The sequence below is a fragment of the Cavia porcellus genome, unplaced genomic scaffold, assembly GCF_034190915.1.
Source record: "Cavia porcellus strain 051 isolate PalLab524CR breed Dunkin Hartley unplaced genomic scaffold, mCavPor4.1 scaffold_1, whole genome shotgun sequence".
Classification (NCBI taxonomy): domain Eukaryota; kingdom Metazoa; phylum Chordata; class Mammalia; order Rodentia; family Caviidae; genus Cavia; species Cavia porcellus.
In genome coordinates, this window is record NW_026947484.1 from 21,132,720 (window position 1) to 21,204,808 (window position 72,089).

The 72,089-nt window shown below is 39.3% G+C and overlaps 2 protein-coding genes and 1 pseudogene across 9 annotated transcripts; all 3 read right to left on the reverse strand.

The window, feature by feature from the left end:
- Positions 1–8,869: 8,869 nt before the first annotated feature.
- On the reverse strand, positions 8,870–11,913 carry LOC100735344 (mast cell protease 3-like). The gene is made up of 5 exons (XM_063246262.1): positions 11,796–11,913; positions 10,640–10,787; positions 10,044–10,179; positions 9,825–9,890; positions 8,870–9,013 (listed from the first exon to the last, which is right to left on the reverse strand). The coding sequence occupies exons 1-5, from the start codon at positions 11,902–11,904 to the stop codon at positions 8,870–8,872; spliced, it is 603 nt and encodes a 200-aa protein (XP_063102332.1). The 5' UTR covers positions 11,905–11,913.
- A 33,884-nt stretch (positions 11,914–45,797) lies between these two features.
- LOC100718566 (granzyme B(G,H)-like) lies at positions 45,798–48,774 on the reverse strand (annotated as a pseudogene).
- Positions 48,775–60,718: 11,944 nt separating this feature from the next.
- On the reverse strand, positions 60,719–63,974 carry LOC100735618 (granzyme B-like). 8 transcript variants are annotated; one of them, XM_063246238.1, is made up of 6 exons: positions 63,747–63,972; positions 63,490–63,613; positions 62,604–62,751; positions 62,007–62,178; positions 61,596–61,853; positions 60,719–60,980 (listed from the first exon to the last, which is right to left on the reverse strand). In XM_063246238.1, the coding sequence occupies exons 3-6, from the start codon at positions 62,702–62,704 to the stop codon at positions 60,837–60,839; spliced, it is 675 nt and encodes a 224-aa protein (XP_063102308.1). In that variant the 5' UTR covers positions 62,705–62,751; positions 63,490–63,613; positions 63,747–63,972; the 3' UTR covers positions 60,719–60,836. The 8 variants fall into 8 exon arrangements, with proteins under 8 accessions (XP_063102308.1, XP_063102305.1, XP_063102296.1 ...); XM_063246235.1 differs by having other exon boundaries at positions 62,604–63,263; XM_063246226.1 differs by having other exon boundaries at positions 62,604–63,263; positions 63,490–63,646.
- Positions 63,975–72,089: the final 8,115 nt, after the last annotated feature.

Sequence of the window (72,089 nt, forward strand, 5' to 3'; positions counted from 1 at the left end):
GTTGTAACAGGTTCCTTGTAGTAAGTTCCCTTTTGAGTTTTGAATTTAACTTGCTTAGAAACTTTGAGCTTATTGGGTTTGTGTATTCTTACACTTCATCATATTTGGGAAGTTTGGGGCCATCATTTATTGGAAATCTTTTTGATTCTGAAATTATTTTCTTTATTCATTATCTTCAACTTCCATTTTCTCTCTCTCTCTGTCTCTGTCTCTGTCTCTCTCTCTCTCTCTCTCTCTCATATATATATATATATATAAAAATATATATATATATGATTATATATAAGATATATATATATATATATATATATATATATATGATACATATGATATGGAATGTGTCCTATAGGACCCTTATGCTTTGTTCATATTTCTCTCTTTCTTTCATTTCCCAGACTGAGTTATTTCATTTTTATGAAAATTTCACTAGTTCTTTTCTTCTGTTTGTTCAGATCTGTATTTGGACTTTGTTAGTGAACTTTCATTTCAACTCTCGTGCTTTTAAGCTCCTGAAATAATATTTTCTTGTTTTTATGAGTATTCCTTATGTTTTTTTTTACATCACTTCTGGTTTCATTTAGTTATTTGCCAGTTTACTTCACTGTTTTGAGCATTTTAAAGGAGGCAGATTTAAAACTTTTTTTAGTCTATCCAATGCCATAAATTTTCAAAAATGTTTTGCGTAAATTTCATTTATTGTGAGTGGGCAATACTTTATTATTCCTTTTTATTCTCTGTAATTCTTTGCTGAAAACTAGTCATTGGGTGTATTTTAAATGTGAAAGTTTCCTCACATTGTAAAGTTTATATTCCTTTCCATAGCATTTTGTTTACACAGGACCCAAAGGATATACTTTCTCTTTCTAGAGCAATGGGTTCTTTCTCTTCTCATTTTCTCAGGGTCTCATGCTGTGAACATTCTTACCACATTTATGGAGGGAGTGGCAGATGTATATTTTGCGGGCAGTAAGAGATATGCTGCATCATTTACCGAAATGTACGTATATGATTGTAAAATTGATGTTAAATAAACAGTTGTACCTCTAACTTCTCCTTGCTAATTATTGCAGTATATCGTTTATTATCTTGCATTGGAGGGACAAACCAGGAATAGAAAGCCCTCTTCTATTGGGCTTCTGTTACCAACTAAAAACTGAAGAACAACCTAATACATATATGTAAAAAGAACAGACAGCCTAGATCATTCCAGGCTGCCCTTCAAAGTATGCTCTGTTTGAAATTAGGTATTGCAAAAAACTGAGAACATTTTTGTCATTGTATGTGTCTAAATATTTCCCCAAATCCTCATGCAGTCTTAAATGTGGCTTTTTCGGAGGAGGCTGGATGTAGAATATGTGACACTGAGATTTATTCATGTTACAATGCTAAGATGAAGGTCTTTGACATTAAGGGTGTGAGTGATTCCTCTTCAGTGTAACCTAGATAAAATACAAGGGATAGAAAGTGCCATGGTTGTCCCTTTTCCAGTTCTGTTGTTTTCTCCCTGCCATGAACCTTTTCCCTCTGCAATGTGCCTCTGCCATGCCACCCTGTCTGGAAATCGGTCAGTTATGGACTGAAATTTGTGCAAATTGTGAGTTAAATAAGCCTGTTCCCTTGCAGTTTTATGTTGGGCATTTTGTCTTACTCATGAAAGAAAAGTAGTCCTGAGAGTTTTATTGGTGGCACAGTGCTAGGGTGACTTACTGAGCAACCAATTGCTACCTTATTGTCATTAATTCTGTATGCTGAATCACTTGCCTAAACTACCAAGATGAGTCTTTACACTGTAGCCTGGCACACTCAAACGTTTTTCTGGACTACACTAAATTCTCCAAAACTTTGGATCTCTCATTGAAGCTCCAAGTGTCTGTTCTCCAGGTCCTTCTGGCCTTACATGTTAAGAATCTGAATTTGAAGGTATGAGCTCTTAACAACTTAGGCAAAGATGATAAGTGGGACTTAAGATCTCCTGAAGACATAATGGGAACTGGACCTAGTGGGACTGGTATCATTTCACAATGTTGTTTTAGGTTCTTTCTCTCCAGAAATCTCACTGTTGTTCCAGTCATCACAGAATCAGTAGACCAGGGCTGTATTTTTGCCTATATTTTATAGTGGGTTAATTGAAGAGGAATTAGTAAGTTGTGAGAGGTTTCCCAGCCTGGGTGCTGTGAAATGTTTCTGAAGGAAGGATCTTTATGGTGCAGTGAACTGCTAGCTCAGTCATAAAAATCTGAAGAAGTAGGGTAAAGGCACATCATAGCTATCCTGAAATAATTTGTGACTATTACTCAGTAGCAGAATGTATGAAACAAACACAATAAACAGGAAGGTAAAGGGGATTCTTATTAATAGATACCTCACTATGTTTTAAGAGAGATGTATTTAGCTTGTCACACTGCAGGTTCCATGTCCTGCACTGGACTTACATTTACACATTCTAAGATGAAACAGTCAGAGATATTAAGTGATGTACCAATAGTCACAGGGTTTCTGAAAGTTTGGTACACACACACACACACACACACACACACACACACATAGAAGTTGCATGCTTACTATACTGAAAACTGTCTATCCCTCTTAAAAGTTGTCAAAACAACACTGGAAAGATTTCAGATCAGCAAAAGTAAGTGATCTCATAATTAGAGATGTCTTTTGAATGGTCACTCTAGAAAGTCTAGATATTTTCTTTGCAGGCAGTTCTTGCAATAGAGACAGCAGGATATCTTAATATGCTGGCAGGTTACAATGGGTTTGGGAGGAAAGATCACTAGAAAGATTTCAATGCAGCTCTGAGTTTATCTTTCAGTTGGAAGAGTCTTTGGTTTAGAATTCTGGACATTGTTTCAGGTACATGACTCAGTTGCCTATTTCTGGATTTCCTGATCTCATTTGACAGAGACACTATAGGCTATTAAAAAAGCCTTAAAAAGGTTTTTAACTATAATATCACTTAGTTTGGGAAATGTGCATGTCAACACAGCTTTTTGAATCTCTTTCAATCTCTAAATTTCTATATACAATACTTCTCCCTGAGTTTCTGTACATTTTCATATACATTGCCACACATGTATTCATATTAAACATGTGGATTGTATATGAATACATGTGCAGACCATACATCTCGATTTATATTTGTGTGTGTTCATGTACATCATTCTATATGATTTTGGTGCTTTGGATGTATTCATTTTTACATTTTCAAGCATAACCTGGAACACCTATGTCCCGGGAGACACTTTTTCACTCAGTTAGAATTTTTAAACCAGTTGCTTCAACTTATTATGAAGATGACTTGGGTCATTAAGATATTCTGCTACTCTAACATATTCCCCATGAACAAAAAGGAGGCAGGTGGCAGATAACTAGAAGATGATACTGTCCCAATGTGAAAATGAATTTTAAGTTGGTTGTGGGTGAGTATTTTGGATGAGGGGTCCTTGTGCACAAAGGTAACTAGACAACACTCAAGTTGGCATCAGGATGACAGGGAATGATTGCTCACTATGCTTGAGCCAATAACAGCCTAAAAACATAGATACAGTGTCAACAGTTTCTCTCATAGCATAAGTGTGGTCTGTACATTAACCGCTGTCTGACTTTGAGGGGTCACTGTGAACTTGGAAAGGAAACCTGTAGCATTAACCATTATGGTTTGTGGGTTTGGGCTGTTGTTCAATTTTCGGGTGCGACGTGAGCTTCTTTGAATCTAATGTTCTTTAAAAATGTAATGCTACGTGGTATGTCTTCCATGTTTGAGTTTACACTACCCTTTAGGTAAACCATACAATGTGACTGCTCATTTTTGTTTTTTCTCTCTGTGTGCCTACATCTCACAGTGCGTACACATTTGGAAACCTTCAGACCAGAAGATCTACACAGTCTTTCTAATTCCCTATTTGCTCTACTAACTTAAAATGGGACAATGCTCATGAACATTTTTAGTGTAAGATACATAAATGCTGTTATCCTAAAATTTTTCATTTATGTGGATTTCTCAGACAGATTCATGCTAACCAAATTCCCTGGGTGAAGAAACAAGGCATTGGTAGACTGTTATATGGCTGAAGTTTGTGAAGGTTTGGACGTCTCCCACCAAGCTTGCTATTGAACCTCCAGCACCTGGCACCTGCTTTATATCTATTTGCTGATGAATAACAAATGGGTGCTTTCAGTCCTTCTGAAGAAAAATCTTGTAGTTATTCTAAAGGTAGCTACAACCTGGGGAGGCACCTATGGTCTTAGAGCAGCTGCTATGTTGGGATTGGTGAAGCAGGGTTGAAGCTATTGAATTCGTTCTTGTCTCAGTGCATGCTGAGCTCATGAGGGTTGTTGGGCCAGTTTGGAGAGTTTTGTTTGCATAGCCACGAAATGGAAGTGAGAGCTCTGGGGAGATTTCTTGCCTGATTTATCTCTACGACTATCCTGGGACCAGCAAATGCTGACCTCTTAGAATCAAATAAATATTGTCTTCAGAGCAAGACTATTTTGATTTTTGTGGCTTTCAAACCCACATATAAACCAACAATCTCACACAGGAAAAGTGGCATATAAAATGAGAGAACCCACAGTAATTACATAAAAGTTTGATTTTCTGTGTATCTACTGTCTAACACACAGTATAACATGAAAATTATCTATGTATAAGTGGAAGAGGGAATGGTGATTTCTAGTCCTGTTGTAGATGTAGTCAGTCTCACTTAAGTGGTCATTACAGACTGGTAATCAATCATGGAGTTCCAACTCAGAGACCGTGCCCTTAGCAATGACCAAAAAGGACAGGCTGAAAGAAATCAGGGTGCTGAGTGTCCTCTCAGAAGGTGGGCTCTGAGCTTAGGAGCAAGATATGTCTTTCTGAGAACTGACAGTGGCCTGCCTAGTGTAATGCTCTGGCCAAGCTTTCTTTGGACATGTCCTGCCTTCTTTGTCCTCTATGGATAGGGTAGAAAATAAGCCAGTATCCAAAAGTGACCTAGGAAGAATAATATAGAAATAAGTCCACTAGGAATCTAATGGAAACCTTGAGATTGTGGACAGTGAAAGGTGGAAGAACAGAATCTCAGGCAAGACCAAGACTGAAGCTTCTGGCTGAGCCCAACATTCCCTGGCTTCAAGAGGATGTACTGCTACGAGAGGAGAGCATGCTCCATGCTTTGCACCTAAATAGATCGGGTTGTCATTGGCACTTATACTCTGTCCAAGAATCCTATGCTAGTGTTCCTTGAAAGACTAGAGATCAGTGTGCTAAGAAATTACCTGAATTTCCATTTTTATTGCTACATTATTCATAAGACTCTAGAGTCAACTTGTGTCTATCAATGATTGAATAAAGAAAATGTGATATGTATGTTTTAGTACCATATATATATATATATATATATATATATATATATATATATATTCATACAAACTAAATTAAAAAGAGATCTTGTCATTTGCAACAGCCTGGATATACCAGGGGGCTATTATGTCAAGCTCAAATAGCCAAGCACAGAAGAACAATATAAGTTGTTACTTACGTGGAGAATTGAAAAGCACTGTAGTTGTAGATATAGAGTATAATAGTAGTTGTCACAGGCTAGGGATTTAGGAACATTTGGAGATGTTGCTCAGAGGGCACAAAGTTTTAGCTAGACAAGTGAAATAAGATTTTTGATATCTATTTGTACATCACACTGATCATACTTAGTAGTGTGTATACATCACACTGATCTTACTTACTAGTGCATATTTCAGAATTGCTAAGTGCAAATTTCAGATGCTCTGAGTATAAAAAATCATGATTATTAAACTATTGGTTATGCAGATCAGCCTTAATCATTCCAAATTGTGTATATATATATATATATATATATATATATATATATATACCATAACAACTCTTAGAACAACATAAATATCTTCAAGAAATGAATGTTGAAATAATACTTAAGTATCATTTGATTGAGTAAATCCTGGCATGGGAAAATTAGTAAAATTAGTATTTGGTGAAAGGAATGGGAATTTATATGCATTCATTTCTTACTGTGCTTTAGAGGATATACCAGCTACTGTGGATACGTTATATAAAACTCCAATGTGGGAGATACCTATTACTAACTTCATGTGTAGATAAAAGAGGATGAGAAACCTTAGACAGTATGTCAAGTGGAATGGAGGTAAGATTTCACTTCTATGTCAAAATGCAAACTTCCATTACCTTTCCTTGTAGATAATAAAAGTCACAAATTGGTAGATCTCAACTCAGCTGTCCTAGCAAGGTAACCTGGTGCAGTCAGGATACCCCTGTGATGGACTTCCATTGACTGTCATTCACTGTCACTAAGGGTCAATTCAGCAAATCCTATCTTCCCTTAGACATCAGGATCAATCATCTACCTATCATCATGGCCCACATAAGCAGATGACAGCTGCCTTGTTATTCAGGAAGTAAGACCAATAGACCAGCAAATTTCAAGATTGTGGCGATAGAGCTAAAATATGGACTGACAGTTACAAGGCCAGGGCTGCTGGTAGGCTGATGGTTAGGGAATCTACCTCAGTCCAAGCTCTCTCCTAAATTCTGCATTACTTTTGGTCCTCACTATCTTTTACTGGGAATCTCTTTCTTTTTATTTTTTTAGAGTAGGATTGGGACCAATCTACAGGAATACTTTTCAAAGGAGTTTTAAACTACAAACCCATTTCCCCAAAGTAAATAGAACCCGGGAGTATTCATGTATATGACTGGAAAACTTACTAAAATATTATTTTTTGGTTTTTTGCTTTATTGATTTTCTTTATTTTTTTTTCCTGAGGAAGGAGCCAGATCTTCAGTAGGTGTTAGGTGCAGGAATGTTGGTTTTCAGGCTCCAGTCAGAAGCTGATTTTTCCTTGTAAAGCTACACAAGACAATTAATTATGAGACCGTGATGTAGCATGCTCTGTAAACAGATGGGAGAAGGCATGCCTTTGAGAATTACATGATCTCAGAGTAAGATTTAACTCTGTGCCACAAAAGAATGTAGTATTTTGTGTATTTGAGACATAGAGGCATTAAGATTTAGCCAAATTCTGCCAAGCAGTGTGGATATTAGTGACCTGCCCCTGCAGCCCAAGGTGGAGGGAATGTTCAGCAAGGTAAAAAAAGCACCCACAGCACATTTGTTCAACAAAATGCCATGCACTTTGTTTTCTCTAGGCTATGAACTTCTCAACAAGGAGAAGCATGGATAATATTAGATATCATGGATGTATCAGTAACCATGATGACTTAAATATTACAGATATCTCCTCATTTTCTTCTGTGGTGGCCTCCCAGACTCAAGTTTGATTCTTCAAAGGGGGGCACTGTAGTGCTGACAGGGATTATGGTTTCCAGCAGGTTGACTGGATATGTGCATTTCCTGTCATTGGATTCCGTATGATAACATTTATATCTGTTTCCTTTCAAACAAATGAAAATAAGCCTGCTTCATTATCTTATCACCTATGGGCCCTCTTTTGAATCATTTAGCAACTTCATATCTGAAAAGTGTGTGACTAAGGTCATTTTTAAATCTCATACAGTTTTGAAGTATCATGTGATAATGTTGATAGAAACTGTAAGCAGAAATATAAATAAGATGTTTTATTTCACAGGTTTTCCACACAGGCTTCATTGGGCAATCTGGAGGATGGAGAGGGAGTTAATTTGGAAAGTCTTTGACCATACCAGCTTCATTGGGATCTATGATTCTGTTCATCACAGAACCTAAGGCCTGGCACAATTTTTTTGTTTTTTAACTATGACTGAGCTCAATACCTTGTGATTGCCTGGCAGGTGCCTTGGCAGGTGAACTAATCCCCAGCCTCTGGCCTAGCACTTTGTATGCACTAATACAGAAACTGTTCCAGTATTGTCACAGTAAGGAGGAGATTATATTGGTAAATCCACGAAAAGTTATTGGAATTCTAATAAATAAATTTCAGTCTACCAATTCCAGTGAAATTCATGCCATGAATAAAAAGTTAAACCAATATCTGTAGTTGTGGGGAACCAAAGTGTTCCTGGGTCCAGTCAGAACAATAGTTAAGCCGAATAAATGCCACCACCCAGTTCTGAACCAAGGTTTCATTAACTTGTGAAGAGAGTCAGGTTTTGTACCTGGATTGGGAGATTGGAAGAGGTTACAATATCAAATCAGTGTGGCCTCATAAGGAGAGTAGTTGGTAGACAGTGACAACTCTCAGAGGGATAAAAATGGGCAGCCAGGTGGCTATAAGCCAAGGTTAGTCTTAGAGCAGAATGAAGAAGGAAACAAATTTCAGGTGAAGGTAAAGAGTCAGTCAGGTTAACCAGCACTCCATGTGTATCCCTAAAGCTGTGGGAGAGAAATGTCCTGCTCAGGAATACCCTTCCTCTACCGAGCCTGATGGGGTCTTGTCTTGACCTCAGTGGTGTCTGGATGAACTCCAGGACCCATGAAATCATCCCCTTCCCCTATACATGTGACACAAAGGAAGTCACATGTTCCACTGGAGCCCTAGAGAGAAAGATGTACACTTTTTCTTCAGTTGGTGCTTAACTGTAGCCCTTGCAAAAAGAGAGGCTGTGGAGAAGCTAAAGTGTATAAGGCGGAGCTTGCTAAAAGTTTTGAGAGGGGATTTGGAAAAGTATTGAGTGGAGAAGGAGTGGAGGAGGCAGAAATCATCAGAACTGTGTCATTGTCCTGCTTACCACAGAGTTGGTCCCCATGAACCAGAGTAAGAGAGCATACAAGAAACTAGCCTTCCACTGAGATGAAACATTTATTTAGTTGCTGGGATCTGCTCTAGAGTGATTCTGGACTCAACTCCAGGTAAGATGGTTGCTCATAGACGGGATTTACTTTACTGTGTGCAGTCAGCTCTGTTTCATGGTTTTTTTAATCCAGCTTAGAAACCATGAGACTTTGGTGAAGATAATTGGTGTTGTTCTATTCTTTCCTGCATAGGAGACAATGCCCTGTGCCATATTATTACACACCAGGGGGCCTCCGGAGTCACCCTGTCAATAGAGAGTGAATCTGTGAACCAGTGCACCACTTAACTTCTCATTTCCATTATTCCAAACCCCCTCATGCAGTAATGATTGTAAGGTCTGCTTGTGAGAGATTAGAGGGAACTACAGGCTGTTAGCTTCTGAGCTGTGACTATGGGCATTTTCACTCTTGGAGCCAGCCTTTGTCTTCATCCCCAGGTCTGGACCTCACCCCTGTAGAGTTGTGAGGACCACTCATTACAGGCCAGGGAGGCTGATGATCAGGTCTGACAATGAGCACAGATGATTAGCTCATTGACCAAGAGGGCTGCCGACTCAGAGGAGGTTATAATTCCTGCACACCAGGGAAACAGTTTTCTCATGCCTGTGCCACGAGCTCAGGCAATGTGTTACAAAGTGAAGCTTTCAGTGGTGTTTCCTTCTCCAGAGGTCCCTTAGTAAAGTGGCAGCTGCTTTAGACTTTAATACCTCCCAGCTCAGGCTTCTCCCTTCTTCTCTTTTCTGGGAGAAACATAACAAACAGACTATGGGGTGAAGGAATCCATGATGCTTGGGTTTCCTGGTACTAGATCTGTCCCAAACACTCTTTCCCACAAAGCCAATTGTGACAGATGCCTCCTCTTACCTTAAGGGAAGTATTTGTAATCTTTGGGTCTCCCACACAAATCTCAGTAGCAGGATCATACTTTTTAAAGCGTTTCTCACACTTCTTGTCATTTTGCACTACCATCTCCACTTCCTGCAGTGTTCTTGAATGCGTTCCCTCTCGGGACAATCCTCCCCATCCAGCCACCTGGCACTGGGTACCTCGCTTCACCTGGGTCATCCCCTTGGGCAGGTTGAGGAGCTGCACAGCATTAGTCAGCTTGGCCTTTTTCTTCAGCTGCTCAAAAATAAGTAAAGAAATCCAGTTCAGTGCATGGCTCCTGGGTACGCATAGTGTGGAGGACATGATGGCAAAGAGGGCAGGGGCAGGGTGCCAGTAGAAGTGGCAACCTTTTTGAGGAAAGCAAGAGCCAAAAGACATGTGCTTTACCTTCAGTAGCATGATGTCGTTGATGCGTTTTTCCCAATTAAAGTCTTGGTGGGGAAATGCCTTTTGTACACGGAAGACCTGCTGGGTGTCCTCTTGTTCCTTGATGTTGTGGGCCCCCAAGGTGACCTTTATTTGGCTGTACACAGAGGCAGGTGGATTGGTGGATGTAGGGCTACAAAAGACACAACCCAGAATCTGTAAAAGGAGGCCGTAATTGAAACAGGTATAGCTGTAGAGGACAGAGTGCTACCCGGCTGAATGACTGTCCCTCCTTCTTAGTACCTAGGGAGGGCACCTTAAGCACCAGAGGTTCTCAGTGGTCAGTGCCTCCAGGACAGGACATGAAACTGTTTTACTTTGCTTGATGATGCCAAAGTATGGTCCTGGGTCTACATGTAATCAGGTTTGATTGCCCTGGTTTTCCTTATATCAGGAATACATTGGTGCCAACTTGCTTCTCTGCCCTTGGGATATGATGACCCTTTCTCACTCTCCCCAGTCCTCCTCATGGTTATGTCCATGACCTCATCGAGCTCCCCAGAAAAAGGTACTGAGAAGGGTTTTCTATAGAATGTGAACCCTTTTTCCTTTCTCACCCCTTTAAACAGTGAGCAGCTGTCAGCACAAAGTCCTCTTGAATCAGGAAGCCACCACAAACTTTCCTAGATTTCTCACGCCTGATCCTAAGGTAAGCCATGTAGGGGTGGGAGTGGGGTTTGGCTTCATGTCCCCCGATGATCTCTCCTGAAAACAACAAGAAGACTTGGTGCAGCCACTGAGTCCTTGAACAAGTATCTTACAATCTCTGAACAGTTGGACATTTGGGAGGTTGCAGTTCCTTGAAGTGGACAGGAACCTAGAGGAAGATGTGTGAACTTGTTTTCCAATGTGCAGGAAATTGAGTCTTGTTCTACAAATACTTTCCTCTGTTTGATTGGAGATGACTATATGTATCGGGGGAAAATAAAACCTCTGAAGCTTTTATTCATTCCTCTGCTAACTTTTTACTTCCCTTGAGTAAATAAAATCCTTCTGAGTCCTGTGATGTCTAGGATGATGATGCTTCATCCTGGCAGGCTCTAGGTGTACTGTAGGTGAGGTCTTAACCTCTTTTTAAGGCCCGACATGTAGAGGGTGTCTCAGATCTGTTCCCTGGCAGCATGAAGGAACAGCTACAGTTAGTTTATGGTTAGTAGAGCAGTGCAGATGGAATTCAGGAAAGCAGAGAAGTGTGAGTCTGCCTCTGTGGCTCCTACTGAAATACAGAGAAGCCCCTGAAATCCGGAGGAGGAAAGCAGAGCTGGACAAAGTTAGTAGCAGTGAGGAGAGGCATAAACTGTGATCCGAGGACAGAGATTCCATCCATTGTGGGGAGCTCTGGGCATCTCTGCTAGGCAGTTATGAATGCAAAGCCTTTCCCCTCCCCTGACCGGGATGACGGGCCTATTCTGCCCTGTTTAGGAGTACTTGATATTTCCTTCTTTTTACTTCTCACCTGCATGAACTTTGAAGAAAGACTCTCTAGATGTGCAAGCTGACTCTTACTGAGGGTACATTACCCACTGTCTCTTCTTGAAAACAAACTCTGGTAGCTTATACAGTGTAATACCTGATTCCCTCTGGTGGGATTGGAGTTCAGGTTCAGAGCAATGCTGGCAGACAGAAGGCTCTTGGGGTTTTGCATAGGGACAGGAGATTCATATGCTCTGTGCAATAAGATTGGGCCTCCGGAGGGTGGAGATGGTCACTCACCTGCCTCTGCTCTGGGGAGCAGAAAGAAGGCCAACAGGAGCAGGAGCAGCTTCATCTTCCCAAGAAACAAGAAGAGTCTCCAAGTCAGAGCTGCTGAAGATTTGTCCATGTTGTCTTTTAGCCCCCAGCAGAGGAAAGGGGAGGAGTTGGCTCAGTGACCTCATGTTTGTCACTGGTTTTGTGGTGTTTTACCCTGAGAGGTTTTCTAAAACAACAACTACGGCCATTGCCTCCTCTCATCATGACACATTTAAGTGATTGAAACCAGTATAATGATGACAGCTGATGAGTCAGATCAAATCATGTGTTCCTGTGCTCACCAAAAACCCAGGTCTGCAACGTGGGTCTGCAGGGTGTGGTATTGGCCAGGACATTCTCATAAACATGGGTTCCCAGTGACAGAATTATCAATGCCAGGTTTCATCAGGGTAGTTTTAGAAGCATTTGAGTATTAGGACCATCTCTTGTGCTAGGAGCAAGCATGCTGGAGAGTGAGCTGACCATCTGATGAAAGAGACAGAAACCCACGAACAAAATTTCAGGAAGGCCACAGTGGAGCAGTGTACTTAGGAATAACAAAGCTTGGCCAGCATCTGATCGATCTATCTGATGACTCTGACATCATCATAGCCTCCTTCCAAGGGAATCCTAAACATCACTTATTTAATTATAAACATTCAGTGTGATGGAGTAGGACTCTCTTCTCAATATTTTTTTAAAATGTCTGCACTTGGCATTTTTGCTCTAAATTAGCAAATTGCTTGGGTCCTTGCAATTCAATCTATGTTTTGACATAGGTTACTCCCATTGCTTTGCTTGTGCTGTTGTGGATCCCAGCAGAATCTCCTAAACTAAATATGGTGGTGTTTTGGTGTATATATCAGGATGGTGATCCCTTGTTTTTAGGGCTCTTTTTCTTTTCTCTTCTTCCCATCCTATAAGAATTGAGAGTTGCCTTGCTCCATGAAATCCTTCTGCCATAGTGTTCCTGTTTTGAAGACTGCCTGCTTGAATCCACTGCAACCCTGTTGCTCAAGGGCCAGCTGTAGGTCTGAACAATTTGATTTGGTGATTTAAGCTTCCTGTTCATGTTTTACATGTTTTTCTATGAGGAGTATTACACTTGAGAAGAAAACATTCCGGTGTATCTTCCTTTTCAATAGAGGACCATCAACATTTATCAAAGCTGAGCTTGTTTTTAAATGAATTTTCCCAGTAGTATATAATTAAAAGGCAAAATTTTCTTTCTGACTGTAATTATAATGCATATTCATTAATAGCATTCAGAGAGCTGGAAGAAAAAATGGCATGCATTTGTTTATCTCCCCCAGACAATTGAAAATTTTATTATACATATTTGTGTTACATAATGATTATACTTGTGGGAATTTTGTATGTAATGCATCTTATTTCTTCTTGTCCTCTTCTTGTCTGCTCTCTTTCCCCTCCTTACAACTCTTAGTCCTCTTCTTCTCTGAAAAAAATCTATGACTGTTTCTTGTTATGTATCTTTTATTTGGCTCTTTAATTTATTTATACTTTAGGTTTCTTATAAAAGAGAAACCGTGTGATATTTAATATTGTGTTGATTGTTTATTTTACTTAACATCCTGGTCCTAAGTACAACCATTTTCTACAGTGACTCATGTTTATCCTGCTTTTAGAAGAGTAGTACTCCATTGTTTAAATGCCACATTTTGAAAATGCATCTATTGCTGGACAGACAAACAGTGTGCTTCTAAGTTATAGCTGCTATGAGTTGTGCTTCTATGAACATGGATATGAGTATATTACTGTAATAAAGTTTCTCACACTTTCAGGAAGATAGGGAAACTGCTATCTTTAGAAGGGAGATAAGTGGGCTGAGTAGAAGTTTACTTTTAGTTTTCTGAGGAATCACTGTACTAATTTCCATAGTCTTATATACAGCCCATTAAACTTATGTGCTTAGCATATTAACTCAGTGTAATGCTGTAGACACAATGTAATTTACTTCCTATTGTACTCAATCTTAATTAATCTTACAATTTAAACATTTTATACATATCTAAAATATCCAATTACTCAGTATTACCTTAATAATTGTTTCATAGTCTTATTAAAATTTAATATGCAGTAAATTTCTAAAGTTGTAAACTAAAAAAGCAACATACAGTGTAAATAATTAAACTCTTCCCTATCTTTGCTCAGTGGCATAAACAATTAAAATTACCTGATTTTCTTCACTCATTAATACATAGCTTTAATGTTTTGAAGTATGATCTAATACATTTTTGTGTAATATTTGCATTGAAAAACTTAACAAGGGATGATGCTAAACACATTTATGACTCATTTTTAAAACTGAGGGGAAGATAACATGTTACATGTGTAACTGCTCTCAAGCATACAATTCAGTAGAATTTATGGCATTCAAAATGTGCATTTGGATTTTCAAAATATTGCTAGCACCTCAAAACGTTGTATAAATATTAAATGATTACTCCCCATTAACCTTTTTCTCATCATCCTGCTCACTGCACTGCTAATCTTTTTTCTCTATGCACTTCTCTATTTTGAATATTGTATGGCTGGATCATGTTTCTAAAATCATTCTTTAAATCTTTGGAAAGTTTCAAATATTTACATTTAAAAGAATTACTTATAATGAAGGTTTTTTTTTTTTTTATGACATTGTGTTACTTGTTTTTTATGTCATGGGTTTTTCACTCACCAGTTCTCTCCAAACTGCAGTGGCATTTCTTATAGGCTGGCACATTTAAAAATTCAGGATATATTCTGTTTTTGGTTTGATTGTTACTGGTGGTACTTGAGGTTGAACTCAGGATCTTTAGAGTCAGCTACATCCTACCTTTCTCTTTAGTTTTTACTTTGAGACAAGATTTATTAAATTCCTTTGGTTAGATTTTAGGTTCCTGCAGCAGCCTTCCAGAGTCTTGGGACTGCAGGCATCTACCACCACCCCTCACTTAATGCCCAGTGATGAAGGATAGATTCTCTAGAAGTACAATCCTTGGTTGAAGTTTTTCTTTTTCTTTTTTCTTGGTACTGAGGATTGAATTTATACACTGCACTTGCCAGGCAGGCTCTGTGCCACTAAGCTATATATCCTGCGCAACAGGACTTTCTTTCTGCACTGTAAGGAGATGGTCCCAGTGCCTTTGGCCCTTAAGGTTTCTGATGTGATATCAACTGTTAGTCTCATTGAGAACCATTTTCTGGGATGAGTCACTTCTGTTTTGCTTTTGGAACATTTTCTCTTTGTATTGTAACAGTTTCCTTGTAGTAAGTGCCCTTTTGAGTTTAACCTGCTTAGAAATTTTGAGCTCATTGGGTTTGTGTATTCTTATACTTCATCATATTTGGGAAGTTAGGGGTCATTGTTTATTGGAAATGTTTTTGATTTTGAAATTATCTTTCTTTCTTAAGTATCTTGAACTTCCATTGTCTCTCTCTTTATATATACCTGATATATATATATATATATATATATATATATATATATATATACATATATATATATATATTAAGATAAAAATATATATGCTACATATGATATTGAATATGTCCTATATGACCCCTAGGGTTTGTTCATATTTCTTTATTTCTTTCGTTTCTCACACTGAGTTATTTCATTTTATGAAAAATTTACCAGTTCTTTTCTTCTCTTTGTTCAGATAGTTGGAATTTGTTAGTGAACTTTTCATTTCAACTATCATGCTTTTAAGCTCCAGAAATAAATATTTTTGTTTTTAGGAGTATTCTTTACTTTTTTATACATCTTGTCTGGTTTCATTGAGTTATTTGTGAGTTCTCTTCTGTGTTTTGAGCATTTTAAAGAGGGCGGATTTAAAACGTTTGGTTAGTCTGTCCAAAGCCTAAGATGTTCAAAACTGTTTTACATAAAATTCATTTCTTTGGGAGTGCATGATATGTTATTGTTCCTATTTTTTCTTTGTAATTCTTTGCTCAAAACTAGTCATTGGGTGTATTGTAAATGTGAAAGTTTCCTTACATTGTAAAGTTTATTTTCCATTCCATAGCATTTTGCTTACACAGGGCCTAAAGTTTATACTTTGTCTTTCTAGAGTGATGGGTCCTTTCTCTTCTCATTTTTCTCAGGGTCTCATGCTTGAACATTCTTACCACATCTATGGAGGATGGGACAGATGTATATTTTGTGGTAGGTAAGAGATGTGCTGAATCATTTACTGAAACGTCGAGTGTATGATTGTAAAATTGATGTTAAAGAAACCTTTGAATCTCTAACTTGTGCTTGCTAATTATTGTGGTGTATCTTCTATTATCTTGCATTGGTTTGACACACCAGGAATAGAAAACCCTCTTCCATTGGGTTTCTGTTCCCAACTAAAAAATTAAGAACAACATAATGCATATATGTAAAAAGAGCAGGCAGCCTAGAGAATTCCAGGCTGGGCTTCAAAGTGTGCTCAGTTTGAAATTAGGTATTGCACAAAACTGAGAATATTGTTGTCATTATATGTGTCTAAATGTTCTTCCAAAGCCTCATGCAGTCTTAAACGTGGCTTTTTCAGAGGAGCCTGGATTTAGAATGTGTGACACTGAGATTGATTCATGGTGCAATTCTAAGATGATAGGCTTTCAGATTAAGGGTGTGAGTGATTCCTGTTCTGTGTAACCTGGATAAAATAAAGGGATAGAAAGTGCCATGGTTTACCCTTGTCCAGTTTTGTTGTTTTCTCCCTGACATGAACCGTTTGCCCTCTGCAATGTCTCTCTACCAGGCCACCCTGCCTGGAAATCGGTCAGTTATGGACTGAAATCTGTGCAAATTTTGAGTTAAATAAACCTGTTTCCCTTGCAGATTTGTGTTGGGCATTTTGTCTTATTCATGAAAGAAAAGTCGTCCTGAAAGTTGTATTGGTGGCACAGTGCTAGGGTGACTTACTGAGCAACCCATTACTACCTTATTGTCATTAATTCTGCATGCGGAATCATTTGCCAAAACTTCAAAGATGAGACTTTATAGTGTAGCATGGCACACTCAGATGTCTTCCTGGACTACACTAAATTCTCCATAGCATTGGCTCTCTCCTTGAGGCTCCAAGGTGTCTGTTCTCCAGGTCCCTTTGGCATTACAACATTAAGATTCTGAATTTGCAATTAGCAGTTCTTAAATACTTATGCACAGATCGTAAATGGTACTTAAGAACTCCTGAGGTCATAATGGGAACTGGAAATAGTGAGACTGGTATGAATTCACATTGTTGCTTTAGGTTCTTTCTCTCCAGAAATGTCACTATTGCTCTAGTCATCACAGAATCAGTAAGACCAGTGCTTTATTTTTTCCAATATTTTATAATGGGTTAAATGCAGAGGAATTAGTTAGTTGTCAGAGGTTTCCCACAACTGGGAGCTGTGGAATGTTTCTGAAGGAAGGATCTTTATGGTGCAGTGAACTGCTTAGATCAGCCATAAAAATCTGAAGAAGTAAGGTAAAGGCACATCATAGCTATCCTGAAATAATTTGTGACTATTTCTTATTAGCAGAATGTATGAAACAAACACAATAAAAGGGAAGATAAAGGGAATCAGTACTAATCCATACCTTACCATGTTTTAAAGGGATTTATTTAGCTTACCAAACTGCACTTTCTGTATTCCGCACTGGACTTACATTTACACATTCTAAGATGAAACAGTCAGAGATATTAAGTGATGTACCAATAGTCAAATGGTTTCTGAGAGTTTGGTGCACACACAAGCACACACACACCCAAAAAGAAACTGACACACACAGAGAGCACACACAGATGATGCATGCTTACTATGCTGAAAACTGTGTATCACTCTTAGAAGTCGTCAAAACAAACCTGTACAGATTTCAGGTCAGCATAAGGAATTGATTTCATAATTAGAGATGTGTTTTGAATGGTCACTCTAGTAAGTCTAGATATTTTCTTTGCAGGCAGTTCTTGCAATAGAGGGTTAGTCTACAGTGGGTTTGGGGGGAAAGATCACTAGAAAGATTTCAATGTGGCTCTGAGTTTATCTCTCAGTTGGAAGAGTCTGAGATTTAGAATTCTGTACTTTGTTTCAGTTACATGGCTCAGTTGCCTATTTCTGGATTTCATGATCTCATTTGACAGAAACACTATAGGCTACTTTAAATGTTTTTTAACTATAATGTCAGAATCGGAAATGTGATTGTCAGCACGGCTTTGTGAATCTCTATCTATCTCTAACTTTCTATATGCAATACTTCTCTCTGAGTTTCTGTACATTTTCATATACATTGCCACACCTGTATGCATATGAAATATGTGGTTTTCTGTGTGACTACATATGCAGAACATACATCTAGATTTTTATTTGTGTGTGTTCATGTACATCACTCTATATGATTTTGTTTCTTGTTTGTCCTCATTTTTACCTTTTCAAGCATAGCCTGGAACACCTGTGTTGCAGGAGACATTTTTTCACTCAGTTAGAATTTTTGAAGTCAGCTGCTTCACCCTTATTATTAAGATTACCTGGATCATGAAGATATTCTGGTACCATATTCTCCATGAACAAAAAGAAGGCAGGTGTCAGGTACCTAGAAGAGGATACTATGGCAATGTGAAAATGAACTTTATACTGGTTGTTTGTGAATATATTGGACGAGGGGTCTTTATGCATAATGGTAACTAGACAACCCTCCAGTTGGCAATAGGATAACAGGGAATGATTGCTCACCATATTTGATCCAAGAACAGCCTAAAAACATGGATACAGTGTCAACAGTTGGTCTCATAGCACAAGTGCGGTCTGTACATTAAACGCTGTCTGACTTTGAGGGATCACTGTGGGCTTGGAAAGGAAACATGTAGCATTAACCCTTATGGTTTGTGGGTTAGGGCTGCTGTTCAACTTTCTGGTGCTACGTGAGCTTCTTTGAATCTAATGTTCTTTTAAAAGTGTAATGGTACGTGGAATGACTTCCGTGTTTGAGTTTACACTACACTTTGAGATAAACCATAAAATGCGACTGCTCTTTTTTAGTTTTTCCTCCTGTACGCCTGCACCTCACAGTGCGTACACATTTGGAAACCTTCAGACCAGAAGATCTACCCCGTCTTTCTAATTCCCTATTTGCTGTACTAACTTAAAATGTGACAATGCTCATGAACATTTTTAGTGTAAGAAACATAAATGCTGTTATCCTAAAAATTTTTCATTTATGTGGATTTCGCAGACGGATTCAGGCTAAGCTAATTACCCTGGGTGAAGAAACAAGGCATTGGTACAATGACAGATGGCTGAAGTTTGTGAAGGTTTGGAGGTCTCTCTCCAAGCTTGCTTTTGAACCTCCAGCACCTGGCACCTGATTTACATCTGTTTGCTGATGAATAACAAATGGGTGCTATCGTCCTTCTGAAGAAAAATCTTGTAGTTATTCTAAAGGTAGCTACAACCTGGGGAGGCACCTATGGTCTCGGAGCAAAGGCTATGTTGGCATTGGTGAAGCAGGGCTGAAGCTATTGAATTAGTTCCTTTCTCAGTGCATCCTGAGCTCATGAGGGTTGTTGGAACGGGTATGAGAGTGTTGTTTGCATAGCCATGAAATGGAACTGAGAGCTCTGGGGAGAGATCTTGCCTGATTTTCCTCTACGACTATCCTGGGACCAGCAAATACTGACTTCTTAGAACCACTCTCAGACAAGTTGAGACAGGAAGAAGACCTACCTGAATAAAAGTCCCTGTTAGTCCATTGGAAAATCCCATTAGACAAAGACATGCTAATAAATAGAGACACTGAGTCTCATCAAGGTCAATTGAAAGTGAAGTACTAGGCCAAGAGATCTTGTAAAGCAGGTGTGTTCCACACATTGCCTGAAGGCTCCCAAAAGCAGCCCCACAAGATCACACACTTTTAGCAATTTCCTATGATTTTCAGCACTATTTTTTACGATTTGACTGTACAGTGCCCTTGCACAGACTGGGTGACAGTGGAACTCTCTTGGCCTGGGCACAGAGATGTGTGAACTCTACCCTCCGTGCTCACCACACACAGTGCATTCATCAACTGCTATTTACAAGGATGAAGAACAGATAGCACATAAAAATATGTCAAAATTTTCTGAGAAGCACCTTGAAAACTCACTAAAAATTGTAACCTCTTTCAGTGAACCATTTATGGATGTATTAGTTTCACGAATCAGGCCAAAGATGCCATTAGATTTATGTTTGCATTTTCCCCCTTGAAACAGTGAAAAGAAAAATATAAATGTTTTGATATTCATATACATTAGCTATATTGTAGAGTTAAAGTGTAACACACGGCCATTTCTCTTTACATACTGTAGACCAAAAAGTGAGAAAATGTTTGGTGTAAATGGTCCAAATTTTCATACTTGTTTAGGAAAGACCACGGACGTAACAGACAGTTGGGCATGGGGGAAATAAGCAATGTGTCAGCTTCCTAGCTCTCCAGCATTCCTGGCTGTCCCGATCAGGTGAAATCATGTGTACCCGGCCTGGGTTTTTACTTCTCCTCATTACAGAGCAGAAAGAAAAAAATAAAGAAGGTCCTGTTTCACACAAGAGTTTGTAAGCTGTTTTCTTGATTAATCATAAACGGCTATCAGGTTGTAATAACTTCTATCATCATTTCAGGTGACTGCTTTCCTTTTGTCCCTTACAGGTAGCTTTTGAACACATTTACTTCAGTAATTTCCCTTTTGTGACCTGGCTGGTTACTCAGTTTCACCCTAGTGCATACAATGCTCTCAGGAGTATCATCTATATATTTGTCTCAGTATTCTGAGGATGTGCAAATGAAATAGGTTTGCTATCTTATTGTGTCCTTTCAATTTGCATTTACCGTATGTATTTCTCAATGCTATCTGATAAGTTTGGATAGAGGTTTATCCACATGCAAGCTGTTTAAAGTACTTGGTTTTAGATAAATCATTGCCAGCCTATGAAGTTAAATTATTTTCTTTATAATTGGTGATATTCTTTTGGGAGAGTGAGGAAGTAAATAACTGCTTAGTGTTTTTAGCCTCATTTTCCCTAGGGCTCCTAAAAATACTGCCTCACGTTTATAATACTATAATACGTGGATAAATCGTGGCTCCATCTACCAAATTTGTTATTATTGAAACTATTTCTAATTTCTGATAATATTAAGCAGTATTGAAAGTATAATCTTTATGCTGAGAGCTCAGTGTATGCTGTGTGTAGTGTTGTGTGTATGTGTGTTCCTGTGCCCGCACATTCATTTTGGTTTGCAGGATGTTCTCCCAATAGTAGAATTACTGTACTGTATTACTGTCAGTTGTCACAAATGTTGCACCAGGGGAAAATGTTCGTAATGTGGGACACTGCACATGTGTGGGAACAGGGATTTGGGGGAAATCTCTGTATTTATCTATCCAGTTTTCTATAAACCTAAAATTGCTGTTAAAAATTGAAGAGTTTGCTGTAATATTAAAAAGGCTCTTTAAAACAAACATAAGCCCAAAGGAACAAGCAAATAAGCCAGTTAAGATTTGTAGAACAGTTGATATAAGTAGAGTAAGAGTGCATGTAAAAATAATCATATCAATAACTATATAAATCATAATTCAGAATAATTCATAAATCAGTGAAAGTCCAAGATAATCGGAGTGGGATTAAAAGCAAAACATAAACACATGTCCTGTTTAATACATTGCAAAAGTTAAAAGGAGAATGAAAATACAAATACACACAGAATACCAGTATAGGTGGAAAAGTAACAGATAGTACTCATTTTTAAGAAAATAGCATTGTGAAGGACATGTACAGTCCTTCCATGAGGAATATCAGTTTAATTCCTTTGGAAGATATATTAATTTTAATTCATTTTATTGAATATAATTCACAAAATCAAATTTACTTAAGTTGCACAGCATCATGTTTTGGGATAGCTGTGCCCTATGAACCATTACTACAATCACCTTAAAAAACATCACATTTTGACTCCTTCTGCTTAAAATGTTTTATAATAGCACAAGTCTGAAATACTTTAAAAAAAAAAGAATATGTGTTCAGCATCTCATTCTCAGAGTCATTAAACAGTTAGTGAATACCATTCTCAAAGATTTCATATTTCTAATATTAATGCATTTTTAAAAATAAAACAATTTATCATGTTCCTGTATAGGATTTTGTAACCTGATTTTTCACCTAATGAAGTGTACTGGACACATTGTTACCTCAGTAAATTCATGTCAGCATCACAATAACTTAATGACACACTTAATAACTTTTTCCATTCGAAATAGTGCCTTGATTACAACTTTCTCTTGCTCATCTTTATTTCTGGTCTGTGGTCAAATAATAGTCTACCTACTCCTTTCATGTCATGTTTTACATTCCAAATATTAGGGAAAACATACAATATTTGTCTTTCTGAAACCTATATTTTCATTTAACTTGATCACCTTCAGTTTCATCATTTTTGCAAAAACCTGATTTGATTTTCTTAATGGCCAAATAATATACAATTGTACATATACACCACAATTTTTTATTATTATTATTATTATTATTATAATTATTATTGTTGTTGTTGTTGTTGTTCTTTTCTTTTAAAATTGAAAATAGAAAACGTAACAAAACAGAACAAAGCAGATCAGAAGAAAACAATGTAAATGACATAGATTTCAATGTAAGACAATAGGAGATCTACCGTGGCTAGTATATCTCTTGTTTTCTTCTAAATTGTTGTTCAGATCTTCAAATACAATGAATTCATACAAAATAATGTAGTATAAAACAGATAGAAATAGAGTAATCTAGGCATTACAGGCTTTCAAAACCAGACAAAAGAAAATCAACAATAACTGCCATAATGTCTCTTGTTCTCTTTAAAATGGAGCTGTCCATCCCTTCATGTCTGTTGAAATTCAATAATAGAAAACAGACTAAAACTATTCTGAACAAAGAATAAAAGCATTACTGGATTTCACAGCATGATGATATGGTGTCAGCAGTGGATAGCATAATGTCTGTTTTTCTTCAAAGTATCTGTTCATGCTATCATGCATAATATAATTGATTCTCTTAAACTGTTTAGGAGAAATTCTAGACATCGATAAGCCTCTACATGTACACCTATCCTTTCTGTATTATCAGGAAAAACAAAACAAATTACTAGAAAAACAAGAAACAAAAATGCAATTAAATGACGATAACTAAGTGCCCAAAACAATGACGATAGAGGCCTGCACATCAAGGTGACCGGAGCATAATCAGGGTTGTTAATTTGTATCGTAATTTTCACAAGAGCTCCTCAGATCACCAGACCCAAACATGCCAAATTGTTCCATTCCTATTAATGTCAACAGTTTTGTTCCAAGAACTGTTAGAATTTTTATCACAATAATCTTAACTATCCTGTGTGTTCATACAAATTTAGATATTTTTTACTTTCCCTTCCTATTTCTTTTCCCTCCTTTTGTCTGAGATACTCTTTTTTCTCCTTTGAGCAGATACTTTCCCTATCACTGTATTTATTGACGATTTTGTATCTTTTATACTCTAATCATCTCTTACACTAGGGAGACAGTACAGTATTTACACATGTGAGTATGATTTGTTTCATGTGAGTACTGTGTCAAATTGCATACATTTACCTATAAATATCTCAATGTGATCACTCTTCATAGCTGAGTAGTACTCCTTGTATAAAAGTACCACATCTTTTTTATCCATTCCTCAGTTGATGGGCATTTAGGTTGTTTCCAAGATCTGGCTAAAACAGATTGTGCTGCTATAAACATGAGTGCATACATATCAGTGCAACCTGATCGTTTCACTTCTTCTGGAAATGTGCCTAGAAGTGGAATATTTGGGTAAAATGGGACTTCTAACCCCGGCTTTTAGGGGAACCTCTAGACTGAACCACATAGTGGGTGTACCACTCTCCTGCACAAACAGTGCAGGAGGATTCCTTTTTACCCACACACTCTCTAGGATTTGTGGTTTGTGGTTTTCTTGATCCTGGCCATTGTTTCTGGAGTGATATGCAACCTAAGTGAGGTTTGAATGTGCATTTGTCTAAGAACAATGATGATGAACATTTTTTCATGTATTTACTTGCCATTTGTATTTCTTTATCAGACAACTGTGTATTCATCTCAGAGGCCCATTTTTCGACTGGGTATTTGAGTATCAGGGGATGGAAATTTTAAAATTCTTTGTATGTCCTGGACTTATGTTCTTTGAGAGACAGTTGACTAAGATTTTTTCAAAACTCATGGGTTTCCTCTTTACTCTTCTGAAGATTTCTTTCAACATGCAAAACTTTTTTAAAAAGACAAGAATCCAGTTATTGATTGTGGGAAGCATCCCGTGCAGTTTGACTGTTGTTCATGAAATCTCTATTTACCCTACCACTTAACTCTTCAAGATTTCTACCTACTTTGTCTTCCAGAAAATTAAGTTTCATTTTTTGTTTTAATATTTAGATATGTTTTCCATTTTGACTTTAGTACATGGTAATAGGCATGTGTCTACCTTTATTTTTCGGCATGTGGAGAGCCAGTTTTTCCAGCAGCACTTCTTAGAAAGACTATCTTTCTTCCAGTGAATGTGTTTGGCTCCTTTATCAAGGATAGGGTGGCTGAGTGTGTTGGGAGTTGTAGTTGTATCTTCTAATCTATTCTGTTGATGTTCAAGTCTATTGTTATTTCAGTACCATGCTGATTTTATTGCAGTGGCTTTGTGTATTACTCCAAGTCAGGAATTGTGATGCTCCCAGCCTTGCCTGTGTTGCTGAGAATTTTCTTTGCTACTCTAAGTCTATTCAGGTTTCAGAAGAATTTCAGGAAAGAATGCTCTAGATCTTTGAGGTACCCAAGGATGCTTTGTGAGAATGGCCATTTTCACAATGTTTATTCTTCCTATACATGAACAAGAAATTCTTTTTGCATTTCCAGAGATCCACTTCAATTTCTTTTTTGGGGGGATAATCATAATCTTCCCTAAACAGATAGCTCTTTTGCTTCTTTTGTTAGATTGATTCCTAAGTATTTTATTTTTAGATGCCATTGTGAAAGGTGTTGCTTCTCTTATTTCTGTTTCAATGAGTTTGTTGTTTGGGTACAGGAAAGCTAGTGATTTTTGTGTATTGACTTTGTATCCAGCAACATGACTGAATTTAATTATTATAACCAGGAGTCTTTCAGTGGAGTTTTGGAGGTCTTCTATGTAGAGTATCATGTCTTGTGCAAATAATGATAATTTAATTTCTTTTCCCATCCTTATATCTTTTATTTCTCTCTCCTTTCTAATTGCTCAGGCTAGCATATCTAGCCCTATACTGAATAAGAGTGGTGACCATGGATATCCTTGTCTGGTTCCTGATTTTAGAGAAAAGCTTTTCAGTTTTTGGACTTTGAATGTGATGCTAGCTGTTGTATTATCATAGATGGCTTTCATCAGATTGAGATAAATACCATCTATTCTAATTTTCTGTAAGGTTCTTATCATGAATGAGTGTTGGACCTAATCAAAACCTTTTTCTGTATCTATAGAAATGATCATGTGATTCTTATTTTTGGGTCTATAGATATGGTGGATTACATTTATTGATTTGTGTTTGTTCAATCATTGCTGCATTCCTGGGATGAATCCCACTTGGTAATGGTGCACAATCTTCTTGATGATTTGCTTAATTCTATTTCTCAGTACTTTATTGAGAAATTTTTGCATGTATGTTCATTAGAAAGATTGACCTGTAGTTCTCTTTTTTGTTTGGGTCTTTCTGTGGTTTTGTTATTAGAGTAATATTTGCTCCCTCGAATAAGTTAGGGAGAATTGCTTCCCTTACAAGTTCATTCAAGATTTGAGGAATGTCAGCATTAAGTCTTCTTTCAATTTTTCATAGAATTCTGAAGTGAATCCATCTGGACCTGGACTTTTCTTTGTTAGTAAAGTTTTTTATTTATTTATTTAAAATTTTATTTGAAGATAAAATAAAAGAACAGATAAAAGGGTAAAAATAATACAGAATTTCAGAAAAAAAAAACCTAAACAGTAATCAGTACTTGATTAATTATATTTTGTTCAATTACAAATAGTTAAATTACACAATTAAAATGTACCAAGTAGACATTCAAACAGTGAGACTGCAAATAGTGAGACTGCTCAATGATCCAAAAAAATTAGTAATATGTTTATCTATCCTACACACTTAAGCATACCTGCAGTTATGTCCTTTAGAGCATTTTCTTTTCCTGTCTGCTTTACATAGCAATTACACATTTTGGGTTTTATTACTCCTACATTTATTAATACCTTTCACACAAGAGACACAATGTGAGTTTTATAAATATGATTTTTATTTATTTCACTTATAAGCATAGAGTCAAGTTGTCTCAATTTACCTATGAATGTCTCAAGATCATCCATTTTTATAGCTGAATAAGAAAAATACCACATCTTTTTCACCCACTCTGTGTTTGATGGGCATTTTGGTTGTTTCCAAGATTTAGCTATTACAAATTGTGCTGCTATGAATATGGGTGCACATATATCACTGTAGTATGAACGTTTCATTTTTTCTTGGAAAATACCCAGCCGGAGAGTAGCTGGATTGAATGGAACTTCCAATTCTAGTCTTCTGAGAAATCTCCATACTGATTTCCATAGTGACTGCACCAGTCTACAAGCCCACCAACAGTGGAGCAGTGTTGCTTTTTCCCCACATCCTTGCCAACATTTGTTATCAGTTGATTTGTGGATGGCAGCTCTTCTTCTGGAGTGAGATGAAACCTCAATGCTGTTTTCATTTGCATGTCTCGAATGACAAGTGATGGTGAACACTTCTGCATGTATTTATGTGCCATTTGTGTATCTTCATTTGAGAACTGTGTGTTCTTCTCAGAAGCCCGTTTTTAGACTGTCTTTGAATTTGGGGTCTTAATATTTTTCAATTCTTTATACATTCTGGATGTAAGTCCTTTGTCTGAGGAATTGCTGGGTAAAATTCTTCCCCATTCTGTGGGCTTTCTTTTCACCCTGTAGGTTTCTTTCCAAGTTCATAAACTTTTCAATAATATGAGATCCCAGTGATTGATTTCTGGAAATGTTTCCTATGAAGTTTGTATTTTGTTCATGAATAATCTACTTGCCCCTATGTCTGCAAGACTTCTACCTACCTTGTCTTCCTATATTTATTACTTCTGTTTTAATATTTAGATAGTTTATCCATTTTGACTTTAGTTTTGTACATGGTTATAGGCATGTGTCTAGCTTCAGTCTTTGGCATGTGGAGAGCCAATTTTTTCAACACCATTCATTAAAGAGGCTGTCCTTTCAGTGAGCATGCTTAGCCTCTTGGTCAAAGATCAAATGGCTGAGGGTCTTTGTAGTTGTGTTTGCACCTTCTAATCTGTTCTATTGTTCCTCAGGTCTATTTCTTTGCTGGTACTATGATAATTTTTTCACTGTGGCATTGTAGTATAGCTTCAAGTCAGGATTTTAGATGCCTCCTGCCTTCCCTTTGTTGCCCAGAACTGCCATTGCTATTCTAGATTTCTTCTATTTCCAAATGAATTTTAGGAGTGTTTTCTCTAGATCTGTGAAGTATGTTAATGGTATTTTGATTGGGATTGCAATAAATCTGTATCATAGTTTTGGGAGTAAGGCCATTTTCACAATGTTGGTTCTTCCTAAGAGCAAGGAATTTCCTTTCATTTTCTATTACCCTTTTCCATCTCCTTTTTAAGAGTAGTAAAAATTTTCAGCACATAGGTCTTTTTACATTCTCACTTATGTTGATTCCTAGTATTTCATTTTTTAGATGCTATTGTGAAAGGTGATATTTTCATAATTTCTCTCTCTGAGTTTTTTGTTTGTGTGCAGAAATGCTATTGATTTTTGATTGTTGACTTTGTATCCAGCTATATTGCTGAAATTATTTATTACCTCTTGTAGTCTTTTAGTGGAATTCTTTGGGTCTTCTATGTAGAGTATCATGTTTTCTGCAAATAGTAATAATTTAACTTCTTCACTTCCTATCTTTATTCCTTTTAGTTTCTTTCTCCTGTCTGATTGTCCTGGCTAGTAATTCCTTTACTATTTTGAATAGGAGTGGTGATAATGGACATCCTTGTCTTATTCCTGTTTTTAGAGTAAAAGTTTTCAGGTTTTGTCCTTTTAGAATAATGTTGGATGCTGGTTTGTTATAGATGGCCTTTTCCAGATTGATGTTCACCATCTCTTCTGAGTTTCTGTTGTTTTTTTTTTTTTTTTATCATGAACAAGTGTTGAATTTTATTGAAAGCTTTTTCTGTACCTATTGAGATAATCATTTAATTTTTGTTTTTGGCCCTGTTGATGTGGTGTATTACATTTATTGACTTGAATATGTTAAACCATCCCTGCATTCCTGGGATAAACCCCCCTTGGTCGTGATGTATAATCTTCTTGATGATTTACTGGATTCTAATTGCCATGTATTTTATTGAGAATCTTTGCATCGATGTTCATTAGTGAGACTGGACTATAGTTCCTTTTGGTTGAGTCTTTCTCTCTCTTTGGTATCAGAGTAATACTTGCCTCCCAGAATTCTGTAGGGAGGATTGCTTCACTTTCAGTTTCATTACTGCATTTTAGGATTTTTAGCCTTAAATCTTCTCTAAATTTCTTGTAGAATTCAGTCCTAAACAAGCCGGACATAGACTTTTTTGTTGGTAAGTTTTCAATCACATTTTCAAATTCAAAAGCTGATATTGGGTCATTGAAACCTTCCTGAGTGAGCTTTTGTAGTTCATATGTTTCTTGAAATCATACATTTCATCTGTATTCTCCATTCTATATGAGTAAAGATTTTCAAAGTAGGTATTCATGATCTTTTGAATTGAATACCTGAAGGCCTCTAATTCAGAGGTAAAGTTATCATACTGGTGCAAACCTGCTGAGATCCTCTTTTTTGTTTCCTGAGTCTCTCACTAACCCAGCAAGGCTAATCCAATCAACTCCAAGGTTCTAGGAGAGGAAGTGCAAGGGCTAAACCATTCCACATAGAAATCGTACATGATATTCTCTTTCAATAAACTTATTCTTGAATAACTCAAAACTGGAACACCTGAATTCAATATAAATTGCTACATGAGGGTCGATTTAATCCCTTCTACACTTGTAAACTTTAAGACTACATAATCCGATTAGGACTAACATAAAATCCAGTTTTCATAATTTTCTTTTTTCTGTAACAGTCTGCAATACACATGAATGTGAAATAGCTCCTAAGGGCAGAGGATAAACCATTCAACATAGAAATCATACAGGATACTCACTTTTAAAACACTTATCCTTGAATAACTCAAGACTGGAACACCTGACTTGGATCAAATTCCGACATGATGGTCAATTTAAATCCCCCTCATCTACTAAATGTTGAAACTAGTTAATTGGATTAGGAGGAACATAAAATGCAGTTGTCATAATTTTCTTTGTTCTGAAAGAGTCTGCAATAGAAATATATGTGAAATAGCTCAAGGACCATGGGGTAAACCATTTCACATAGAAATCATACACGATACTCTCTTTCAATACACTTGTCCTTGAATAAATCCAGGCTGAAAACCCTGACTTTGAGTAAGATACATACATGAGGGTCAATTTAAACCCTCCTAATCTGCTAAACCTTAAGAATAGATAATCTCATTAGGCCAAACATAAAATCCAGTTGTTGTCATAATTTTATTTGTTTTGAACGTGTCTGCAATACAAATGTGTGTGCCATAGCTCGTAGACCTTGGGGTAAACCATTCCACATAGAAATCATACATGATACTCACTTTCAGTATTTTCATCCTTGAATAACTCTAAACTGGAACACATGACTTGGATGAAAATTCCTACATAATGGGCAGTTTAAAACCTCCTAATCTGCTTAACTTTAAAACTAGTTAACCTGAATAGGACGAACATCAAATCCAGTTCTCATAATTTTCTTTGTTCTGAAAGAGTCTGCAATGGAAATGTATGTGAAATAGGTCCTGGACCATGGGGTAAACCATTCCACATAGAAATCATACACAAAACTCTCTTTTAATACGCTTATCCTGGGATAACTCAAAACTGGAAAACCTGCCTTGGATGAAAATTCCTACATGAAGGTCAATTTAAACCCTCCTACACTGGAAAACGTTAAGACTACATAATCCAATTAGGACTAACATACAATTTTCTTTGTGCTGAAAGAGTGCAATAGAAATGTATATGAAATAGCTCCTAGACCATGGGGTAAAACCTGTTACATAGAAATCATACAGGATACTCTCTTTCAATATGCTTATCCTTGAATAACTTAACACTGGAACACCTGACTTTGATCAAAATTCCTTCATCAGGGTCAATTTAAACCCTCCTACACTGGTAAACATTAAGACAAGATAATCCAATTAGGATGAATATAAAATCCAGTTCTCGTAATTTTCTTTGTTCTGTAGCAGTCTGCAATAGAAATTTATGTGAAATAGCTCCTAGACCTTGGGGTAAACCATTCTACATAGAAATCACACGATACTCAGTGTGTAATAGGTGTACGCAATACATAAGAATGGGAACTACCTGCTAGGAAGTAGTTCCTGGTGTCCAGTAGCAGCCACCAGAGGTCGCAACTGAGCCTAGTGCCCTCCAGTTTCCAAAGGAAACCTTGGCCCCACATGTGAAGCCCTCCCTGTACAAAGTATACACTCCTCAGTCTGAACCAATGGATAATCCTGTTCTGCATGGATGGCCACCCAAGACTGTCCTCTGGAAAAAAAAAAAAAAAGACAGACAAATAGTCCTCAGTACCATGCCATCAGTTTCCTGCCTGCCAGGATTCTGCTCAGCTGAGACATTGCTCACCCTGGTGGTTAAAGGGAACACACACATCATCCCCAAAGACACTTCCAGGATCCAGGTTCTCTGACAACCTAAGAAGTCCCTCCCCTCCGTACCTGACAATACCCAGGTGCATGATAATATCTAGGGAAAGTGCCTTCTGCAGTGGAGGGAGGGCTGTGCTGTGCTGTGCTGTCCTGTATAGGCAGGCATGTGGAGGCAGGGCTGCCGGGCACTCAAGTCTCACACCTGTTTGCAAGGCAGTGGTTAGGATTTCATCGAACTCATTGCATATGAAAGTGCAATATATCACGAGCCATAGGCACCAGAGGAAACCTGGTGTTGTGATCCTTGGTGTAGATGGCATTCTGGGCAGCTAGCTCCAGCCTATTACAGCTGAAAAGAGAGACAGAAAAGAAATATTGGCCTGGGTACAAGGCCATGGGCAATCCTGAGAAGATGGTGGTTGGTCTCCAGAGAATGAAATGTTCAGAGCACCTTCCCTAGCTTCCACAACCTAAAAACCCTAATGCTGAGCCTAATCCTAAACCTAACCTTCCCAAAAGTGGCACCCTCCTTCCTTCTGTGCCTCCCCACCACATGGGACAGGTACATCCCAGAAGGAACTTGTTGCGTGCCTTGAGGGTCTGATTTCTTTCTCTGCCTCTGTATGTGTCTGTCTTCTTCTGAATCTTCCATCCTGGCTAGGTTTGCAAGCTGCATCCTCTGGTGGCCAAAAGATGGAATAGGTGGTGACATGAGGCCCTGACATCAAAACTGGCAGCTTCCAAAGGCAATGCAGATCGACCTAAGAGGCTAACTGTGACTGGCCAGGGGCTGTGCATTGCACCTTCCTCACCCAACCCCTCACCCCAGCAGGAGAGAGCAGTTAGGATGGTGTGGATGTTGGGTCCGGGGGGCTTCCCTAAGCCACTGGCTCACTAATCATCACCCTCTAACCCTAACCCCCTGCAACTAGCCACTCCTAGCCTCTATCATTTCTATGGCAAACTCATCATGGAAAAGCAAAACACAATAAATTTTTCCATGGGGAAAAATTCGACTACAGTCTCAAGTTATTTCTTTTGTGGAACAGACAGAGCAACTTCCTCTGTGGCTGGGGGCCATCTTATCCCACATCAGAGCCCACATTCCTTCAGGGTGTGTACAGGAGGGAGTAGTCGGTGGGTGTTGTCAGGGCCCACCTCTGATCTGCTTCTCTGAGCCACTGGCTGGCTAACCCCAGTGATTGCTAACCATCACCCTATGCCAGACCTAAGCCCAACCAACTCTTTGGTCCATTCCCTTGCCCTCATCCATTACTCCCCAAACCCTCACGAACAACACACTGCTTGGCTACAAGCGTCCCATCCCTCTGGAAATGAGTTCACTAGCATTTGACTTTGGCTGGTAATGAGCTCATTGGAAGTAGGGATCTGTAGCCCCCCCCCGGGGGGGGGGGGTGGTGGCAGCAAACAGCTCACACAAGTGTGTGCTCCAGAGAGAGTGTCAGTCCCTCTGGGCAGTACTGGAACTGCTCCCGCCTGAACCTCAGGGGAGGATCCGACATCAGGCTGCTCTGTGACCCAAACTTAGCCCTGGAGGGTAGCTAGTGGCCAAAAGGCAGACTCTTGTTGGAGCTTGAAGGGTATATGTAGAGGCCAGTCTGAAGGTAAAGAAAGGGGAAAAACAAAACAAAACAAAACAAAAAAATTGGATTCCCCAAGGAGGGAGGGAAGATGGACAGCAGGGATTCATTCCAGTGGCTGTGCCTCCATTTCAGAAGAACTGAGGCTTTTCCCCAGAGAAACTGGATGTTGATCCAGCCCTGTGCACAAACAAACCCTGACTTCCTGAACAGCCCAAAGAGAGAAACATCAGAAAGCACTTTCCACCATCTCTCTGGTGATCGTCATCAAGGGTGCTCTTCCACCCTTGGCAGCAGTTATCTGGGTCGCTTCCTCATGACCAGCCAGCCAGCCAGCCAGACAGACAGACAGACAGACTGACAGATGGGGACAGGGCTGTGGGTTCCTCAAAGACATAGGCCCCGAAAAACTTGCCCATCTCTGTGTCAGTAACCATTCTTCTTTCTTCACTTGTGACAGACAGGGAAATGAGTCCATGTGACCCTCTGTCCATCAGTGTGTCACTATCTGGTGCTCCCGCATGGGCTCCTTCCTGGATCATGGCCTTCCTTCTGTGTCCACTGACCCCCCTGGCCTGTCCAGGGAGGTGGACTCGCTGAGGCATATGTCCCCCTTACACAGACACAGGTGTGCATCCTAGAAATGGAGAGGGTAAATATCTATAGCCAACTTAGAGTACTGGCACTTCAGAGGTTGCTGGTGTCCAGCAGCAACCACCAGAGGTTGAAATCGAGCCTAGTGGCCTCCAGACCCCGACCGAAGCTTCGGCCCCACATGGGAAGACCTTCCTGTACAAAGTATACTCTCCTCAATCTGAATCCACAGATGCTCGTGTTGTACACCGACTGCCACCCCAGGTGGTCGTCTGCAAAAAAGACAGAGAATTAGTCCTCACTACCATGCCATCAGTTTCCCGGCCTGCCAGGCTTCTGCTCGGATGAGACATCGCCCCCTGGTGGCTAAAGGGGGCACACACATCATCTTCTTTTGCCCAAATGAGACAGCACCACCTAGCGGTTAAAGAGGACACGTACATCATCCCCAAAAGCACTGCCAGCATCTAGGTTTTCTGACAATCCTTTCTGACAATCCCCTTCCATCTCTGCCTGCGGATTCCCAGAGGGTGTGACAATACCTAAGGAAGGTGTCTTCTGCAATGGAGGGATGACTGTGCTGTGCTGTGCTGTGTTGTGCTGTGCTGTGCTGTACTGTATAGGCGCGCATGTCGAGCCAGGGCTGCTGGCACCCAAGATTCACTCCTTTTTGCAAGGCGGTGGTTACCATGTCATGGATACAGAAACGCAGTACATCACGAGCCATAGGCACCAGAGGAAACATGGTGTTGTGATCCTTGGGGTACATGGCGTTCTGGGCACCTAGTTCCATCCTCTTACAGATGACAAGAGAGAAATGAAAGAAACATTGGCCTCGGATGCAAGACCACGGGCAATCCAGGGAAGATGCTGTTCGATATCCAGAGATGGCAATGTTCAGAGCACCTTCCCTAGCTTCTACAACCTAAAAACCCTAACGCTGAGCCTAATCCTAATCGTAACATTCCCAAAAGTGGTGCCCACCTTCCTTCTGTGCCTCCCTACAACACGGGACAGGTCCATACCCGAAAAAATATTTTGCGTGCCCTACGTGTCTGTGAAGTCTTTCCGTGCCTCTTTCTGTTTCTCCGTGGACTTCTGAATCTTCCACTGTGGCTAGGTTTGCAAGCTGCGCCCTCTAGTGGCCAAACGTGGAATAGGCGGTAGCCTCAGAGAGCTGACATGGAAACTGGAAACTGCCAGGTTCCAAAACCAATGCAGGTCAAGCTAATGGGCTAAACGTGACTGGCCGGGGGCTGTCCATCGCACTTTCCCCACCCAACCCCTCACTCCAGGAGGAGAGTGGGGTTAGGATGGCCCGGATGTTGAGTCCAGGGGGTCTTCCCTAAGCCACTGGACAACTAATCATCACCCTCTGCTAACACTAACCCCCAGCCACTGGTCACTCCGCTGCTCTAACATATCTATAGCAAACTCCTTGTGGAACATAGAAATTTTTCCATGCAATAAATTTTTCCATGAGGAAAAATTCGACCAAAGACTCAAGTTGTTTCTTTTGTCAAACAGACAGAGCAACTTCCAATCCCACATCAGAGCCCACATTCCTTCAGGGTGTGTGGAGGAGTGAGTAGGGGGTGGGGGTTTACAGGGGCCTCCTCAGGCTTCTCTGAGTCACTAGCTGACTAACTCCACTGGTCACTAACCCTCACCCTATGTCAGACCTAAGCCTAACCAACCCCCGTGTCGACTCCCCTTCCCTCATCACCCTCACGAACAACAGCTTGCCTGGCTCCAAAGGTCCCCTCATGCTTGAAATGAGTTAGCTAGCATCTGACTTTGACTGGTCATGGGCTCACTGGAAGTAGAGATCTGTAGTCCCCTACCCTGGGAGGGAGGGTGGCGGCAAACGGCTCACACAAGTGTGTGCTCCAGAGAGAGTGTCAGTCCCTCTGGACAGTACTGGAACTGCTCCCTCCTGAACCTCAAGAGAGGATCCGATATCAGGCTGCGCGGTGACCCCAACCTTGGCCCTGGAGGGTAACTAGTGGGCCCAAGGCTGACTCTTGTTTGAGACTGAAGGGTATATGCAGAGGCCAGGCTGAAGGTAAGGGTAGTGGAGAAAACCATAAGACCCAACATTGAGGGCCCCATGGACAGAGGGAATACCAGCAGCAGTAATTCATTCCAGTGTCTGTGCCTCCTTTTCAGAAGGACTGAGTCCATTCCCCAGAGACACTGAAAGCTTACTCACCTCTATGCACAAACAAAACCATGAGTTTCCATATAGCCCAAAGACAAAGACATCAAAAAGCACATTCCACCAACTCTCTAGTGTCCCTAATGGATATTGCTCTGGCTCCTGTGGCAGCAGGTATCAGGGTCACTTCCTGGTGGGCAGCCAGACAAATAGAAAGACAGACAGAAAGACAGACTGACAGAAGGGGACAGGGCTGTGGATTTCTCGAAGACATAGGCCCCAAAACAATGGGCACATATGTGTGTCAGTACAGTTCTTCTTTCTTTACTTGCCACAGACAGGTAAACAAGTCTGTGTGAACCTCTCTCCATCAGTGTGCCACCATATGGTGCTCCTTCATGGGCTCCTTCTTGGATCATGTCCTTCCTTCAGGTTCCCCTGACCACTTGTCCCATCCAGGGTGGATGGCCCCGCTGGGGGCAACATCCTCTCAGACAGACACAGGTGTGCACCTTCGAAACAGGCAGGATACATGTTTAGCACACTGATTTTTGTCTAGGGGTGGGTGAGACTTTTCATTAGGCAGGGGGACTTTGTTGGCTTCTGTTCTTTTGGGCTCACCCAGTTGTCAAATGTCTTTTAAGCAGTATCTAATAACTGACTGAGGGGCATTCCCTCAAATCCCTCAAACTTTTGCAATTTTCCCTTAATATCAGGGGCTGACAGTAGCAATATTAATGGCCCTTGCATTTTCAGGTGCTACCTGATCTATGGGTGTATAAATGGCATAGACCTTTTGCATTATTTCCAGAAAACCCCAACGGGGACTCAGCCAGTTGTCTCACCTGTGCTACCTTGGGCAATTGGTGGGTATTCTGGGGCACCCTTATGGGCCTTCAAGAACAACTGGCAATACTGCTTGAGAACCTCCTTTCCTCTGGTTGTCCACTGGGGCTTGGACAAAGGGAAAACACGATTCTGGTGTTGGGGATCAGAGGACAGGTTCCATCTGAATCACACACTGCTTTTTCATCCCAGGGAGCAAATGTTCTCTCTCTCTTCTTCTGTAAACAGAACCTGTAAAGTGTGCTGGCAATCATCCCAAGTGGGACAATTAGTGAAAAATATAGATTCCAGAAGAGAAATTAAGGCCTTGTGGATACTCAGAAAAATGGTGGGTTCTGCCGTTTCTCATAATTTTAGGATTTGAATGTATTTGTTCACTTCCAACATTGGAAATTGTTTGTTCAGCTACAAAATCAGAATCATTAGTCAGCACTAATTTCCACTTTTTTAACAAATATCTTCCCCTCAAGTTAACTGGAAGAGGTGCCATATAAGGTAACAGAAACACTTTTGTTGGTTGGGTCCCCTCTAAGGCAAAGGTGAAGCACTCCATAACAAAATCAACTGCACAACATAGCATCCCTGTTCAAAAACCCAGATAATCCACAGCACATGAAAGAACTTGTATTTTATCTCTAAAATGTTCAATCATACTAGGCACAATAGTTATTTATTTTAAATTTAGATCAGCTTTTTCCACCACAAGGTTAACTGTTCCTTCAGTTGGAGGACCCCAAATTCCTGTCCCAGAAAGCAGTTCCTCACATAGATTGGGGCCCTTTCTATTTTTATGAGCCTGCTCCAAGACAAGAGTTTTAGCTTTACATCAAAATGCATGAATTGAGCAGGAGACAGGCACATTATTGCCAAATGTTTGATATCATAAGGTGTCAATTGATATGTATCCAAAACATTTTGCAGTAAAGGTTTACTAATCTAATTCTATCAAATTCTGAGTATATTTGTTTCTTTCTTTTATTTAAAGCCTGCAATTTATAGGTACTATAATCCAAAGCAAACAAAATTCACATCCCCTCAAGCTTTGATTACTTACTACACACCCTAAAATTGAACTTTTCCTCTTTCACATTCTGGCACAGACATAACCTTTTACTTTAAGACAAAAACAATCTGTTTGTCCCTCTTTTTCTTTATTTACTTATTTCCAGTCAATTACCTTCTTTCTCACTTTTCATACAACATTAAAACCTTCAATGAAATCTTTGAAGTGACTTTCTTTCAGTAGTCTAAAACATATTTAATCATTTTATGTCTTTTCAACACCTTAAAAAGGTACACTTTATAAACTGTAACTTTTTTAACTGGCTCAATTACATTTTAACCTGATTTCACTTGGTAAAGTTAATGTGATTTTTAAAATCCATGTATATATAAATGTGAATATATTTACATATACATATATGTGTGTATATATTCACATTTTAACCAGATAGAAAAATACTTTTTAAAGGCATGCTGAGGTTGCAAGTAATCAGTTGAGGACTGAAACATTAAACAAGGTGTTGCAAAAAGCAAGACCAACATTAAAGACAAGAGCAAAGGTTTTTCTGTCCACAGTTTGGTGAGCTAAAGGAAAAGAGTTTTCACTATGAACCTTGAGTTCAATAAGCTGCATGGAACCTGAAGCAGAAATGGCGAATGAGCCCCTAAGTTAGTAACAAATTCAAAAAGTTCAGATGCGCAAAAACCCCAAAAGTTAGTAACAAGATTCAACAGATTCAAACAAGCAGATGGCTCAAAGGAAAGAAACACTGAACATAAAGACAAATGGCCAAAAAGCTCCAAATTACAAACTGGCAAAAAGCCCCAAATTACAAATGGGTGAAAAGCCCCAGGAAGGCATCCCATTCCAGTGTAGAAGGAGCACTAGGCTCGTCTGCAGTTACAATTGTGCACATCCAAATTTCAAACAGGCAAAAAGACCCAAATACTTACAGATATTTAAGCCAATCAATTGGTGAAAAATAATTCGAGGAGGGGTCCACCGGTAATACCAGATGAGCACCCAAATATTTTACCCCAAAAATTAGACCCCTAAATGTGGTCCAAAAAATGGAGCAAGATTTTTTTAAAGAAAAGGAGCAGTTTTATTTAAGCTGGCAACAGCCACACAGTGCAGTTGGAGTTTGCAAAGCCGTGTAACTTGGTTAAAATTTTGACAGACTTTTATAGAAAGAACAATCACAAAGTAAATCTTGGGTGGGGTAACAAGAATAAGGAAGACTTTGTTCCCCCTTGCTTGAGGGCAGAGAAGTTTTGCAGTTGGTGGTCAGCCATTTGCTTCTTTACAAGAATTTACCGCCCTTTGTTTACTAATTTTGGGATCAACTGTCTTTCACAAAAGGAGGACAAAAGTCTAGAGAGAGGAATGTAGGTAACTCAAGGTAGAGTCATTCCAGAAGCAATTGTCCCTCACAAGGGGAACAAGGGTTAACACACCACACATGTTACCAGGGTGATGGTACATGCAGAACAGTTTGGCAGTGCTTTTTAGAATAACATTTCCCCTTTCCACTAATTCCCCTTTCCCCGTGTCTTTATTTTTCTTTAGTCGTCTCTCCTCTACTTTCATATCATTCTATTTATTTTCCACATTTAAGAAAAGACATTTATTTTTGTCATTCTGACTCTGACTTATTTTGCTTAACATCAATCTCCATTTTCAGGAAATGATTTCTTATGGGACTATGACCCAGTGATACTCCAGTATGTATATATGTCACATTGTGTTTATCCATTAATCAGTGGGTGAGGGTCAGGGCTATTTCTATGGCTTAACTATTGTGAATTGTCCACAAATAAGCAAAAGTGCACAGGTACATCTAGAGTATGCTGGATTTATATTATTTACACAGTATGGAGCACGTTTCAATTTTTTGAGGTTCTATAATGTGTATTTCCATGGTGACAGTCCTAACTTACATTCTTATTCAGTGCTTATAAGCATTTATTGTTTGATAATCATTATGACTCAAACTAGATGGAATCTTAATGTAGCTTTATTTTAGTTCATTCATGTCTAAAGACATTGAACACACTTTTATGTACTTATTCATCATTTGTTTGTATGTTCTATGGAAGTATCCATAAAGTTCACCTGTCCACTTATCAACTTGTCTTGTGTTTTTGTTTTCCTCTACTTTTTAACATGGGGATTTGCTATGCAGTTCAGGCTAGTTTTGAACTCACTATGTAGCCCACACTAGCCTCAGACTCACAGCAATTGTCTTGCCTCAGATTTCTGAGTGCTTGGATTACAGGCATGTACCACAACTCCCAGTTTGTTTCTTTGGTGGTGTTACAATTTTGAATCTATATACATTTGAATATTTAAGCCTGTGTTAGAAGGGTAGCTCACCAAGATTTCCTCCCAACTTTTAATGGGTGTTACTCTTTAATCTATAGATTGCTTTTTGTGCAAAAGTTTTGAAATCAATGCACTCTTCCTTGGCAATTGCTGCTATTATTCCCGAAGATATCAACTCCTGTAATAGAAGGTCTTTCTGGTGTTGGAATCACTTTATTAAGTATAACTATTATGAGTTATTGTCACATACACTCAGAAGTAGTGCTGTTTGAGTGATATTGGATCCTAAATAAGATCATGTAGGTCACAACACTCTCACATCTGAAGTGCAGCAGGTTGGAGTTTTGTGGAATGGGCTGCCTCCTGTCCCCTCCCACACCGCTGGACCCAGACTTCAGTGGCCACACATGGGCTATGAGCACCTGCATGGCTCTTGCAGTATCACACATTGCTCTTCTGGAGCCAAAAATATTACACACGTGACACTGTTATACACAACCAAGGCAGAATACAGAGAATTTAATGTTTTTCAAAATAGAATTCTAATGGATTCCCAATATAAATCTGTTTGGGAAAATTGACTCGCTTTGGTGGAAGGAGAGAACTTATGGATATATAGAGGAAATTTCTCATTCCTGAGAGTTTTCCAAAGGTGACACCAGAGCCTATTATATATCAGATACCAAGAGATAGATCAAAAGAGTGTTTGCTGATAGAGGGATAAGTGATCCTTCTTGTCCAGCTTCCCTGGGCTGACTCAGAGGACCAATAATCAATGCCTGCCAAAAGGGGGAGAGTGGGCTCCAGGTCCAGGCCAGGCAGAAAGGGCTGAGGCTGCCCTGAATTCACAGGGGGTGATAATTCACAGGAGGTGATGGCTGAATCCTTGGAGAATGCTGGATTGGAACAGGCTGCAGCCAGGGCTGCTGAGGGAGAAGTGGAGCACTGCAAGTTTTGTGTAACTGGCTGACAGCAGTGAATGCACACAGAGTTGTGATCTCTACAGGAAGCTGGAAAGGAATAGAGTTGGTGGCCAGAGACACTCAGTTGGAGCCAGGCATTGGTGTGCAAAGGCCAAAGCAAGAGGGAGGAGGTGGACTGAACATTGTGTTGCCCAAGAATAGGGCAAGAAATGGAACCTGGTAATCCTCAGGGTGATCTCAGCCTCCTAAGCAGAAGACAACACTTAAAGGAGGAGAAACTTGCAATACTGGCTAGAGAATCACTGAAAGAGGAAAGTGAGTGCTCTGAATCTCCTGAGTCTCTAGGGTTACCCTTTGTACTGCCCTGCTCTATTCCCTGCCAAATTGTTTGGGATCCCATGAAGATTCTTGGACTAGAGATGGTAAGACAGTCCTGAAGCACAGTGATACATATTTGGAAGGTAAACGATAAGATTGTGGAACCTTGTGTGTGATGATGCCTCCTAATGCTGAGTGAGACTCTCCAGTGTGCGTTGAGGATCTACATTGGAGAGCTGAACATTAAACAAAATGGGTGGGAGCAACCAGTGTGGAATTGTATGGGATGAACTTAAGGAAAGAGGGAGGCCTGGGGAGAAAAGAGGAAGCCACAGTCAGAATGGCCAGCACAGCAGTTTCACACTAATTAGGGTTTAGGGAATAAATAGGATTTCATGCACAGTCATTCTTCCAATCCATTTACTGTAACTATGTAGTGGCCTGGGTTCGTGGGAGTGTTTTATTCTGCCTCAGTAAAGATGATGAGGCACAGAGGAAGTCAATCTTGTGCCTGCTGTTAGAAGTGCTCCATTATCTTCTTCATTCAGGGCAGGAAGAGGGAGAACTTCATGAAGACGCCTGGGGGATTGCCATCCTTTTCTCCATAGAATAAAATGTGGTAGATCATGTTTTTACGCATGAGGGGGACCCCAGAGTCCCCCTGTGGACAGAGAAGGAAAGCATGCAATAGGCCTCTTCCTGTTTGTGCTCTTTGAACATCACCACAGTGGATAACCTCTGTCAGGGTGAGTGTGAGCATGAGATCAGGGCAGGGTATGTCTGGCTGTCTCCTGCAGACCAGAGGCTCTACCCTCACCCTGGCTTTGCTTTCCAATATTAACTTACCTGAACCTTTCTGGGAAATCCTAGAGATACTCAAGTGATTACACTGAAATCGGTTTACTGGTATTTCCTGATCCTCTACTCCTATATACCCAGGGAATGGATTAAACACTGCATTGTTGCAGAACCCAGGCCTTCAAAGTCTGGACTCAGGGAATGGGATATGGACACCATCATCTTCTCACCAACTTTCTCTTTCCTAGGTTCTGTCTCTATTGGCAATGGAAACCTCACCTTGAAACCAGTCTTTGTTTTCCTTGGGTTTTCCACACAAATCTCAGTGAGAGTGGAGTAGGCGTGGATGGAAGATTTGCATTTTTTTTTTTTTGTACTGTGAGCTCCACATCTTGCAGTGTGCTTGCTAAGGGACCCAATGGGGTGATTCTCCCCAACCCTGCCACAAGACATGTGTATCCTGGATTCACCTGGCTCATGGCCTCATGCAATCTGAGGGTCTGTAAAACTTTAGTCTGCTTGGCTCTTCTGTCTAGCTGATAGAGAATAAACAAGATAGTCGAGATCAGCCTCTGGCATAGACAGTATGCCTTCTGGACTTATACATTGTGATAGCTGTGAGGGCAAGTAGGAAAAGAGCGGAGATCCACTGGGAGCAACAACCCTGTATGAGAAGAGAAAGAGCAGCAGGAAGGTTTAACTCACCTACAGCAGCATGATGTTACTGGAGAAGCTTTTAGGAGTATATTCTGGGTGTGGGATGGCTCTTTTCCCATGGATGTCCTTATAGGTCTTGTTTTGTTTCTGGATGTTGTGGGCCCCTAGGATGACACTTATTGAGCTGTGCAGAGAGGAACATGGATTTAGGTTGTAAAACCATAGAGAAGCTGTGCAGGGCAGGGTGCACAAGCTTTGCAATGTAGTTGTTATGTCTTGTCACCTGTCACTTGTTCTGTACTCTCACCATCTGACTCCAAAGCTTAGCTCTTCTGTTTCTCAGCATTTCATTTTCCCAGTTTTCTTTCCTTTTTTAAGGCAAATGGGGTGGAATCCTTTTTTGTGCACTGAGCTAAAGCTTTCAGTCCTTTTTAATTTATTTTTATTTTTGAGAAAGTATATCAATAATTAGTTAACTTATCAAGCCTGGGCAGAAACATTTTTTTGACTTTTATTCCTACATGTTTGCGGAATACAATGACTATATCCACCATAAGAGATTATCACAGGTCCATAACTCATTTAGTTTCTTTCTTTTCTCCCTTTCTTTCATCTCCTTTTTATTTTTCCAGGCTCAGAATCATTTATTTATCTTAGAATTCTTGATACAGTTAATTGTCATACATTCAGATACTGAGCTGAATCTTTTGATCTTCTACACTGACCATACTTAGTAGTGTATATTTCAGATTTGCTAAAAGCAAATTTTAGATGATTTGAGTCTAAAAAATCATAACAATTAAACTGCTGGCTATGTTGAGTAGCTTTAGTTAATCGTTTAATATTGTGTGTGATTGTGTGTGTGTGTGTGTGTGTGTGTGTGTGTGTGTGTATACTATAAAATCTCTTAGAACACCATTTCAAAAGAATTTTTCAAATAATCCAGATGCAATATTCGATTAAATAAATCCTTGCATGGGAAAAATAGCGCTATGTGAAAGCAATGAGAATTCATATTTATTCATTTTTTACTCTGCTTCAGAGAACATACCAGCTACTGTAAATATGTCATATAGAACTCCAGAGAGGGAGATACATATAACAACTACATGTGTAGATAAGAAAGAGGCTGAGAAACATTACATAGTATGTCAAGGAGAGTGGAGATAACAGTTCACATTCAGGTCAAAATGCAAAGTTCCACTATCGTCCCTTCTATAGTAGAAGCCACAAACTGGTAGATTTTAACTCAGTTGTCCTCACAAGGTAACCTGGTGCAGTTAGGATACCACTGTAATGGCCTTCCATTGACTTTCATTCACTCTCACTAAGGGTCAGTTCAGCAAATATTAACTTCCCTTAGAAATCAGGATCAATCATCTACCTATAGTACTTGCCCATTTTAAGCTAATAACAGCTGACTTGTTATTCAGGAAGTAAGACCAATAGACCAGCAAAGTTCAACACTGTGGAGATGGAGAAAAAATTTTGAGGGTGAGAGTTAAAAGACAGACTGAGAGTTAGAAGACCAAGGCTGCTAGCAAGTCTGGTGTTTAGGGAATCTAGCTCAGTCCAGGCTCTCTCTTAACTTATGCATTACATTTGGTCATCCATGACTTTTCCTGGGAATCTATTTGATCCTCTTCACTTAGAGGAGGATGAAGAACAACCTACAGTAATGATTTTTCCAACAAGTTTTATACTACAAGTCCATTTCCCCAAAGTAAATAGAATACATGAGTATTCATGTATATGAGTGGGAAACATTCTAAACTATTATTTTTTCTTTTTTGCTTTGTGGATTTTAATTTTTGTTTCTGATGAAGGACCCAGATCTTCAGTAAGTTTTAGGTGCAGGAATTGTGGTTTTCTTCTCCAAGGTGGAAGCTACTTTCCCCTTGTAAAGCTACACACAAGACAATTATGAGACTGTGATGTGGCATGCTTTGTAAACAAGATGGGAAAGGGCATGCCTTTGAGCATTACATGATCCCAGAGTAAGATTTAACTCTGTGTCACAAAAGATGTAGTATTTTGTGTATTTGGGATGTAGAGGCATTAAGTTCAAGCCAAATTCTGCCAGGCAGTGTGGAGTATTAGTGACCTGACACTGCAGCCAGAAGTGATAGGAGCATTCAGCAAGGTAAACCCAGCACCCACAGAGACATTTGTTGAACAAAGTGTCACACAGTTTTGTGTTCTCAAAGCTAAGAACTTCTCAACAAGGAGGAGCCTGGGTAATATTAGATATCATGCATGTAGCAGTAACCATGAGTACCTAAATGTTACAGGTATTTCCCCATTTTCTTCTGTGGCAGTCTCCCAAACTCAAATTTGATTCTGCAGTATCAGGCCTTGTAGTGTTGACAGGGATGATGGTTCACAGCAGGCTGACTGGATATGTGTGTTTCCTGTAATTTGATTTTGTATGATGACATTTATATCTGTTACTGTTCAAACAAATGAAAACAAGGCTGCCTCATTATCTTCTCACCTCCTGGCTCCCCATATGAAAAACTCCTCTTAAAATCACTTAGTAACTTCACATCTGAAAAGTGTATGCTTAAGGTCATTTCTAAATCTCATACAGTTTTGAAGTATCTTGTGATACTATTGGTAGAACCTGTAAGCAGAAATATAAATAATATATTTTATTTCACTTATTTCCCATGTAGGACTCATGGGACAATCTGGAGTATGAGAGGGAGTTAATTTGGAAGTCTGTGACACTGTCAGTTTCAAGGGGCTCTGTGATTATGTACACCATAGACCCTATGGCCCAGCACTTTTTTTCTTTATTGGTGCCTGGGATTGAATTCAGGACCTTGAGCTTGCTACATGGGTGCCTGTCCCACTGAGCATAATCCTCAGCCCCTGGTCTAACCCTTTGTAAACCCTTTAAAAGCAACTCTTCCAGTCTAGTCACAATCAGGATGAGTTTATAGTTGTAATCCCTGGAAAAATTATTGGAATTCTAATAAATAAATGCCAATTGACCAAGTCCAGTGCAAATCCTGATGTGAATAAAGAGTTAGCGAGTATCTGTAGTTGTGGGGAAACAAGGGGGTCCTAAATCCAGTAGGAATAAAGGCCAAAACCCAGGGCTGAAGTGGGTGTCCTTAACTTGTGAAGAGAGGAATGGCTTTGATGTCTTTGGTGGGGGGATTTCAGGTGTTTCCAATACCAAATCAATGTGGCCTGATAAGGACAGGACTTGGTAGACTGTGACAGTTCTAGGAGGGATAAGAATGGGCAGCCAGGTGGCTGCAAGCCAAGGTAAGCCTTGGTCATAGAGGATAATGGAGCAGGAAACAAATTTCAGGTGAGGGTGAAGGGTCATTCAGATTACCCTGCACTCCTTTTTTATCCTTAAATCTGTGGGAGAGAAATATCCTACTCAGGAAGACCCTTCCCCTGCCTATCCTGTTAGGGCCCTGTGGTGACCTCAGCGGTGCCTGACCGATTTGTAGCTACTGTGAAATCATCCTCTTTCCCTCTGCATGTGACACATAAAGAGGTCAAATGTTCACCCTGAGCCCTAGGAAGAGAGATGTACACTTTTTCTTCTGTTGGTGCTTAACTTTAGCCCCTACAAAAAGAGGTGCTGTGGAGAAAATAAAGTATTTAAGGAGGAGCTGTTTAACAGTTTTGAGAGGGAATTTGGAAAGGTATTGAGTGAAGAAGGAATGGAGGAGGCAGAAATCATCAGAACTATGTCACTGTCCTGCTTAGCATGGGGTTGGTCCCTAAGAACCAAAGTAATTGAGCAAAGAAGAAACCGGCCTTTACACTGAGATGAAACATTTATTGAGTTGCTGGCAGCTGCTCTAGAGTGATTTTAGACTCAGCTCCAGGTAAGATGGTTGCTCACAGAGAGGACTTGGTTTGTTCCATGCAGTCAGCTGTGTTTCATGGTTTTCTTTATCCAGTGAAGAAACCTTGAGACTTCGGTGTAGACAATTGGTCTTGTCCTATTTTTGATGCATAGGAGACAATGCCTTGTGCCACATTATTACACACCAGGGGGCCTCCTGAGTCACCCTGTAGATAGTGAGTCTGTGAACCAGCACACTGCCTAAATTCTCACTTCCATTGTGCCAGACCCCCTCATGCAGTACTGATTGTAAAGTATGCTTGTGAGAGATTTGAGGGAACTACAGGCCCTTAGCTGCTGAGCTCTGACTATGGACACTGTCATTCTTGGGGCCAGCCTTTGTCTTCATCCCCAAGTCTGGGACCTCATTGCTGTAGAATTGTGAGGATCATTGGTTTCAGGCCAATGTTTTAGGCCATGGAGGCTGATGAGCATGTCTGACCCTGAGCACAGAGGATGAGTTCTTTGACCAAGAGAGCTGCCAGCTCAGAGGAGCTGATTGGTTATAAATCCTGCAGAAACAGTTTTCTTGTGCCCGTGCCATGAACTCCTGCAGCATGTTGCAAACTGAACCTTTCTTGGTAAAGTGGTAGAGGTTTTAGTTACCTCCCAGCTCCGATGGCTCCCTTTTTCACTTTTCAGGGAGAAATATCACCGCCTACAAGGTGAAGAAATCCCTGGTGCTTGAATAGCTTGATCCCAAACACTATTTCTGCCAACGCAAGGTGTGACAGATGCCTAGTCTTACCATAAAGGAAGCATTTTTAACCTTTGGGTCTCCCAAACAAATCACAGTAGCAGGATCATAATTCTTTGGACAGAGGTCTTCACATTTACCATCTTTCTGAACTATCATCTCCACCTAAACTGGTGTGTGTGATTATCTTCCCTCTGGAATCTACTTTCCCCATCCAGCCAGCTAGCACTGGGTACCTGGCTTCACCTGGGACTTGCTCTTGTGCAGCCTAAGGAGCTACACAGCTTTAGTCAGCTGGCCTATTTCTCCAAGTGATGGGAAAGAAGTAAAGAAGTCCAGATCAGTGTATGGCTCCTGGGCATGGACAGTGTGATGGACATGATGGCCAAGAAGGCAGGGGCAAGGTCCTAGTAAAGTTATAACCCTGCATGAGGAGAGTAAGAGCCACAAAATAATGAGCCTTAACTTTAGCAGCATGATGTCATTGCTGAAAATTTCAGGATTATACTCTTGATGGGGAAATGCTGTGTGTACATGGATGACCTGCTGGGTGTGTCTTGTTCCTTGATGTTGTGGGCCCCCAAGGTGACCTCTATTTGGCTGTACAGAGAGGAAAGTGTATTGGTGGATGGGGATCTACAAAAGACACAACCCAGAGGCTCTAAAAGCAGGCCACAGCTGATACAGAGTACAGCTGTAGATGACAGAGGACAAACTGGCTGAATGACTGTGGCCGCCCCTTAGTACCAAGGAAGGACACTTTGGGCACAAGAGGAACTCAGCATTCAGTGCCTCCAGGAAAGGACATGATATTGCTTTCCTTTGCATGGTTATGCCAAAGCATGGTCCTGGGTCTACATTTAATCAGGTTTGATTGCCCTGGTTTTCCTTATATCAGGAATTCTTTGGCTCCACCTTGCTTCTCTCCCCTTGGTATATGATGACCTTTTCTCAGTGTTACCAGACCTCCTCATGGTTATGTCCATGAGCTCAGCGAGCTCCCTAGAAAAAGGGCTCTGAGAAGTGTTTCCTGTAGACTGTGGACTGTTTTTCCTTTCTCACCTCCCTAAACAGTGAGCAGCTGTCAGCACAAAGTCCTCTTGAATCAGGAAGCCAGCACAAATGTTTCTAGGGCTGATCTTAAGGTAAGCAATGTAGGGGCAGGAGTGGGGTTTGGCTTCAAGTCCCCCGATGATCTCTCCTGAAAACAAGAAGACTGGGTGCAGCCACTGAGTGTCTGAACAAGTATCTACTTACAGTCTCAGAACAGTTTGGCATTTGGGAGCCTGCAGTTGCCTGAAGTGGACAGGAACCTAAAGGAAGATGCCTCAACTTGTTTTCTAAAGTGCAAGAAATTGCATCTCATTCTACAAATTCTTTTCCTCTGTTTGACTGGAGATGACTATGTATCAGGGGAAAATATAACCCCTGTAGATTTTCCTCATTCCTCTGCTAACTTTTTACCTTGCTTGAGTAAATAAAACCCTTCTGAGTCCTGTGATGTCTAGGATGGTGATGTTTCCTCCTGTCAGGCTATAGGTGTACTGTAGATGTGGTCCTATCCTCTTTCCTAGGACCTGACCTGTGGAGGGTGTCTCAGAACTGTTCCCTGGCAGCATGAAGGAACAGCTGCAGTTAGTGTCTGGTTAGTAGAGCAGTGCAAATGGGATTCTGGAAAGCAGAGAAAGGTGAGTCTGACTCTGTGGCTGCTACTGGAAAAGACAGGAGCCCCTGAAGTCCAGAGGAGGAAAGCAGAAATGGAGAAAGTTAGTACGAGTGAAGAGAGGTTAAAAAAAAAAAAAGCGTTCTGAGGACAGAGATTTCATCCACTCAGGGGTCACTGAGCTATGGGCATCTCTCCTAGGCAGCTGATGAATGCAAAGCCTTTCCCCTCCCCTGACCAGGATGACAGGCCTATACTGCCCTCTTTAGGAGTATTTGATATTTTCTCTTTTTTATTTCTCACCTGCAAGAACTTTAAAGAAAGACTCATTGTAGATGTGCAAGATGAGGATTACTGAGGGTACAGTATCCACTGGATCTTCTTCAGAAAAACCTCTGGTAGCTTATGTAATTTCCTATCTGAGGCCCTCTGGTGGGATTGGAGTTCAGGTTCAGAGCAATACTGGCAGACAGAAGGCTCTTGGGGTGTCGCCTAGTGACAGGAGATTCACATGCTCTGTGCAGTAAGACTGGGCCTCTGGAGGGTGGACCTGGTCAATCACCTGCCGGTGCTCTGGGGAGCAGAAAAAGGGTGCCCACAGGAGCAGGAGCAGCTGCATCTTGCCAAGAAGCAAGAAGCATTTCCAAGTCAGAGCTTGTGAAGATTTGTCCATGTTGTCTTTTAGCCCCCAGCAGAGGAAAGAAGAGGAGTTGGCTCAGTGACCTTGTGGTTGTCACTGGTTTTGTGGTGCATTACCCTGAGAAGCTTTCTAAAAAAATACACTGCTGTCACGGCCTCCTCTCATCATAATGTCTTTTACTGTGTGAGACTCTTACAATAACCACAGCTGATGAGTCAAAGCAAATTATGTGTTCCCGTCCTCAACAGAAACCCAGGAATGCAAGGTGGGTCTGTAGGATGTGGTATGGCCAGTACATTCTCAGAAACCTGTGTTCCCAGTGACAGAATTATCAATGCCAGATTTCTTCAGGGTAGTTTTACAAGCATTTGAGTTTTACGACCTTCTCTTTTTCTAGGAGCAAGCATGCTGGAGCGTGAGCTGACCATCTGGTAAAAGAGACAGAAACTCAGTAACCCTATTTTAGGAAGGCCACAGTGGTGCAATGTCCTTAAAAATAACAAAGCATGGCCTGCATCCACTCAATCTACCTGGTGACTCTGACATCATTATAGCCTCCATTCCAAGGGAATCCTAAACATCTCTTATTTAATTTTAAACATTCAGTGTGATGGAGTCGGCTTCTCCTCTCAATATTTTTAAACAAAATGTCTGCACATGGCATTTTTGGTCTAAATTAGCAAATTGCTGTGGGTCCTTGCAATTCAATCTATGTCTTGACATAGGTTCCTCCCATTGCTTTTGTGGTGTTGTTGTGAATCCCAGTAGAATCACTTGAACTAAATATGGTGGTGTTTTGGCTTATATCAGTATACTGATCCCTTGTTTTTAGGGCTCTTTTTCTTTTCTCTTCTTCCCATTCTATAGGAATTGAGAGTTGCCTTGCTCCATGAAATCCTTCTGCCATAGTGTTCCTGTTTTGAAGCCTGCCTGCCTGAATCCACTGCAGCCCTGTTGCTCAAGGGCCAACTGTAGGTCTGAACAATTTGATGTGGTGATTTCAGCTTCCTGTTCATGTTTTATATGCTTTTCTATGAGGAGTATTACACTTGAGAAGCAAAAATTCCAGTGTATATTGCTTTTTTAAAGGACCATCAACATTTATTAAAGCCGAGCTTGTTTTTAACTTAGCTTTCACATTAGTAAATAATTAAAAGGGACAATTTTCTTTCTGAGTGTAATTATTATACATATTCATTAAGAAAATACAGAGGTCAGGAAGGAAAAATAACATTCATTTGTCTATGTCCCCCAGACAATTGAAAATTTTATTATACATATTTGTGTTACATAATGATTATACTTATTGTGGGAATTTTGTATGTAATGCATCTTATTTCTTCTTGTCCTCTTCTCTCTTTTCTGTCCCCTCCTTACAACTCTTAGTCCTCTTCTTCTCTGAAAAAAATCTATCACTGTTTCTTGTTATGTATCTTTTACCTGGCTCTTCATTTATATTTCATGTTTCTTATAAAACAGAAATCATGTGATATTTAATGTTCTGTTGATAGTTTATTTTACTTAGCATTGTGGTCCTAAGTAAAACAATTTTATACAAATGACTCATGTTTGTCCTTCTTATAGGAGAGTAGTACTCCATTGTGTACAATGCCACATTTTTAAAAATGCATCTATTGCTGGACAAACTGTGTGCTTCTATGTTATAGCTGTTATTAATTGTGCTACTATGAACTTAGATATATGACTATCACTGTAATAAGCTTTATCGCTCATTTAGGAAGATAGGGAAACTGCTTTAGAAGGGAGACCACTGGACTGAATAGAAGTTTACTTTTAGTTTTCTGAGGAATCACTGTACTGATTTCCATAGTCTTATATACAGCCCATTAAACTTCTATGTTGAGCATATTAACTCAGGGCAGCACTGCAATTTACTTCCTATTGTACTCAGTCTTAATTAATCTTAAAATTTAAACATTTTAACCACATTTAAAATATCCAATTAGTAAGTATTATCTTAATAATTGTTTCATAGTGTTTTTAAAAATTTAATATGCAATAAATATCTAAAGTTGTAAATTTAAAAAGCAATATAAATAAAGGGTAAATAATTAAACTCTGCCAGATCTTTTACTCAGTAGCATAAACAATTAAAATTAACTGAGTTTCTACACTCATTGATACTTAGCTTTAACGTTTTGAAGTATGAACTAATACATTTTTCATGAAATGTCTGCATTGTTAAATTTAACACGGGATGATGCTAAACGCATTCATGACTCATTTTTAAAACTAAGGCGAGGCAAAATTTTAATTGTGTAACTATTTTTACGCATACAATTCAGTTGAATTTATGGCATTCAAAATGTGCATTTGGAATTTCAAAATATTTCTAGCACATCAGAACGTTGTATAAATATTAAATGATTGCTCCCCATTTAGCTTTTCCTCATCATCCTGCTCACTCCACTGCTTACCTTTTTTCTCTATGCTCTTGTCTATTTTGAATATTGCATGGTTGGATCATGTTTCTAAAATCATTCTTCAAATCTTTGGAAAGTTTAAACTATTTACATTTAAAATGATTACTTATAATGAAGAGCTTATTTATGACCTTGTGCTACTTGTTTTTTATGTCATGAGTTTTTCACTAATCAGTTCTCGCCATACTGCCTTGTTATTTCTTATAAGCTGGCACATTTAAAAAATCAAGATATATTCTTTTTTTGGTTTGTTTGTTCCAGGTGGTACTAGAGTTTGAACCCAGGGCCTTTGGACTGAGCTACATCCTACCTTTCTCTTTAATTTTTACTTTTAGACAAGATTTCCTTAAATTCCTTTGGCTAGATCTTAGGTTTCTCCTGCAGCAGCCTTCCAGAGTCTTTGGACTCCAGACATCCACCACCACCCCTCAAGTATTGCGGAGTGATGAAGGATAGATTCTCTAGATGTAGAATCCTTTCTTTCTTTATCCTTTTTCTTGATACTGAGGATTCAATTTACACCCTGCACTTGCCAGTCAGGCACTGTGCCACTAAGCTATATATCCTGCCCAACAGGACTTTCTGCACTTTAAGGGTCCCAGTGCCTTTGGCCCTTAAGGTTTCTAATGTGAGATCAACTGTTAATCTCATTGAGAATCATTTTCTGGGATGAATTGCTTCTGTCTTGCTGTTTGGAAGGTTTTCTCTTTGTGTTGTAACAGGTTCCTTGTAGTGAGTTCCCTTTTGAGTTTTGAATTTAACCTGCTTAGAAATTTTAAGCTTATTGGGTTTGTGTATTCTTACACTTCATCATACTTGGGAAGTTTGGGGCCATTGTTTATTGGAAATGTTTTTGATTTTGAAATTATTTTCTTTATTCAGTAACTTCAACTTCCATTTTGTCTCTCTCTCTCTCTCTCTCCCTCGCTATATATATATATATATATATATATATATATATGATTATATATCATAATATATATATATATGTATATATATGATTATATATCATTATATATATATATATATATATATATATATATATATATATACACATATGATACATATGCTATTGAGTGTGTCCTATAGGACCCATAGGCTTTGTTCATATTTCTCTCTTTCTTTCATTTCCCAGACTGAGTTATTTCATTTTTATGTAAATTTCACTAGTTCTTTTCTTTTGTTTGTTCAGATCTGTATTTGGACTTTGTTAGTGAAATTTCATTTCAACTATCATGCTTTTAAGCTCCTGAAATAAGATTTTTTTGCTTTTATGAGTATCCCTTACATTTTTTTACATCGCGTCTGATTTCCTTTAGTTATTTGCCAGTTCACTTCACTGTTTTGAGCATTTTAAAGGAGGCAGATTTAAAAAAAAAATTTTGGCTATCCAATACGTAAAATGTTCAAACCTGTTTTGCGTTAATTTCATTTATTGTGAGCGGGTAATACTTTATTACTCCTTTTTATTCTCTGTAATTCTTTGCTAAAAACTAGTCATTGGTTGTATTTGAAATGTGAAAGTTTCCTCACATTGTAAAGTTTATTTTCCTTTCCATAGCATTTTCTTTACACAGGGCCCAAAGGATATACGTTCTCTTTCTAGAGCAATGGGTTCTTTCTCTTCTCATTTTCTCAGGGTCTCATGCTGTGAGCATTCTAACCACATTTATGGAGGGAGTGGCAGATGTATATTTTGCGGGCAGTAAGAGATGTGCTGCATCATTTACCGAAATGTCCAGTGTATGATTGTAAAATTGAAGTTAAATAAACAGTTGTACCTCTAACTTCTCCTTGCTAATTATTGTAGTATATCGCTTGTTATCTTGCATTGGAGTGACAAACCAGGAATAGAAAGCCCTGTTCTATTGGGCTTCTGTTACCGACTAAAAACTGAAGAACAACTTAATGCATATATGTAAAAAGAACAGACAGCCTAGATCATTCCAGGCTGCCCTTCAAAGTGTGCTCTGTTTGAAATTAGGTATTGCAGAAAACTGAGAACATTTTTGTCATTGTATGTGTCTAAATATTCCCCAAATCCTCATGCAGTCTTAAATGTGGCTTTTTCAGAGGAGGCTGGATCTAGAATATGTGACACTGAGATTTATTCATGTTACAATGCTAAGATGAAGGGCCTTGAGATTAAGGGTGTGTATGATCCCTGTTCCGTGTAACCTAGATAAAATACAAGGGATAGAAAGTGCCATGGTTGTCCCTTATCCAGTTTTGTTCTTTTCTCCCTGCCATGAACCGTTTTCCCTCTGCAATGCCTCTCTGCCATGCCACCCTGTCTGGAAATCGGTCAGTTATGGACTGAAATTTGTGCAAATTGTGAGTTAAAGAAGCCTGTTTCCCTTGCAGTTTTATGTTGGGCATTTTGTCTTACTCATGAAAGAAAAGTAGTCCTGAGAGTTGTATTGGTGGCACAGTGCTAGGGTGACTTACTGAGCAACCAATTGCTACCTTATTGTCATTAATTCTGTATGCTGAATCACGTGTCTAAACTACCAAGATGAGTCTTTACACTGTAGCCTGGCCCACTCAAACGTTTTTCTGGACTACACTAAATTCTCCAAAACTTTGGATCTCTCGTGAAGCTCCAAGTGTCTGTTCTCGAGGTCCTTCTGGCCTTACATGTTAAGAATCTGAATTTGCAAGTATGAGCTCTTAACAACTTAGGCAAAGATGATAAGTGGGACTTAAGATCTCCTGAAGACATAATGGGAACTGGACCTAGTGGGACTGGTATCATTTCACAATGTTGTTTTAGGTTCTTTCTCTCCAGAAATCTCACTGTTGTTCCAGTCATCACAGAATCAGTAATACCAGGGTTTTATTTTTCCCTATATTTTACAGTGGGTTAAATGAAGAGGAATGAGTAAGTTGTGAGAGTTTTCCCAGCCTGGGTGCTGTGAAATGTTTCAGAAGGTAGGATCTTTAGGGTGCAGTGAGTGAACTGCTAGCTCAGTCATAAAAATCTGAAGAAGTAGGGTAAAGGCACATCATAGCTATCCTGAAATAATTTGTGACTATTTCAGTAGCAGAATGTATAAACAAACACAATAAATGGGAAAATAAAGGGGATTCTTATTAATCCATACCTTACCATATTTTAAGAGAGATGTATTTAGCTTGTCACAATGCAGTTTCCATGTCCTGCACTGGACTTACATTTACACATTCTAAGATGAAACAGTCAGAGATATTAAGTGATGTACCAATAGTCACATGGTTTCTGAAAGTTTGGTACACACACAAAACACACACACACACACACACAAACACACACACACACACACACACACACACACACACACACACACAGAAGACTCATGTTTACCATACTGAAAACTGTCTGTCACTCTTAGAAGTCCTCCAAATAACACTGGACAGATTTCAGGTCAGCGAATAGAAGTGATTTTATAATTAGAGATGTCTTTTGAATGGTCACTCTAGTAAGTCTAGATATTTTATTTTCAGGCAGTTCTTGCAATAGAGCCAGCAGGATATCTTAGTATGCTGGCAGGTTACAATGGGCTTTGGGTGGAAAAATCACTAGAAAGATTTCAATGCAGCTCTCAGTTTATCTGTCAGTTGGAAGAGTCTGAGGTTTAGAATTCTGGACTTTGTTTCAGTTACATGGCTCACTTGCCTATTTCAGGATTTCATGATCTCATTTGACAGAGACACTATAGGCTGTATAAAAGGCTTTAAAATGTTTATAACTATAATGTCAGTTAGAATGGGAACCATTAATGTCAACACAGCTTTTTGACTCTCTATCAATAACTTTCTATATGCAATACTTGTCTCTGTGTTTCTGTACATTTTCATATACGTTGCCACACCGGTATGTATATTAAATATATGCTCTTGCATATGATTACATATGCAGAACATACATGTAGATTTATATTTGTGTGTGTTCATGTACATCATACTATATGATTTTGTTTCTTTGTATGTCTTCATTTTTTACTTTTCAAGCACAGCCTGGAACACCTGTGTTGCAGGAGACATTTTTTCACTCAGTTAGAACTTTTGAAGTCAGCTGCTTCACCCTTATTATGAAGATGACCTGGACCATTAAGACATTCTGCTACCATGTACTCCATGGACAAAAATAAGGCAGGTGGCAGGTACCTAGAAGATGATATTATCCCAATGTGAAAATGAATTTTATACTGGTTGTTTGTGAGTATTTTGGATGAGGGGTCTTTGTGCACAAGGGTAACTAGACAACACTCCAGTTGGCAATAGGATAACACGGAATGATTTCTCACCATATTTGAGCCAAGAACAGCCTAAAAACATGGATACAGTGTCAACAGTTGGTCTCATCGCACAAGTGTGGTCTGTACATTAAACGCTGTCTGACTTTGAGGGGTCACTGTGGGCTTGAAAGGAAACATGTAGTATTAACCATTATGGTTTGTGGGTTAAGGCTGTTGTTCAATTTTCTGGTGCGACGTGAGCTTCTTTGAATCTAATGTTCTTTAAAAATGTAATGGTACGCAGTATGTCTTCCATGTTTGAGTTTGCACTACACTTTGAGGTAAACCATAAAATGTGAGTGCTCTATTTTAGTTTTTCCTCCTGTACGCCTGCATCTCACAGTGTGTACACATTTGGAAACCTTCAGACCAGAAGATCTACCCAGTCTAATTCCCTATTTACTGCACTAACTTAAAATGTGACAAAGCTCATGATTTTTTTTTTTAGTCTAAGAAACATAAATGCTGTTATCCTAAAAATTTTTCATTTAGGTGGATTTCTCAGACAGATTCAGGCTAACCTCATTAACCAGGGTGAAGAAACATGGCTTTGGTAGAATGTCATATGCCTAAAGTTTGTGAAGGTTTGGAGGTCTCCCACCAAGCTTGCTTTTGAAACTCCAGCACCTGGAACCTGATTTACATTTGTTTGCTGATGAATAACACATGGGTGCTTTCAGTCCTTCTGAAGAAAAATCTTGTAGTTATTCTAAAGGTAGCTACAACCTGGGGAGGCACATATGGTCTTGGAGCAGAGGCTATGTTGGGATTGGTGAAGCATGGCTGAAACTATTGAATTAGTTCTTGTCTCAGTGCATGCTGAGCTCATGAGCTTTGTTGGGTCAGTTAGGAGAGTTTTGTTTGCATAGCCACGAAATGGAAGTAAGAGCTCTGGGGAGAGTTCTTGCCTGATTTTCTCTATGACTATCCTGGGACCAGCAAATGCTGACTTCTTAGAATCAAATAAATATTTTCTTCAGAGCGAGACTATTTTTATTTTTGTGGCTTTCAAACCCACATATAAACCAACAATCTCACACAGGAAAAGTGGCATATAAAATGAGAGAACCCACAGTAATTGCATAAAAGGCGGTTTTTCTGTGTATCTACTATCTAACACACAGTATAACCTGAAAATAATCTATGTGTAAGTGGAAGAGGGAATGGTGATTTCTAGTCCTGTTGTAGATGTAGTCACTCTCACTTAAGTGGTCATTACAGACTGGTAATCAATCATGGAGTTCCAACTCAGAGACCATTGCCTTAGCAATGACCAAAAAGGACAGGCTGAAAGAAATCAGGGTGCTGAGTGTCCTCTCAGAAGGTGGGCTCTGAGCTTAGGTGCAAGATCTGTCTTTCTGAGAACTGACAGTGCCCTACCTAGTGTAATGCTCTGGCCCAGCTTTCTTTGGACATGTCCTGCCTTCTTTGTCCTCTATGGATAGGGTAGAAAATAAGCCAGTATCCAAAAGTGACCTAGGAAGAAAATATAGAAATATGTCTGCTAGGAATCTCATGGAACCCTTGAGATTGTGGACAGTGAAATGTGGAAGAACAGAATCTCAGGCAAGACCAAGACTGAAGCTTCTGGCCGAGCCCAACATTCCTTGGCTGCAAGAGGATGTACTGCTAGGAGAGGAGAGCATGCTCCATGCTTTGCATCTAAATAGATCCGGGCGTCATTGGCACTAATACTCTGTCCAGGAATCCTATGCTAGTGTTTCTCCAAAGGGCTAGAGATCAGTGTGCTAACAAGTTACCTGAATTTCCATTTTTATTGCTACATTATTCATAATAGTCTAGTGTCAACTTCTGTCTATCAATGATTGAATAAAGAAAATGTGATATGTACGCTTCAGTATGATATATATATATATACATATATATATATATATATATATATATATATATATATATATATATTTCAGCCAAACTAAATTAAAAAGAGATCTTGTCATTTGCAACAGCCTGGATATACCAGGGGGTATTATGCCAAGCACAAATAGCCAAGCACAGAAGAACAACATAAGCTGTTACTTATGTGGGGAATTGAAAACCATTGTAGTTGTAGATATAGAGTACAATAGTAGTTGTCACAGGATAGGGATTTAGGAGCATTTTGAGATGTTGTTCAGAGGGTGCAAAGTTTTAGCTAGACAAGAGAAATAAGACTTTTTATATCTATTTGTACATCACACTGATCATACTTAGTAGTGTGTATACATCACACTAAATCATAATTATTAAATAATAAAAAATAATAATTATTAAACTATTGGTTATGTGGATCATCCTTAATCATTCCAAATTGTATATATATATATATATATATATATATATATATATATACACACACACACACACACATATACCATAACAACTCTTAGAACACCATAAATATCTTCAAGAAAAGAATTTTGAAATAATATTTAAGTGTCATTTGATTGAGTAAATCCTGGCATGGGAAAAATAGTATGTGGTGAAAGGAATGGGAATTTATATGTATTCATTTCTTACTGTGCTTTAGAGGATATACCAGCAACTGTGGATACATTATATAAAACTCCAGTGTGGGAGATACCTATTACTAACTACATGTGTAGATAAAAGAGGATGAGAAACCTTAGATTGTATGTCAAGTGGAATGGAGGTAACAGTTCACTTCTACGTCAAAATGCAAACTTCCATTACCTGTCCTTGTAGAAAATAAAAGTCACAAATTGGTAGATCTCAACTCAGCTGTCCTAGTAAGGTAACCTGGTGCAATCAGCATACCCCTGTGATGATTTCCATTGACTTTCATTCAGTGTCACTAAGGGTCAATTCAGCAAATCCTATCTTCCCTTAGACATCAGGATCAGTCATCTACCTATCATCATGGCCCACATAAGCAGATGACAGCTGCCCTGTTATTCAGGAAGTAAGACAAATAGACCAGCAAATTTCAAGATTGTGGCAATAGAGCTAAAATATGGACTGACAGTTACAAGGCCAGGGCTGCTGGTAGGCTGATGGTTAAGGAATCTGCCTCAGTCCAAGTTCTCTCCTAAATTCTGCATTACTTTTGGTCCTCACTATCTTTTACTGGGAATCTCTTTCTTTTTATTTTTTTAGAGTAGAATTGGGATCAATCTACAGGAATACTTTTCAACGGAGTTTTAAACTAAAAACCCATTTCCCCAAAGTAAATAGAACCCGGGAGTATTCATGTATATGACTGGAAAACTTACTAAAATATTATTTTTTGGTTTTTTGCTTTATTGATTTTCTTTATTTTTTTTTCCTGAGGAAGGAGCCAGATCTTCAGTAGGTGTTAGGTGCAGGAATTTTGGTTTTCAGGCTCAAATCAGAAGCTGATTTTTCCTTGTTAAGCTACACAAGACAATTAATTATGAGAATGTGATGTAGCATGCTCTGTAAACAGATGGGAGAAGGCATGCCTTTGAGAATTACATGATCTCAGAGTGAGATTTAACTCTGTAACACAAAAGAATGTAGTATTTTGTGTATTTGAGACATAGAGGCATTAAGATTGAGCCAAATTCTGTAAGGCAGTGTGGATATAAGTGACCTGACCCTGCAGCCCAAGGTGGAGGGAATGTTCAGCAAGGTAAAAAAAGCACCCACAGCACATTTGTTCAACAAAATGCCATGCACTTTGTGTTCTCTAAGCTATGAACTTCTCAACAAAGAGAAGTTTGGATAATATTAGATATAATGGATGTATCAGTAACATTCATGATGACTTAAATATTACAGATATCTCCCCATTTTCTTCTCTGGTGGCCTCCCAGACTCAGGTTTGATTCTTCAAGATGGCACTGTAGTGCTGACAGGTATTATGGTTTCCAGCAGGTTGACTGGGTATGTGCATTTCCTGTAATTGGATATTGTATGATAACATTTATATCTGTTTCCTTTCAAACAAATGAAAATAAGCCTGCTTCATTATCTTATCACCTATGGGCCCTCTTTTGAATCATTTAGCAACTTCATATCTGAAAAGTGTGTGACTAAGGTCATTTTTAAATCTCATACAGTTTTGAAGTATCATGTGATAATGTTGATAGAAACTGTAAGCATAAATGCAAATAAGATGTTTTATTTCCCAGGTTTTCCACACAGGCTTCATTGGGCAATCTGGAGGATGGAGATGGAGTTAATTTGGAAAGTCTGTGACCATACCAGCTTCACTGGGATCTATGATTCTGTTCATCATAGAACCTAAGACCTGGCACTATTTTTATGTTTTTTAACTAGGACTGAGCTCAATAACTTGTGATTGCCTAGCAAGTGCCTTGGCAGGTGAACTAATCCCCAGCCTCTGGCCTAGCACTTTGTACGCACTAATACAGAAACTGTTCCAGTATTGTTACAGTAAGGAGGAGATTATATTGGTAAATCCAGGAAAAGTTATTGGAATTCTAATAAATAAATTGCAATCTACTAAATCCAGTGAAATTCATGCCATGAATAAAGAGTTAAACCAGTATCTGTAGTTGTGGGGAACCAAGGTGTTCCTGGGTCCAGTCAGAACAATAGCTAAGCAGTTCTGAACCAAGGTTTCATTAACTTGTGAAGAGAGTCAGGTTTTGGTCCTGGATTGGAAGATTTGAAGAGGTTACAATATCAAATCAGTGTGGCCTCCTAAGGAGAGTAGTGGGTAGACAGTGACAACTCTCAGAGGGATAAAAAGTGGCAGCCAGGTGGCTGTATGTTAAGGTTAGCCTTGGTCTTAGAGCAGAATGGAGAAGGAAACAAATTTCAGGTGAAGGTAAAGAGTCAGTCAGGTTAACCAGCACTCCATGTGTATCCCTAAAGCTGTGGGAGAGAAATGTCCTGCTCAGGAATACCCTTCCTTTATCGAGCCTGATGGGGTCCTGTTGTGACCTCAGTGGTGCCTGGCTGAACTCCAGGACCCAGGAAATCATCCCCTTCCCCTGTACATGTGACAAAAAAGAAGTCGCATGTTCCCCTGGAGTCCTAGAAAGAAAGATGTCCACTTTTTCTTCAGTTGGTGGGTAACTGTAGCCCTTGCAAAAAGAGAGGCTGTGGAGAAGCTAAAGTGTATAAGGAGGAGCTTGGTAACAGTTTTGTGAGGGAATTTGGAAAAGTATTGAGTGGAGAAGGAGTGGAGGAGGCAGAAATCATCAGAACTGTGTCACTTTCCTGCTTAGCACAGAGTTGGTCCCCATGAACCAAAGTACGTGAGCAAACAAGAAACTAGCCTTCCACTGAGATGAAACATTTATTTAGTTGCTGGCATCTGCTCTAGAGTGATTCTAGACTCAGCTCCAGGTAAGATGGTTGCTCATAGAGGGGATTTACTTTACTTTGTGCAGTCAGCTCTGTTTTATAGTATTCTTTATCCAATGTTGAAACCATGAGACTTTGGTAAAGATACATGGTGTTGTTCCATTCTTTGATACATAGGAGAAAATGCCCTGTGCCACATTATTACACACCAGGGGGCCTCCGGAGTCACCCTGTAAATAGAGAGTGAGTCTGTGAACCACTGCACCACTTAACTTCTCATTTCCATTATTCCAAACCCCCTCGTGCAGTAATGATTGTAAGGTCTGCTTGTGAGAGATTAGAGGGAACTACAGGCTGTTAGCTGCTGAGCTCTGACTATGGGCATTTTCACTCTTGGAGCCAACCTTTGTCTTCAGCCCCAGGTCTGGACCTCACCCCTGTAGAGTTGTGAGGACCATTCATTACAGGCCAGGGAGGCTGATGACCAGGTCCGACAATGAGCACAGATGATTAGCTCATTGACCAAGAGGGCTGCCATCTCAGAGGAGTGTATAATTCCTGCACACCAGGGAAACAGTTTTCTCATGCCTGTGCCATGAGCTCAGGCAATGTGTTACAAAGTGAAGCTTCCAGTGGTGTTTCCTTCTCCAGAGGCCCCTTAGTAAAGTGGTAGGGGCTTTAGGCTTTAGTACCTCCCAGCTCAGGCTTCTCCCTTCTTCTCTTTTTGGGGAGAAACGTAACAGCCTATGGGGTGAAGGAATCCATGATGCTTGGGTCTCCTGGTACTAGATCTGTCCCAAACACTCTTTCCCACAAAGCCAATTGTGACAGATGCCTCGTCTTACCTTAAACGAAGTATTGTTAATCTTGGGGTCTCCCACACAAATCTCAGTAGCAGGATCATACTTTTTAAAGTGGTCCTGACACTTCTCGTCATTCTGCAGTACCATCTCCACTTCCTGCAGTGTTCTTGAATGTGTACCCTCTGGGAACAATCGTCCCCATCCAGCCACCTGGCACGGGGTACCTGGCTTCACCTGAGTCTTGCCCTTGGGCAGCTTGAGGAGCTGCACAGCTTTAGTCAGCTTGGCCTTTTTCTCCAGCTGGTGGAAAATAAGTAAGGAAGTCCAGTTCAGTGTATGCTCCTGGGTATGCACAGTTTGATGGACATGATGGCAAAGAGGGCAGGGGCAGGGTGCCAGTGGGAGTGGGAACCTTTTTGAGGAGAGCAAGAGTGACAAGGACATGTGCCTTACCTTCAGCAGCATGATGTCGTTGATGTGTTTTCCCCAAATAAAGTCTTGGTGGGGAAACGCGTTTTGTACTCGGAAGACCTGCTGGGTGTCCTCTTGTTCCTTGATGTTGTGGGCCCCCAAGGTGACCTCTATTTGGCTGTACACAGAGGCAAGTGGATTGGTGGATGGAGAGCTACAAAAGACACTACCCAGGATCTGTAAAAGCAGGCCACAACTGAAACAGGTATAGCTGTAGAGGACCGAGGGCTACCTGCCTGAATGACAGTCCCTCCTTCTTAGTACCGAGGGAGGGCACATTGAGCACTAGAGGTTCTCAGTGGTCAGTGCCTCCAGGAAAGGACATGAAACTGTTTTACTTTGCCTGATTATGCCAAAGTATGGTCCTAGGTCTACATGTAATCAGGTTTGATTGCCCTGGTTTTCCTTATATCAGGAATTCTTTGGTGCTAACTTGCTTCTCTGCACTTGGGATATGATCACCCTTTCTCACTCTCCCCAGTCCTCCTCATGGTTATGTCCATGAGCTCATCGAGCTTGCCAGAAAAAAGGCACTGAGAAGGGTTTCCTATAGACTGTGAACCTTTTTTCCTTTCTCACCCCTTTAAACAGTGAGCAGCTGTCAGCACAAAGTCCTCTTGAATCAGGAAGCCACCACAAATTTTTCTAGATTTCTCATGCCTGATCCTAAGGTAAGCCATGTAGGGGCGGGAGTGGGGTTTGGCTTCATGTCCCCCGATGATCTCTCCTGAAAACAACAAGAAGACTTGGTGCAGCCACTGAGTCCTTGAACAAGTATCTTACAATCTCTGAACAGTTGGACATTTGGGAGGTTGCAGTTCCTTGAAGTGGACAGGAACCTAGAGGAAGATGCCTGAAATTGTTTTCCAAAGTGCAGGAAATTCAGTATTGTTCTACTTGTCCTTTTCGTCTGTTTGATTGGAGATGACTATATGTATCAGGGGAAAATAAGATTTCTGAAGCTTTTCATCATTCCTCTGCTAACTTTTTACTTCCCTTGAGTAAATAAAACCCTTCTGAGTCCTGTGATGTCTAGGATGATGATGCTTTATCCTGGCAGGCTCTAGGTGTACTGTAGGTGAGGTCTTAACCTCATTTTAAGGCCCGACATGTAGAGGGTGTCTCAGATCTGTTCCCTGGAAGCATGAAGGAACAGCTGCAGTTACTGTCTGGTTAGTAGAGCAGTGCAGATGGAATTCAGGAAAGCAGAGAAGTGTGAGTCTGCCTCTGTGGCTCCTACTGAAAAACAGAGAAGCCACTGAAATCCGGAGGAGGAAAGCAGAGCTGGAGAAAGTTAGTAGGAGTGAGGAGAGGCATCAAAAGAGATTCCATCCATTGTGGGGAGCTCTGGGCATCTCTACTAGGCAGTTATGAATGCAAAGCCTTTCCCCTCCCCTGACCGGGATTACTGGTCTATTCTGCCATGTTTAGAAGTGCTTGATATTTTCTTCTTTTTACTTCTCACCTCCATGAACTTTGAAGAACGACTCTCCGGATGTGCAAGCTGTGCCTTACTTAGGGTACATTATCCACTGGCTCTTCTTGAAAACAACCTCTGGTGGCTTATGCAGTGTCCTAACTGATTCCCTCTGGTGGGATTGGAGTTCAGGTTCAGAGCAATGCTGGCAAACAGAAGGCTCTGGGGGTGTTGCATAGGAACAGGAGATTCACGTGCTCTGTGCAATAAGATAGGGCCTCTTGAGGGTGGAGATGGTCACTCACCTGCCTCTGCTCTGAGGAGCAGAAAGAAGGCCAACAGGAGCAGGAGCAGCTGCATCTTCCCAAGAATGAAGAAGCGTCTCTAAGTCAGAGCTTCTGAAGATTTGTCCATGTTGTCTTTTAGCCCCCAGCAGAGGAAAGGGAGGAGTTGGCTCAGTGACCTCATGTTTGTCACTGGTTTTGTGGTGCTTTACCCTGAGAGGCTTTCTAAAACAACACACTATGGCCATTGCCTCCTCTCATCATGACACCTTTTAAGTGTATGAGATCCATATAATGACCACAGCTGATGAGTCAGATCAAATCATGTGTTCCTGTCCTCACCAGAAACCCAGGTGTGCAAGATGGGTCTGTAGGATGTGGTACTGGCCAGGACATTCTCATAAACATGGGTTCCCAGTGACAGAATTATCAATGCCAGGTTTCATCAGGGTAGTTGTAGATGCATTTGAGTATTAGGACCATCTCTTTTGCTAGGAGCAAGCATGCTGGAGAGTGAGCTGACCATCTGATGAAAGAGACAGAAACCCAGTAACCAAACTTCAGGAAGGCCACAGTGGAGCAATGTACTTAGGAATAACAAAGCTTGGCCAGCATCCTATCAATCTATCTGGTGACTCTGACATCATCATAGCCTCCTTCCAAGGGAGGCTTAACATCACTTATGTAATTATAAACATTCAATGTGATGGCGTAGGACTCTCTTCTCAATATTTTTAAAAAAATGTCTGCACTTGGAGTTTTTGGTCTAAATTAGCAAATTGCTGTGGGTCCTTGCAATTCAATCTATGTCTTGACAAAGTTTCCTCCCATAGCTTTAGTTGTGGTGTTGTGGATCCCAGAAGAATCTCCTAAACTAAATATGGTGGTGTTTTGGGGTGTATATGAGGATGTTGATCCCTTGTTTTTAGGGCTCATTTTCTTTTCTCTTCTTCCCATCCTATATGAATTGAGAGTTGCCTTGCCCCATGAAATCCTTCTGCCATAGTGTTCCTGTTTTGAAGACTTCCTGCCTGTCCACTGTAACCCTGTTGCTCGAGGGCCAACTGTAGTTCTGAACAATTTGATTTTTGATTTAAGCTTCCTGTTCATGTTTTACATGTTTTTCTATGAGGAGTATTACACTTGAGAAGAAAACATTCCGGTGTATCTTCCTTTTCAATAGAGGACCATCAACATTTATCAAAGCGGACCACGGTTTTAACTGAACTTTCCCAGTAGTAAATAATTAAAAACAAAATTTGCTTTCTGACTGTAATTATAATGCATACTCATTAACAGAATTCAGAGAGCTGGAAGGAAAAATAGCATGCATTTGTCTATCTCCCCCCAACAACTGAAAATTTTATTATACATATTTATGTTACATAATGATTATACTTATTGTGGGAATTTTGTATGTAATGCATCTTATTTCTTCGTGTCCTCTTCTTGTCTCCTCTCTTTCCCCTCCTTACAACTCTTAGTCCTCTTCTTCTCTGAAAAAAATCTATCACTGTTTCTTGTTATGTAGCATTTATTTGGCTCTTTAATTTATTTATACTTTAGGTTTCTTATAAAAGAGAAGCCATGTGATATTTAATGTTGTGTTGATTGTTTGTTTTACTTAACATCGTGGTCCTAAGTACAACCATTTTCTACAATGACTCATGTTTGTCCTGCTTATAGAAAAATAGTACTCCATTGTGTACAATGCCACATTTTGAAAATGCATATTGCTGGGCAAACAAACTGTGTGCTTCTAAGTTACACCTGCTATGAGTTGTGCTACTATCAACATGGATATAAGTATATTACTGTAATAACTTTTCTCGCTCTTTCAGGAAGATAGGGAAACTGCTATCTTTAGAAGGGAGATGACTGGGCTGAATAGAAGTTTACTTTTAGTTTTCTGAGAAATCACTTTACTGATGTCCATAGTGTTATATACAGCCCATTAAACTTATGTAGTGAGCATATTAACTCAGTGCAATGCTATAGAAACAATGTAATTTACTTCCTATTGTAATCAATCTTAATTAATCTTATAACTTAAACATTTTAACCACATTTAAAATATCCAATTACTCAGTGTTACCTTAATAATTGTTTCATAGTGTTATTAAAAATATAATATGCAATAAATTTGTAAAGTTGTAAACTAAAAAAGCAACATATGGTGTAAATAATTAAACTCTTCCAGATCTTTGCTCAGTGGCATAAACAATTAGAATTACCTGATTTTCTTCACTCATTAATATTTAGCTACAATGTTTTGAAGTATGATCTAATAAATTTTTTGTGTAATATTTGCATTGAAAAATTTAACAAGGGATGATGCTAAACACATTTATGACTCATTTTTAAAATGTTACATGTGTAACTATTTTCAAGCATACAATTCAGTAGAATTTATGGCATTCAAAATGTGCATTTTGAATTTCAAAATATTTCTAGCACCTCAAAACTCTGTTATAAATATTAAATGATTGCTCCCCATTAACCTTTTTCTCATCATCCTGCTCACTGCACTGCTAATCTTTTTTCTCTATGCACTTCTCTATTTTGAATATTGCATGGTTGGATCATATTTCTAAAATCATTCTTTAAATCTTTGGAAAGTTTAATCTATTTACATTTAAAAGGTTTACTTATAATGAAGGGTTTTTTATGACATTGTGCTACTTGTTTTTTATGTCATGTGTTTTTCACTCATCAGTTCTCTCCATACTGCCTTGGCATTTCCTATAGGCTGGCACATTTAAAAATTTGGGATATATTCTTTTTTTGGTCTGTTTGTTACTGGTGGTACTTGAGATTGAAGCCAGGATCTTTGTAGTGAGCTACATCCTACCTTTCTCTTTAGTTTCTACTTTGAGACAAGTTTTCATTAAATTCCTTTGGTTAGATCTTAGGTTTCTCCTGCAGCAGCCTTCCAGAGTCTTGGGACTGCAGGCATCTACCATCACCCCTCACTTAATGCCGAGTGATGAAGGATAGATTCTCTAGATGTAGAATCCTTGGTTGACGGCTTTCTTTTTTCTTTTTTCTTGTTATCGAGGTTTGAATTTACACCCTGCACTTGCCATGCAGGCACTGTGCCACTAAGCTATATATCCTGCCCAACAGGACTTTCTTTCTGCACTGTAAGGAAATGGTCCCAGTGCCTTTGGCCCTTAAGGTTTCTGATGTGAGATCAACTGTTAATCTCGTTGAGAATCATTTTATGGGATGAGTTGCTTCTGTTTTGCTGTTTGGAAGGTTTTCTCTTTGTGTTGTAACAGTTTCCTTGTAGTAATTGCCCTTTTGAGTTTTGAGTTTAACCTGCTTAGAAATTTTGAGCTTATTGGGATTGTGTATTCTTATACTTCATCATATTTGGGAAGTTGGGGGCCATCGTTTATGGAAATGTTTTTGATTTTGAAATTATCTATCTTTCTTAAGTATCTTGAATTTCCATTGTCTCTCTCTTTATATATATCTGATATATATATATATATATATATATATATATATATATATATGAAATAAGATAAAAATACATATGATACATATGATATTGAATATGTCCTATAGGACCCTTAGGCTTTGTTCATGTTTCTTTATTTCTTTCTTTTCTCAGACTGAGTTATTTCACTTTTATGAAAAATTCACTTGTTCCTTTCTTCTCTATGTTCAGATAGTTGGACTTTGTTAGTGAACTTTTCATTTCAACTATCAAGCTTTTAAGCTCCAGAAATAAATGGGTTTTTTTTATTTATGAGTATTCTTTACTTTTTTGTACATCATGTCTGGTTTCATTTAGTTATTTGTGAGTTCACTTCAGTGTTTTGAGCATTTTAAATTGGGCAGATTTAAAACCTTTTGTTAGTGTAGCCAATGTCTAAGATTTTCAAAATGTTTTAAATATACTTCATTTTTTTTTTGTTGTGAGTGGGTGACACTTTATTATTCCTTTTCATTCTCTGTAATTCTTTGCTCAAAACCAGTCATTGGGTGTATTGTAAATGTGAAATTTTCCTCACATTGTAAAGTTTATTTTGCTTTCCATAGCATTTTGTTTACACAGGGCCCAAAGGTTATACCTTGTCTTTCTAGAGTGATGGGTTCTTCTCTTCTCATTTTTCTCAGGGTCTCATTCTATGAACATTCCCACAATATATATGGAGGATTTGGGCAGATGTATATTTTGTGGTAGGTAAGAAATGTGCTGAATCATTTACTAAAACTTCCCCTATATGATTGTAAAATTGATGTTAAAGAAACCATTGTATCTCTAAATTCTGCTTGCTAATTATTGTGCTGTATCTTCTATTATCTTGTATTGGTGTGACAGACCACGAATACAAACCCCTCTTCTACTGGGCTTCTGTTCCCAACTAAAATCTCAAGAACAACCTAATGCATATATGTAAAAAGAGCAGGCAGCCTGGACCATTCCAGGCTGCCCTTCAAAGTTTGCTCTGTTTGAAATTAGGTATCGCACAATACTGAGAACATTGTTGTCATTATATGTGTCTAAATATTATTCCAAAGCCTCATGCAGTCTTAAATGTGGCTTTTTCAGAGGAGCGTGGATTTAGAATGCATGACACTGAAATTGATTCATTGTGCAATTCTAAGATGAAAGGTTTTTGGATTAAGGGTGTGAGTGATTCCTGTTCTGTGTAACCTGGATAAAATACAAGGGATAGAAAGTACCATGGTTGTCCCTTGTCCAGTTTTATTGATTTCTCCCTGACATGAACCGTTTTCCCTCTGCAATGCCTCTCTGCCATGCCACCCTGCCTGGAAATCGGTCAGTTATGGACTGAAACCTGTGCAGAATGTGAGTTAAATAAACCTGTATCCCTTGCAGATTTCTGTTGGACATTTTGTCTTATTCATGAAAGAAAATTTGTCCTAAGAGTAGTATTGGTGCCACAGCGCTAGGGTGACTTACTGAGCAACCCATTACTATCTTATTGTCATTAATTCTGTATGCCAAATCATTTGCCAAAACTTCCAAGAGGAGACTTTACAGTGTAGCCTGGCACACTCAGATGTCTTCCTGGACTACACTAAATTCTCCATAGCATTGGCTCTCTCCTTGAAGCTCCAAAGTGTCTGTTCTCCAGGTCCCTTTGGCCTTACAACATTAAGATTCTGAATTTGCAGTTATGAGTTCTTAACTGCTTATGCACAGGTCATAAGTGGTACTTAAGAACTCCTGAGGACATAATGGGAACTGGAATTAGTGGAACTGGTATCAACTCACATTGTTGCTTTAGGTTCTTTCTCTCCAGAAATCTCACTGTTGCTCTAGAAATCACAGAATCAGTAAGACCAGGGCTTCATTTTTCCCAATATTTTATAATGGGTTAAATGAAGAGGAATTAGTTAGTTGTGAGAGGTTTCCCAGCCTGGGTGCTGTGAAATGTTTCTGAAGGAAGGATCTTTATGGTGCAGTAAACTGCTAGCTGAGCCACAAAAATCTGAAGAAGTAAGGTAAAGGCACATCATAGCTATCCTGAAATAATTTGTGACTATTACTTAGTAGCAGTTCTTGCAATAGAAGCAACAGGATACCTTAGTATGCTGGCAGGTTACAATGGGTTTTGTGTGGAAAGATCACTAGAAAGATTTCAATGCAGCTCTCAGTTTATCTGTCAGTTGAAAGAGTCTTTGGTTTAGAATTCTGGACTTTGTTTCAGTTACATGGCTCAGTTGCCTATTTCTGGATTTCATGATCTCATTTGACAGAGACACTATAGGCTGTATAAAAGGCTTTAAAATGTTTAAAACTATAATGTCAGTTAGAAAGGGAATCATTAGTGTCAACACAGCTTTTTGAATCTGTATCTCTTACTTTCTATATGCAATACTTCTCTCTGTGTTTCTGTACATTTTCATATGCATTGCCACACATGTATGTATATTCAATATATGCTTTTGTATATGATTACATATGCAGAACATACATGGAGATTTATATTTGTGTGTGTTCATGTACATGATACTATATGATTCTCTTTCTTGTTATGTCTTCATTTTTTCCTTTTCAAGCATAGCCTGGAACAACTGTGTTGCAGGAGACATTTTTTCACTCAGTTAGAATTTTTGAATTCAGCTGCTTCACCCTTATTATGAAGATGACCCGAGTCATTAAGATATTCTGCTACCATATACTCCATGAACAAAAAGAAAGCAAGTGGCAGGTACCTAGAAGTTGATATTATCCCAATGTGAAAATGAATTTTATATTGGTTGTTTTTGAATATATTGGACGAGGGGTCCTTGTGCACAAGGGTAACTCGACAACACTGCATTGGGCACCAGGATGACAGAGGATGTTTGCTTGCTAAGCTTGAGCGAAGAATGGCCTAAAAACACAGACACAGTGTCTACAGTTGATCTCATAGCACAAGTGTTGTCTGTACATTAAACACTGTCTAAATTTGAGGAATCACTGTGGGCTTAGAAAGAAAACATATAGCATTAACCCTTATGGTTTGTGGGTTAGGGCTGCTGTTCAATTTTCTGGTGCGACATGAACTTCTTTGAATCTAATGTTCTTTTTTTTTAATTTTATTTAAGGAGAAAAGAAAAAATAAGCAGGGAAAGGGTACAAGTTATACAGATTTACAGAAAAAAAATGAACAGTAGGAAATCAGTAGTTAATGGATTACATATTGTCATCTTAGAAATAATTGTTCAAGTCACAAAATTAAAGCTTGTAAAGTGGACATTCCATCAATGATACTGAAAACAGTTCTGTTCATTGATCCAATAAAACTCTGTGATATCATTTTCTATCTTATACACTTAAATATACATGCAGTTATATAGTTTGGAGCACTTTCTTTTCCTCTCTTTTGTACCATGACTATTACACATTTTGGGTTTCATTGCTCCCACGGTTCTTATTACTTTTTTGGAAGAGAGTAAAACCAAATGTGACATAACAGAACAGAATTGGTCAAGTCAAAAGGGTGGACATAATAGATAATGTAAAAACATAATACAAGGTGATCAACAATGGTTACCATAATGCCTCCCGCTATCTCTAATAGAATTGCCTATATCGTTAGTTATAATACAATTGAACAAAACAGTAAAGAATAAAACCGACAAAACCAAAACATTGGAGACATTGTAGGTCTGGTTCTTTTAAAAACGTAATGGTACATGGTGTGACTTCCGTGTTTCAGTATACACTACACTTTGAGGTAAACCATAACATGTGACTGCTCTTTTTTTTTGGTTTTTCTCCCTGTATGCCTGCATCTCACAGTGAGTACACATTTGGGAACCTTCAGCCCAGAATATCTACCCAGTCTTTCTAATTCCCTATTTACTGCACTAACTTAAAATGTGACAATGCTCATGAACATTTTTAGTGTAAGAAACATAAATGCTGTTATCCTAAAAAAATTTCATTTATGTGGATTTGTCAGACAGATTCAGGCTAACCAAATTACACTGGGTGAAGAAACAAGGCATTGGTACACTATCATATGGCTGAAGTTTGTGAAGGTTTGGAGGTCCCACAACAAGCTTGCTTTTAAACCTCCAGCACCTGTCACCTGCTTTATATCTGTTTGCTGATGAATAACAAATGGGTGCTTTCGTCCTTCTGGAAAAAAGTCTTGTGGCTATTCGAAAGGTAGGTACAACCTGGGGAGGCACCTATGATCTTGGAGCAGAGGCTATGTTGGGATTGGTGAAGCAGGGCTGAAGCTATTGAATTAGTTCATTTCTCAGTGCATCCTGAGCTCATGAGGGTTTTTGGACCAGGTATGAGAGTTTTGTTTGCATAGCCATGAAATGGAAGTGAGAGCTGTGGGGAGAGATCTTGCTTGATTTTTCTCTATGACTGTCCTGGGACCAGCAAATACTGACCTCTTAGAATCACTCTCAGACAAGTTAAGAGAAAAGAAGAAGACCTACCTGAATAAAAGTCCCTATTAGTCCATTGTAAAAGTCCCACTAGAAAAAGAAATGTTCAGGAAGTACTGTCTGAAGAAATGAATAGAGATACTGGGTAAGGTCAAGGTCATTTGAAGGAGAAGTCCTAGGCTGAGAGACTTTGTAAAGAAGGTGTGTTCAACCCATTACCTGAAGGCTGTAAATGTCTCCCAAAATCAGGCCCACAAGATCACACACTTATAGCAATTTTCTGTGATTTTCAGCACTATTTTTTACGATTTGACTGTACAGTGCTCTTGCACAGATTGTGTGACAGTGGAACTCTGTATACATGGGGACAGAGCAGTGTTAACTCTACACTCTGTTCTCACCACACACAGTGCTTTCATGAACTTCTATTTACAAGGATGAAAAAGAGAAAGCATAAAACTATATCAAAATTTTCTGAGAAGCATCTTG

What these genes read in the sequence shown, in the direction of transcription:
- LOC100735344 (XM_063246262.1), bottom strand. Translation starts at nt 11,904, where the DNA reads ATGGACAAATCTTCAGCAGCTCTGACTTGGAGACTCTTCTTGTTTCTT. An exon ending in GCTCCCCAGAGCAGAGGCAG is followed by an intron (nt 10,788 to 11,795) that starts GTGAGTGACCAT and finishes TGTTGTTTTCAG; the next exon opens with GAGAGATCATCGGGGGACAT. An exon ending in GCTGCTCACTGTTTAAAGGG is followed by an intron (nt 10,180 to 10,639) that starts GTGAGAAAGGAA and finishes CTCTGTGTACAG; the next exon opens with CCAAATAAAGGTCACCTTGG.
- LOC100735618 (XM_063246205.1), bottom strand. Translation starts at nt 63,801, where the DNA reads ATGCAGCTGCTCCTGCTCCTGTTGGCCTTCTTTCTGCTCCTCAGAGCA. An exon ending in GCTCCTCAGAGCAGAGGCAG is followed by an intron (nt 62,752 to 63,746) that starts GTGAGTGACCAT and finishes TGTTGTTTTCAG; the next exon opens with GAGAGATCATCGGGGGACAT. An exon ending in GCTGCTCACTGTTTAAAGGG is followed by an intron (nt 62,179 to 62,603) that starts GTGAGAAAGGAA and finishes TGTCTTTTGTAG; the next exon opens with CTCTCCATCCACCAATCCAC.